The sequence below is a fragment of the Miscanthus floridulus genome, chromosome 9 (genome assembly GCF_019320115.1).
Source record: "Miscanthus floridulus cultivar M001 chromosome 9, ASM1932011v1, whole genome shotgun sequence".
Classification (NCBI taxonomy): Eukaryota; Viridiplantae; Streptophyta; class Magnoliopsida; order Poales; family Poaceae; genus Miscanthus; species Miscanthus floridulus.
The window spans coordinates 118836922-118909010 of NC_089588.1; the positions used below are offsets into that span (position 1 = coordinate 118836922).

The 72089-nt window shown below is 41.2% G+C and overlaps 4 protein-coding genes across 12 annotated transcripts; all 4 read right to left on the reverse strand.

Annotated features, from left to right (window-relative positions):
• Positions 1 to 5873: 5873 nt before the first annotated feature.
• LOC136484178 (uncharacterized) lies at positions 5874 to 10772 on the reverse strand. Its single transcript, XM_066481396.1, has 6 exons — positions 9112 to 10772; positions 8810 to 8914; positions 8405 to 8710; positions 6845 to 6946; positions 6547 to 6651; positions 5874 to 6463 (listed from the first exon to the last, which is right to left on the reverse strand). The coding sequence occupies exons 1-6, from the start codon at positions 9313 to 9315 to the stop codon at positions 6248 to 6250; spliced, it is 1038 nt and encodes a 345-aa protein (XP_066337493.1). The 5' UTR covers positions 9316 to 10772; the 3' UTR covers positions 5874 to 6247.
• Positions 9123 to 25758, reverse strand: LOC136484176 (uncharacterized). Of its 8 annotated transcripts, none has more exons than XM_066481394.1 (16): positions 18062 to 18186; positions 16887 to 16988; positions 16611 to 16695; positions 16449 to 16526; positions 16046 to 16345; positions 15817 to 15939; positions 14054 to 14116; positions 13699 to 13803; positions 13299 to 13604; positions 13069 to 13191; positions 11894 to 11995; positions 11605 to 11709; positions 11442 to 11519; positions 11039 to 11338; positions 10792 to 10916; positions 9123 to 9213 (listed from the first exon to the last, which is right to left on the reverse strand). In XM_066481394.1, exons 3-15 carry the CDS (start codon positions 16644 to 16646, stop codon positions 10830 to 10832), a joined length of 1806 nt encoding a protein of 601 aa, XP_066337491.1. In that variant the 5' UTR covers positions 16647 to 16695; positions 16887 to 16988; positions 18062 to 18186; the 3' UTR covers positions 9123 to 9213; positions 10792 to 10829. The 8 variants fall into 8 exon arrangements, 5 of the variants coding, with proteins under 5 accessions (XP_066337491.1, XP_066337488.1, XP_066337490.1 ...); XM_066481391.1 differs by having other exon boundaries at positions 14015 to 14116; XM_066481393.1 differs by lacking the exon at positions 18062 to 18186 and adding an exon at positions 17064 to 17128 and having other exon boundaries at positions 14015 to 14116.
• Positions 25759 to 25801: 43 nt separating this feature from the next.
• Positions 25802 to 26476, reverse strand: LOC136480716 (disease resistance protein PIK6-NP-like). The gene is made up of 2 exons (XM_066478182.1): positions 25932 to 26476; positions 25802 to 25811 (listed from the first exon to the last, which is right to left on the reverse strand). The coding sequence occupies exons 1-2, from the start codon at positions 26474 to 26476 to the stop codon at positions 25802 to 25804; spliced, it is 555 nt and encodes a 184-aa protein (XP_066334279.1).
• A 23193-nt stretch (positions 26477 to 49669) lies between these two features.
• On the reverse strand, positions 49670 to 53572 carry LOC136482771 (uncharacterized). 2 transcript variants are annotated; one of them, XM_066479974.1, is made up of 7 exons: positions 53377 to 53572; positions 53031 to 53274; positions 52668 to 52933; positions 51889 to 52101; positions 51294 to 51386; positions 51097 to 51201; positions 49670 to 50426 (listed from the first exon to the last, which is right to left on the reverse strand). In XM_066479974.1, the coding sequence occupies exons 1-7, from the start codon at positions 53533 to 53535 to the stop codon at positions 50046 to 50048; spliced, it is 1461 nt and encodes a 486-aa protein (XP_066336071.1). In that variant the 5' UTR covers positions 53536 to 53572; the 3' UTR covers positions 49670 to 50045. The 2 variants fall into 2 exon arrangements, with proteins under 2 accessions (XP_066336071.1, XP_066336070.1); XM_066479973.1 differs by having other exon boundaries at positions 53031 to 53283.
• Positions 53573 to 72089: the final 18517 nt, after the last annotated feature.

The window sequence follows — 72089 nt, forward strand, 5'->3', positions numbered from 1 at the left end:
TATAGGGAGGCACCGAGCCACCGGGGCCCAGCAAATGGCCTCGGCACCCACTAGAGAAACCCTCTGATACTCTTGGAGTGCATCTCTGGACCGCTAGCCGACCCCTAGCGAATGGGGCATGGGCCTCCACTCGGACTTACCCAATAACAGCTCACCGGAAGTGTCACCGCTCGCGCCCACCGAGGGTAGCCTGGCATATTCCACCCCTCCTTCTGAGCGAAAAGGAAGCGCGAGGGTCGCACAAAAAGTCAGGGGAACTCCTGATTGCCCTCTCGCTCCGTGCAGAGGCTCGGGGGCTCTTCCTGCGATCTTGCCGAGACCCCGCGACCCGAACTCGCACTTGTGGGCTCGGCGAATATGATGAAATCCCTCGCTCAACGTGAGAAAAAGACCCTAGAGGAATGAATCCACTTCCCCCAGGGCCTCAGGGGCTACACCTGGTGGGTGCGCTCGCGCGCACCCACCAAGGCCTCGAAGTACGAAACGCTATCCCGCCAGGAGCTACCGTAAGTCAAGCCTCGTCAGAACCTCAAGAAGAGCACTCACGGTCTCCCTGAGGCTCGGGGGCTACTGTCGGGTAACATAAAACGGGGTACCCCGAGCGTATACCGAAAGAATCACTTAAACCCCATCTAAAACAAAGCCAAAAGGTAAACCATTGGTTGACCTCCGGCCTTGTCCGAGCCCACTGGCTCTTCGCCTCGCACGAGGCCTCGCACGGGAGGCCTCGACGGCCTGCCAAATCTCCGCCTCGCGCGAGGCCTCGCACGGGAGGCCTCGATGAGGAACCAATTCTCCGTCTCACCTGAGGCCCCGCGCGTAAAGCCTCGAACGAGACAACTATTCTCCGTATCGCTCGATGCCGGCTCGGCAATAACCCATCGCCTCTGCCTCGATCGGTCTCCCCGACAGAGCGTCACGTCCCGTTAATGCGCCAACCACTCCCGCAATATCAGCCGGACGACGGCTCGACACTATAGAGTGGCCGACGAGACAGGAAGTCGCATCAACGCCATACCGACCAGGACAGGACGGGGCTGGGATTACTGGCCACTGTGCTCTGGTGTTGTGCCCACGATCAGCGCTTGCACTACACTGTGCCACCTAACCCCCGCCCTAGGAACAACGCGGCGTGGGGAGTCAAGTCCGGGTCACCATAGCCTCGGAATCAACGTACGAGACCAACTGCTCCCTCCAAGCCTCGGCAATCTACTTCAGGGTCTCGGCAACCTCGGGATTCACGTCTGCCGAGCCTCCCACGATGGCTCGGCCTCAGCACCAACTGAGCCTCAGCTTCCCACGCAGTCAACCCACAGTGACCAGCACATCGACCACCATGCCCCGCTTCAAGATAACACTAGAGCCCCACGACGCACAGGATCGGATGTGACCAGCGCGTCACCCTAGTACTTCAAGGACGGGACCACTCCGTCGACTACGCCGCCATAGTAACAGGCTACAGGGCTCGGACATGCCGCCTCTGTTCGCACGACGCCGTGTAGCTAGCGCATGTATCACCCTTGTCCCCCTTCAACTATAAAAGGGAGGGACCAGGGCTGTTTCAGGGGGATCGAAGGTTGACGATTTAGGCCTACGCCCACTCGACGAACTCACACACAAATGCACAGACGAACACACAAGTTCCTTCACGGCTTGAGATCAACACCTCAAGCAATCCATGCCGCTCCACATAGAGACTTGGGACTAGCTCCCTCTCTCGTCCTGCTTGTAACCCCCTACTACGAGCATTTTGGTGCAAGGAATACAAGATCGATCTCTCAGACTGGACGTAGGGCACACATTGCCCGAACCAGTATAAACCTTGTGTCTCTTTGCATCACCATCCGGGATTGGGAACACGCAGTACAAATTTACTAGTTGGTTGAGGGCCCGCCGGTCCAAAACACTGACAATATCCAACTTGCATCCAATTTCTACAAAGCAATGCTCATAGGGTGGGAGTGGCCAGTACAAATCGTACTGATCAATTTTGGCACACAGGTTCTGCTGAGGAGTATAGCTCCGAGGAGTTTGACGGTTGAGGGGTTCGTTCCTACTCTTGAGTTTGGCGATCTTATCTTCAAGCTGTTCTGAATGAATGCTACTTTTAATTCCGCCAATACGGCGATGTAATAATTTATGTAATTCTGCACTAATTGTACTCTGATATTATCGTTGTATGGATGTGGTATTCGACTGGAATTCGGGTAATATGATCTACAACGGTCATAATACACTTCGACTCTGTGGATTTCCCTTCGCGGAAATCAGGTCGTTTCAACGTGCACCCGCACGCTGCCATAAGGGGAGGCAGAACCCGTGCACTGCCGCTCACGGAAGAAGAACCGAGCCACTGCCTGTGAAAGGAGACCCCCTGCCACTGTCCACCAAAGAAGAGTTGATCCCGCACCACTGCTCAAATCCACTTCGGTGCACCGAATCCAACGGTGGTGCTAAGGAGAGAGTGCATGTGAGAGGGCAGCACATAGAGAGAGAGGCAGAGAGAGTGTGGAAGGCGGTGTAGAGGGAGAGAGAGTGGGAGGAGGAAGCGTCACCAGCTAAGGAAGCGACTCCAACAGAAACCCTAAGTCCCTCTATATATATAAGCGCGGTAGTGAAAACTGATGTCCACTATCGGTTTAAAGTCATGGGCCCACTTTTGATTTGTAGTGGCATTTGCTTTTTATGGACCGCCAATGAAAAGAATCGTAGCGTCAACAAAAATCATTTCTATACAAATATACTTGACACCTCTAATAATAGAGGCTATTTCTAGAGGTGGCCACCCCTAAAATTAAGATTGGATATGTAGAGACAGGCGGAGTCTTTCCCACAATTTTTTTATGCTGGTGTGTTTCAAACAGATGGATGGCTCTCCATTTTCCAAACCCCGAACCATATATTACTTCTTGCCCATTATTATCCCCTCCAAGGCTGCTTTTCTCTTCTGCCTATGAAAGCACAACACTTTCCCTCTGGCACTACCCTAGTTTTTAACATCACTGCCGGTTCAAAATCCCCCTTCACTGCCGAATTTTGAACCGGCAGTGATGTGGGGTTGACATCACTACCGGTTCCTGTGAACCGACACTGATGTGGTTTTTAGGAAATCCAAAAAACAGGCCAAAAAATAAGGAATTTTTTTTAGTTTCAGGAGAGGCCCCACTGGATAGCCACACAATCAGGCATCGTAAGTTACAAGTCACATGATTTTCACTCAAAAAACACACGCTTCGCGGCCACCAACGCTCGAACCCCTGACCTCGTGCTTTGTGTCTTCAGCCCTTAACCACTTCACCTGCAAGTTGTTTGTGTCCGAATGAGATTTTCGTCCTAGCCATTTTATGTTTATCTAATTTTGAAATGAGTATTTGGGACTCTAAACAAATTCAAATGAAAAAGTTATCAACTACAAAGTTTTATAACTTTTTGAGATCTAGAACTTTTGTTTTGGTAGTTTCTCCATGTGAGGTCGTTTACAAAATTTGAACTTTAAATTTGAGAAATTCAAACGTAGTTTTACATGACAAGATGATTTCAAATCAAAAAGTTATTAACTACAAAGTTTCATAACTTTTTGAGATCTACAACTTTTGTTTTTGTTGTTTGTCCATCCGAGGTCATTTAAAAAATTCAAATTTTAAAATTTTAGAAATTCAAACGTAGTTTTTCTTGACAAGATTTCAAATAAAAAGTTGTCAACTATAAAGTTTCATAATTTTTTGGGATATGCATCTTTTATTTTAGTAGTTTCTCCATCCGAGGTCATTTACAAAATTTGAATTTCAAATTTTAGAAATTCAGACGTAGTTTTCATTGACAAGATGATTTCAAATCAAAAAGTTGTCAACTATAGAGTTTTATAACTTTTCGAGACCTACAACTTTTATTTTGATCATTTATTCATCGGATATAGTGGTAGTAACATTATTCATAAATATAAAATATCCCTCTTATAGTTTATGAAACTACAAGAGAGATACGTAAATATTGTGAAAATGTCACTACCACTTTATCGGATGAAGAAATGACTAAAATAAAAGTTGTAGATCTTGATAAGTTCTACAACTTCTATGTTCATGACTTTTTCAGCTGAAATTATTTAATGTTCCAAAATAACGTTTGAAGTTGTCATTTTTTTAAATTCAAAATTCAAATAGATAAAACACAGTCACATGAAAAGATGGAGAAAATAATAGCTGTAAGAATACAATAAATTGATAGAGCATGATTTTAGAATTTTTTTAGAAAAAAGAAATCATCAAATTTGAAGTTAGCATGTGAGAGAAAGACTAGTTACAAGTTTTAGCCAGAGATTAAAAAGAGAAATAAGAGTTCTTCGATAATTTTAAATTTTAATTTCAAATAATATTTTGAACTAGTAAATGATTTCAAATGAAAAAATTGTCAACTACAAAGTTGCATAACTTTTTGAGATCTACAACTTTTGTTTTGGGCGTTTTTCCATCTGATGTCGTTTGAAAAATTCAAATTTTTAATTTGAGAAATCAAACGTAATTTTCGTTAGATAGATGATTTCAAATGAAAATATTTGGACATCCAAACGATCTTAATTTTAAAAAGTTTAAACTACAAAATTGTAGATCTCGTCAAATACTACAACTTTGATATAAAGTTCATCTTAATGGAACATTATATGAGAAACTTATGAAGTTTTCTTGCAGCATATCACTGTCGGTTCAAGCCACGAACCGACAGTGATGGTATCAGTATCGGTTCTTGGCTAAAACCGACAGTGCTAACCCAATATCACTGTCGGTTCTTGGTTAAAACCGACAGTGATATGAACCGATAGTGAAGATCAGAATATCAGTGTCGGTTGATCCTATTACTGTCGGTTTTAGCCAAAAACCGACAGTGATGAACTATTACTGTCGGTTTCTTAACATCCGACAGTGATGTCCAATTCTATAGTAGTGTGTCCACGGCACGAACAGCACATGTCGGTAGCGCACACAGGCACAACAGCTCGAGGGCACGAGGCAGCAGCGTCCATGGCATGTATGGGCAATTGGGCATGGAGCGCGCGTGGTCATAGCTGACCGAGACATGGGCGCGGTGGCGGTGCGGTGGTCGGCCGGGCGTGGCGCACGCAAACGCAGGCAGCGGGCAAACGCAAACGCAGGTGTCCTGTAACTAGCGTGAGCAGACAACCCAAACCAATCAAAACAAAAATCTAGATTGTATAATAGTAACATATATACAATCGTGTCAGGCAGGCTTCCGTAGTTCCGTTGGTGAGCAACTTGAGCTGGTAGCCAATGGAGATCCATAATCGATGCGGTCTGCGTCCGTGACGTCGATCCGAGGATCAAACCCTCGGAAGTTGACTGCCAGCGCAGGGACGGCGTCTGTCGTCCGGGTCAATCATCGGCTGCGTGCCCTGCGACTTGCTCAGTCGACGGTGGCCTTCATCGTGGCATAGTTGTACTCGGCCAGCGACTTGCTCAGCAGCTCCGGACGGAGAGGGCGGTGCACCATGTACGCCGGGGTGTTGCACGTCCATGGCGACGTAAGGGTAGTCGTCGATGATGTCGCGGATCTTGGCGAACTTGTCCTCAAGGATGGCTGCCCACACCTCGCGAATCTCATCAGGCCGCGTCGCTATGGCCTACGACTACGCGTCAGAGTCCGAGGGTACGTGATGGGTAAAAGACAATTAGGAGTAATAAATAAGACAATTAGGCAGCTTGGCGCATATACAGTCAGTAAAAGATGCAAACCAGCGGATTGGAATCATCCGACACGTGCTTCTCGTGCAACACAATCTGCAGGAGAGAACTCCAGCAGGAACACTATGCACATCCTGGAAACAAACACCTCACAAGTGTCGAAAATAGATAACTATTAACACCATGTTCTGCATCTTAAGGTTTTGAGAGCACACACAGCAACGACTTGAAGACAAATCTTCTCGTTATTACAGGGTTTTTGAAGGCACCCAGATGCATATGTCTACGTACTTTATTACTCGACTAAAAACAGAGTTGTTACGAATTATATATGCTGTAGCCCCACACCAAGACATAACACACCTGAGTCAACTAAAATGAAGACTCACAAGCCGAGGCGAAATTCTCCTTGAAACAGATTATTAGCATGCTGTGGATGGTCACCTCACTGGCGTTGATTATATATATAAACCGATGGATTATTGATTCGACAAGTGTATTGGCTCCTCCCCATTTGTTTCAGACACCGAGACGTACTGCAGGTACCACCTCGGTTACCTCATCCTCCTCTTTTCTGTCGGATAGGGAGATTGCCAAGGCCTCCTCCTTCTCTTCTTCTCCTCTTCTCTGCCAGATAGTGAAGCTGCTGAGACCTCCTCCCCATTTGTTTCGGACACTGAGGCTGCAAAGACCACCTCCTTGGATAGTGAGGTTGCCGAGGCCTCCTTGTCGTCTGTGACCTCATCCTCATCCTCATCCTCATCCTCTGCCTGGAAATAATATTTATTATTATGTTGCTGATAAGAGACGAGCAGAAACCAATGGCCTTTAATTAATATATATAAATGAGAACCTCCAGGCCGAGTGCAGTTTTCAGTTGCTCCAGCATTGCAGCCTGCCGTGGATATTCAACGGTAAGTATCTGGAGCGCCTGTTCCATATCCTCAATTTCATCTGTCTGTTGCCACAAGGGTGCAAAAGCATTTCCGTTAAATACAACTGCATGGGTGGGTTACTCAAGGCTTTGTATATATGAGAGACTAAGTTTGTGCAAACGAAAAATAATGAGTATCCAGCGTAAAGTATGAATGAAGCAGCACAATGTGGGAGATGATGCGAGATAATAATCATAGCAATGGAAAACACATTACCACTCTTTTGAGGTCGCGATTAGGTATATTTTCATTCACCCGAAGTAGTTCATGTTCCACACGGTCTTTGACAGCATTCAAGTTCTCATGAAATCGTTGCTCCTGTAACGAAGGTGGCCAACAACCAAAAGGGTCAGCAAAAAAAAGAGAGTGAAATTCACTAGAGCTCCTTGAAGTTACCTGTAAGTGCCATATAGGTTCCCAAAGTCTCAAAATACATTTTTGGGCCTTGAAGTTAGTTCAGGTCTCATCCAGTAAACGAGTATTTACCCGACCCAGTAGCTGACGTGGCATGCTAATTCAACGTTTACATGGATCTGAGTATCCTTTTTCATACGGCCTTGGATGGAGCTAATTCTAATATGGCAATCGTAGCCCACCATGAGATTTTATTTGAGATGGTTAAGATGCTTTTAATATAAATTTTGCAGCAACATGTTAATCACATACCAAACATGTAAATCATATTTTTCATTTTAATATAAAGTTTTTAGGAACATGTTAATCGCATACCAAACATGTAAATCATATTTTCGTATGGTGTCCCATAAAAATACTTTGCATACAAAAATTCTAGGTCTCGATGAGATCTACGAAATCAAAAACAAATCTCAATACTTGGAAGATGTAGATAAAATCGAGTGCAACAACTTTCATATAAATTATCTGACTGCATACAAAAAAGATATGATTTTTTAAGGCGACAAGCTAGGGTACACACGATTAATATGTTGTTGAAACTTTATACTAAATGTTTAACCATCTTAATGACCTCAATTGACTAAATTCAAATTATAAATATGTAGACCTCGTCTAGAGCTGTAACTTTCATATACAAAGTGTCTTTATTTGACACCATACAAGAAAGTTATGATTTTTCTTTGGCGACAAGTTTTGTACGTGATTAATATGCTGCTAAAACTTTATAATATTTTTTGAGCATCTTAATGATCTTAAATTAAAAAACTCAAAACTAGACAGTTATCAATCTCATCAAGGGCTACAGTTTTCATAAAATAATCATCTTCATCCGAGGTCGTATTAAAAAATACGTTTTTTCGAAAACCGTAGAGATCCATGTAAGTGCTGAGTCAGTATGACACATCAGCTAGCGGGTCAGGTAACCACCCGTGTGGATTTGGATGAGACCCGAACTTACTTTAGGGACCTAAAGATACATTTTATGATTTTGGGGACCTATATGACACGTGCAGACAACTTTAAAGAGCAGCCAAGTCAGAAAGGTGTGTAGATACTAGATGGTATGATTATTTCCATTCATAATGCATGGACTCAGAATCAATGTCCCTGTGGATCAAGTGGAGAGTACCCTATGTTTTGCAGCATCGCTGAGTGTCGTATTGGTTTTCTGCTCAACAATCTCGACTACCTTATTGTTCAGTGTGTTATAAAGGTGTTTCTGATGATTGACTCTGTCGACGAGTCCTGTCCGCTGTTTTTAATAATTTCAGCCGGTTCAAGGCATAGATTTAGGGTTGAGACAAAGGCTACAAAATCTGATGATTGATAAAGTACTATATTGCAGAGCGGTGCGCGTACCGTCAAAATTTGTCGTCGCAACGACATCTGCGAATCTGAATAAGAGTTTACCATTCTATCTTCAGCGTATCTTATGATCTCAAGCGTCGGAGGGTTGTTGGGGTGGTGGATGTCGACCGCCTGCCTCAGCTCGGCCTCCACTTTCTCCACCTCCGTTGGGAAGCAAAACTGATAGATGACGTGAGCCTTGATTCCCTGCAGTGATGAGATCTTTCCTAATAATCCTAGGTCAAGACCCAGCTTGTCGACCATAATGTCAAACACACGGATGTTCAGGTTCAAGACATGAGGCATTGGCATAGCTCCCTGTGCAAACAGTTTTATAAAGTTAGAGGCTAAAACTGGGCAACCATGGATTATTCGCAATGTATGTACGTAGTATCATGAGTACAGAGTACGACGTACCTGCAGGCTGAACGTATATCTCAGTTCGTCCAGCATTGCAGCGAGTCGTGGATATTCGACGGTGAGTATCTCCAATGCCTGTTCCATAGCCTTGATATCCTCCACCTATTGTGAGAACAGAATGCATTTCCAATTAATACAAACTGGGTGCGTAGGCTACTCAAGGCTTTGTATATATGAGAAACTAAGTTTGTGCAAACGAAAAATAATGAGTAACCAGCGTCCAGCGCAAAGTATGAATGAAGCAGCACAATGTGCGAGATGATGCGAGATAATAATCATAGCAATGGAAAACACATTACCACTCGTTTGTGGTCAGGATTAGGTATATTTTCATACACCCGAAGTAGTTCATGTTCCACACGGTCTTTGATGGCATTGAAGTGCTCAAGAAATCGTTGCTCCTGTAAGCAAAGGTGGCCAACAACCACAAGGGTCAAGAAAAAGAAAGAGTGAAATTCACCGGACCTGGTAGCAGATGCGGCATGTTGACTCACCGTTTCCATGGATCTGACTGACAGATGGGACCCACGTGTAGCAGCAACACTTAATTTTTCATACGACCTTGGATGAAGATGATTCTAATATGACAATTATAGCCCTCCATGAGATCTAAAACTTTCTAGTTTTGAGTTTTTTTATTTGAGAACATTAAGATGCTTAAAAATGGTAATATAAAGTTTCAGCAACATATTAATCGCATACCAAACTTGTAAATCATATTTTCTTGTATATTGTTTGATTAATATACTTTGTATATGAAAATTCTGGGTCTCGGTGAGATCTCAAATTCATAATTTTGAATATTGTCATTTGAGATGGTTAAGATGATCAAAAAATAAAATAAAATTTAACAGCTTATTAATCTCTTTCTTGCATGGTGTTAGATAAAGATATTTTATATATGAGCTCTCGATGATATCTACAAATTCATAGTTTTGAATTTTTTCATTTGAGATCGTTAAAATGGTCAGAAAAATAATATAAATTACATACTTGGGCTTGTCGTCTTAAAAAATCATATCTTTCTTGTATGCGGTCAGATAAAGATACTTTTCATATTGAAGTTGTAGCTCTTGAAAAGATCTGCAACTTTATAATTTTAAGTTTTTTTTTAATTTGAAGTTGTTTGGATTTTTATTTGAAGTTGTGTTTATCATTTTTTTAAAGAAGCCTAAACAACTTCAAATAAAACATCTCAATATATGAAAGCTGTAGATCCCATCGAGCGCTGCAGCTTTCATATAAAAAGTATCTTTATCTGACCGCATACAAAAAACATATAATTTTTCTAAAGCGACAAGCTCTAGCACGCGATTAATATGCTGTTGAAACTTTATATTAATTATTTGACCATCTTAATGACCTCAAATGACAAAATTCAAACTATGAATATGTACTTCTCATCTAGAGCTATAATTTTCATATACAAAGTATCTTTATCCGACACCATACAAGAAATATATGATTTTTCTACAACGACAAGTTTGGTACGCGATCAATATGCTGCAGAAACTTTACAATATTTTTAAGCATCTTACTTGTCTCATTTCAAAACCTCAAAACTAGAAAGTTATAGACCTAATGAAGGGCTATAATTTTCCAACGTATGGATATTATAAAAATTAAACTTAATTATATGTACGAGCAAATATATTTGTGTTTAGCAATGCGAGAAAAAACCTATCAGGACCTTATTTTAACGATATAGGCTTAATTATACATTGTCGTATTATTGTCAACTTTTGCTTATATTTTGGATGTCATCACAAAAAAAAAATTACAGCTCTCAAATTTTATAAAAAGGGGAAAACATATAAATAGTTATTTATCACTTTTTCTCTCTTTGCAACACACGGGCATGTTTGCTAGTTAATAAAAGGCACCAACATGGACGTGCCTAGCTTGGATTGAGATTTTGCTGTGAGATCGATTAAACAATTCATGGAATGAATTAGTTATTCATGCGTGACGAGAAGTACCTTATTCTTTGTATCATCATTGAGATTCAAGTTCGTTATCAGCTCGCGCATCTCGACTCTGCCTCGCTATAAATTGCGTTATGAAGGTCTTGCTGATGTCCAATTCTTACGCAGAGTCTTGCGGCCTGTTGTTAATTTTATTACCCGGCATAGGCAGAGATTGACCGTTAAGAGCTACGCGACAAATATGTATTTATAATAAATTAAAAAGTAGAGAGCAGATCGATCTTGTTAGAGCTATACGTACCCTCCGCTTTTGTCGTTCCAACATCTGCGAATCAGAGTTCACCATTTTATCTTCACGGAATCTTATGATCTCAATGGTTGGAGGGTTGTTGGGTTGCTGGATATGGATGGCGTGCCTCAACTCAGCCTCCACCGACTCCAGTTCAGTTGGGAAGCAAAGGGCACAGTCGATGTAAGCTTTGATTCCCTGTCCCTGGAGAGACCGGTGGTTTCCTAATCCAAAGTGGAGACCGATGTTGTTGTCCATTACATCATCCACATCGATGTACAAGGCCATGACTCGAGGCCTTGGCACAGCTCCCTGTACAAATTTTGTCAAATCGATGATGTACAAGGTATCTTATTTAGCGGTAACTGGGAAATGAAGGTTCTCCAATGCATTCAGTATCCTCATTCTCTGTTACCTCATCCTCCACTTTTCTGTCAGATAGTGAGGTTGCCGGGGCCTCCTTGTCGTATGTGACCTCATCCTCATCCTCTGCCTAGAAACAATATTTATTATTATATGGTGCTGAGAAGAGACGAGCAGAAACCAATGGCATTTAATTAATATATATAAATGAGAACCTCCAGGCCGAGTGCAGTTATCAGTTCCTCCAGCATTGCAGCCAGCCGTGGATATTCAACCGTAAGTATCTGGAGCGCCCGTTCCGTATCCTCAATTTCTTCCGTCTGTTGCCAGAAGCATGCAAAGCATTTCCGTTAGATACAACTGGATGGGTGGGCTACTCAAGGCATTGTATTATGAGAGACTAAGTTTGTGCAAACGAAAAATACTGAGTAACCAGCGTAAAGTATGAATGAAGCAGCACAATGTGGGAGGAGATAATAATCATAGCAATGGGAAACACATTACCAATCTTTTGAGGTTAGGATTAGGTATATTTTCATCCACCCGAAGTAGTTCATGTGCCACACGGTCTTTGATGGCATTGAAGTGCTCACGAAATCGTTGCTCCTGCAAGCAAGGTGGCCAACAACCATAAGGGTCAACAAAAAAAGAGTGAAATTCACCAAAGCTCCTTGAAGTTACCTGTAAGTGCCATATAGGTTCACAAAGTCTCAAAATACCTTTTTGGGCCCTGAAGTTAGTTCAGGTCTCATCCAGTAAACGAGTATTTGCACGACCCGATAGCTGATGTGGCATGCTGAATCAACGTTTACATGGATCTGAGTATCCTTTTTCATACGACCTTGGATGGAGCTAATTCTAATATGGCAATTGTAGCCCTCCATGAGATCTGTAGCTTTCTAGTTTTGGGTTTTTATTTGAGATGGTTAAGATGCTTTTAATGTAAACTTCTCAGCAACATGTTAATCGTGTACCAAACATGTAAATCATATTTTTTGTATGGTGCCCGATAAAAATACTTTGCATACAAAAATTCTAGGTCTCGATGAGATCTACAAATTTATAAAAAATCTCAATACTTGAACGATGTAGATGTAATTGAGTGCAACAACTTTCATATAAATTATCTGACTGCATTCAAACTATAAATATGTAGACCTCGTCTAGAGCTGTAACTTTCGTATACAAAGTGTCTTTATTTGACACCATACAAGAAAGTTATGATTTTTCTTTGGCGGCAAGTTTTGTACGCGATTAATATGCTGCTAAAACTTTACAATATTTTTTGAGCATCTTAATGATCTCAAATTAAAAAACTCAAAACTAGACAGTTATCAATCTCATCAAGGGCTACAGTTTTCATAAAATAATCATCTTCATCCGAGGTCGTATAAAAAAAATGTTTTTTCAAAAAACGTAGAGATCCATGTAAGTGCTGAGTCAGTATGGCACATCAGCTAGCGGGTCGGGTAAGCACCCGTGTGGACTTGGTTGAGACCCGACGTTACTTTAGGGACCTAAAGATACATTTTATGATTTTGGGGACCTATATGACACGTGCAGACAACTTTAAGGAGCAGCCAAGTCAGAAAGGTGTGTAGATAATAGATGGTATGATTATTTCCATTCATAATGCATGGACTCAGAATCAATGACCCTGTGGATCAAGTGGAGAGTACCTTATGTTTTGGAGCATCGCTGAGAGTCGTATTGGGTTTCTGCTCAACAATCTCGATTACCTTATCAATCAGTGTGTTATAAAGGTGTTTCTGATGAATGACTCTGTCGACGAGTCTTGTCCTCTGTTTTTAATAATTTCAGCCGGTTCAAGGCATAGATTTAGGGTTGAGACCAAGGCTACAAAATCTGATGATTGACTAAGTACAGTAGTGCATAGCGGGGCATGTACCTTCCATTTTTGTCGTTCCAACAACATCTGCGAATCTGAATCAGACTTTACCATTCTATCTTCAGCATATCTTATGATCTCAAGCGTCGGAGGGTTGTTAGGGTGGTGGATGTCGACCGCCTGCCTCAGCTTGGCCTCCACTTCCTCCACCTCCGTTGGGAAGCAAAACTGACAGATGACGTGAGCCTTGATTCCCCTCAGTGATGAGATCTTTCCTAATAATCCTAGGTCAAGAACCAGCTTGTCGACCATAATGTCAAACACACGGATGTTCAGGTTCAAGACATGAGGCATTGGCATAGCTCCCTGTGCAAACAGTTTTATAAAGTTAGAGGCTAAAACTGGGCAACCATAGATTATTCGCAATGTATGTAGGTAATGAGTACAGAGTATGACGTACCTGCAGGCTGAACGTATATCTCAATTCGTCCAGCATTGCAGCGAGTCGTGGATATGCGACGGTGAGTATCTCCAATGCCTGTTCCATAGCCTTGATATCCTCCACCTATTGTGAGAACAGAATGTATTTCCAATTAATACAAACTGGGTGCGTACAACTGGATGGGTAGGCTACTCAAGGCTTTGTATATATGAGAAACTAAGTTTGTGCAAACGAAAAATAATGAGTAACCAGCGTCCAGCGCAAAGTACGAATGAAGCAGCACAATGTGCGAGATGATGCGAGATAATAATCATAGCAATGGAAAACACATTACCACTCGTTTGAGGTCAGGATTAGGTATATTTTCATCCACCTGAAATAGTTCATGTTCCACATGGGCTTGGATGGCATTGAAGTGCTCAACAAATCGTTGCTCCTGTAAGCAAAGGTGGCCAACAACCACAAGGGTCAAGAAAAAAAAGAGTGAAATTCAACGGAGGTCCTTAAAGTTGTCTGTAAGTGTCATATTGGTCCCTAAATTCTGGAAATACAATTTTGGGTCCCTAAAATTAGTTCAGGTCTCAGCTACGTCTAAATGTGCATTTACCTGACCTGGTAGCAGATGCGGCATGTTGACTCACCGTTTCCATGGATATGACAGATGGGACCCACGTGTAGCGGCAACACTTAATTTTAGAAAAATTGTATCATTTTTCATACGACCTTGGATGAAGATGATTCTAATATGACAATTGTAGCCCTCCATGAGATCTAAAACTTTCTAGTTTTGAGTTTTTTCATTTGAGAACATTAAGATGCTTAAAATTGTAATATAAAGTTTCAGCAACATATTAATCGCGTACCAAACTTGTAAATCATTTTTTTTTGTATGTTGTTTGATTAATATACTTTGTATATGAAAATTCTAGGCCTCGATGAGATCTCAAATTCGTAATTTTGAATATTATCATTTGAAATGGTTAAGATGATCAAAAAATAAAATAAAATTTAACAGTATATTAATCTCTTTCTTGCATGGTGTCAAATAAAGATATTTTATATATGAGCTCTCGATGATATCTACAAATTCATAGTTTTGAATTTTGTCATTGGAGATCGTTAAAATGGTCAAAAAAATCATATAAATTACATACTTTGCCTTGTCGTCTTAAAAAAATCATATCTTTCTTGTATGCGGTCAGATAAAGATACTTTTCATATTGAAGTTGTAGCTCTTGAAAAGATCTGCAACTTTATAATTTTAAGTTTTTTTTAATTTGAACTTGTTTGGATTTTTATTTGAAGTTGTGTGTATCTTTTTTTAAAGAAGCCTAAACAACTTCAAATAAAACATCTCAATACATGAAAGTTGTACATCCCATTGAGCGCTGCAGCTTTCATATAAAAGGTATCTTTATCTGACCGCATACAAAAAACATATAATTTTTCTAAGGCGACAAGCACTAGCACGCGATTAATATGCTGTTGAAACATTATATTAATTATTTGACCATCTTAATGACCTCAAATGACAAAATTCAAACTATGAATATGTATTTCTCATCTAGAGCTATAATTTTCATATACAAAGTATCTTTATCTGACACCATACATGAAATATATGATTTTTCTACGACGACAAGTTTGGTACGCGATCAATATGCTGCAGAAATTTTACAATATTTTTGAGCATCTTACTGGTCTCATTTCAAAAACTCAAAACTAGAAAGTTATAGACCTCATGAAGGGCTATAATTTTTCAACGTATGGATATTATAAAAATTAAACTTAATTATATCTACGAGCAAATATATTTGTGTTTAGCAATGCGAGAAAAAACATATCAGGACCTTATTTTAACGATACAGGCTTAATTATACATTGTCGTATTATTGTCAACTTTTGCTTATATTTTGGATGTCATCACAAAAAAAATTATAGCTCTCAAATTTTAAAAAAGGGGAAAACATATAAATACTTATTTAGCACTTTTTCCCTCGTTGCAATGCACGGGCACGTTTGCTAGTTAATAAAAGGCACCAACATGGACGTGCCTAGCTTGGATTGAGATTTTGCTGTGAGGTTGATTAAACAATTCATGGAATGAATTAGTTATTCATGCGTGACGAGAAGTACCTTATTCTTTGTATCATCATTGAGATTCAACTTCGTTATCAGCTCGCGCATCTTGACTGCCTCGCTATAAATTGCCTTATGAAGGCCTAGCTGATGTCCAATTCTTACGCAGAGTCCTGCGGCCTGTTGTTAATGATATTACCCGGCATAGGCAGAGATTGACCATTAAGAGCTACGGGACAACTATGTATTTATAATAAATTAAAAAGTAGAGAGCAGATCGACGTACCCTCCGCTTTTGTCGTTCCAACTTCTGCGAATCAGAGTTCGCCATTTTATCTTCACGGAATCTTATGAGCTCAATGGTTGGAGGGTTGTTGGGTTGCTGGATATGGATGGCGTTCCTCAACTCAGCCTCCACCGACTCCACTTCAGTTGGGAAGCAAAGGGCACAGTCGATGTAAGCCTTGATTCCCTGTCCCTGGAGAGACCGGTGGTTTCCTAATCCAAAGTGGAGACCGATGTTGTTGTCCATTATATCATCCACATCGATGTACAAGGCCATGACTCGAGGCCTTGGCACAGCTCCCTGTACAAATTTTGTCAAATCGATGATGTACAAGCTATCTTATTTAGCGGTAACTGGGCAATGAAAGTTCTCCAATGCATTCAGTATCCTCATTCTCTGTTACCTCATCCTCCAGTTTTCTGTCGGATAGTGATGTTGCCGTGGCCTCCTTGTCGTCTGTGACCTCATCCTCATCCTCTGCCTGGAAATAATATTTATTATTGTATGGTGCTGAGAAGAGACGAGCAGAAACCTATGCATTTAATTAGTATATATAAATGAGAACCTCCAAGCCGAGTGCAGTTATCAGTTCCTCCAGCATTGCAGCCAGCCGTGGATATTCAACCGTAAGTATCCTCAATTTCTTCTGTCTGTTGCCAGAAGCATGCAAAGCATTTCCGTTAAATACAACTGCATGGGTGGGCTACTCAAGGCATTGTATTATGAGAGACTAAGTTTGTGCAAACAAAAAATAATGAGTAACCAGCGTGAAGTATGAATGAAGCAGCACAATGTGGGAGATGATGCGAGATAATAATCATAGCAATGGGAAACACATTACCAATCTTTTGATGTTAGGATTAGGTATATTTTCATACACCCGAACTAATTCATGAGCCACACGGTCTTTCATGGCATTGAAGTGCTCAAGAAATCGTTGCTCCTGCAAGCAAGGTGGCCAACAACCATAAGGGTCAACAAAAAAAGAGTGAAATTCACCAAAGCTCCTTGAAGTTACCTATAAGTGCCATACAGGTTCACAAAGTCTCAAAATACCTTTTTGGGCCCTGAAGTTAGTTCAGGTCTCATCCAGTAAACGAGTATTTACACGACCCGATAGCTGATGTGGCATGCTGAATCAACGTTTACATGGATCTGAGTATCCTTTTTCATACGACCTTGGATGGAGCTAATTCTAATATGGCAATTGTAGCCCTCCATGAGATCTGTAACTTTCTAGTTTTGGGTTTTTATTTGAGATGGTTAAGATACTTTTAATGTAAACTTCTCAGCAACATGTTAATCGTGTACCAAACAAGTAAATCATATTTTTCGTATGATGTCCGATAAAAATACTTTGCATACAAAAATTCTAGGTCTCGATGAGATCTATAAATTTATAAAAAATCTCAATACTTGAAAGATGTAGATGTAATCGAGTGCAACAACCTTCATATAAATTATCTGACTGCATTCAAACTATAAATATGTTGACCTCGTCTAGAGCTGTAACTTTCATATACAAAGTGTCTTTATTTGACACCATACAAGAAAGTTATGATTTTTCTTTGGCGACAAGTTTTGTCCGCGATTACTATGCTGCTAAAACTTTACAATATTTTTTGAGCAGCTTAATGATCTCAAATTAAAAAACTCAAAACTAGACAGTTATCAATCTCATCAAGGGCTACAGTTTCATAAAATAATCATCTTAATCCGAGGTCGTATAAAAAAATACGTTTTTTTAAAAACCGTAAAGATCCATGTAAGTGCTGAGTCAGTATGGCACATCAGCTAGCAGGTCGGGTAAGCACCCGTGTGGACTTGGATGAGACCCGAACTTACTTTAGGGACCTAAAGATACATTTTATGATTTTGGGGACCTATATGACACGTGCAGACAAATTTAAGGAGCAGCCAATTCAGAAAGGTGTATACATACTAGATGGTATGATTATTTCCATTCATAATGCATGGACTCAGAACCAATGACCCTATGGATCAAGTGGAGAGTACCTTATGTTTTGCAGCATCCCGGAGAGTCGTATTAGTTTTCTGCTCAACAATCTCGACTACCTTATTGTTCAGTGTGTTTTGAAGGTGTATCTGATGATTAACTTGGTCGACGAGTCGTGTCCTCTGTCGTTAATAATTTCAGCCGGTACAAGGCTTAAATTTAGGATCGAGACCAAGGCTACAAAATCTCATGATTGACTAAGTATAGTAGTGCATAGCGGGGCATGTACCTTCCATTTTTGTCGTTCCAACAACATCTGCGAATCTGAATCAGACTTTACCATTCTATCTTCAGCGTATCTTATGATCTCAAGCGTTGGAGGGTTGTTAGGGTGGTGGATCTCGACCGCCTACCTCAGCTCGGCCTCAACTTCCTCCACTTCCGTTGGGAAGCAAAAGTCACAGATGACGTGAGCCTTGATTCCCTGCAGTGATGAGATCTTTCCTAATAATCCTCGGTCAAGACCCAGCTTGTCGACCATAATGTCAAACACACGGATGTTCAGGTTCAAGACATGAGGCATTGGCATAGCTCCCTGTGCAAACAGTTTTATAAAGTTAGAGGCTAAAACTGGGCAACCCTAGATTATTTGCGATGTATGTACGTAGTATCATGATTACAGAGTGTGACGTACCTGCAGGCTGAACGTATATCTCAGTTCGTCCAGCATTGCAGCGAGTCGTGGATATTCAACGGTGAGTATCTCCAATGCCTGTTCCATAGCCTTGATATCCTCCACCTATTGTGAGAACAGAATGCATTTCCAATTAATACAAACTGGGTGCGTACAAAACATAAGGCTGCAATATGTGGATTGAAGTGAAGACGTGCATTACAGGAGCATGATGTGCGAGGTCACGATCATGTATAGGTGTATCTTCTTGCATGGGAAGTAGCTTGTGCTGCACGCGGTAATATGCCTGGGAGAATAGCTGATGAAATCCTTGCACCTGTTGCAAGCACCAACACACAAATGATTTTAGGAGAGAGCCCTTTATTTTCAGACATTGCACTTTTGTCAGTCCATTTCTGTCAAAGGTTTTTTTTATGTCAGCTGTTTTTAGGAGACGCTAAAAATATAACCCCATTTCAGAATATTGAGTTTAAAAGGTGGACCAATGGACCCTCTGTGTAAATGGTAAGGGAGGCGGTCCACTTTAGAGGCTAGCCTTCGAGAATCAATTTTTGGAGATGGGCTTCTTTTACTTGCCAACCTGCTATGAAAAAACGGTGCGATAAGTAATCCTTAGAAGACTGCCCCAGCCTCAACCCCATCCCCACCCTGCCTCTGTCTCTCTCCCTCAATACGACACTCATCCCTTTTTGTTCCCACCATAACCTAGCACCCCAACCCCATTGGCAGCCGCACCACCAACCCAACCCTCTAGCCACCCCCACGCATCCCACCCCACTGCCCACCACCTCACCGCTACCGCCGCCCTAGATTTTTTGAACTATGAGCCAATGCCAAAACTTTTAGCTTCTACCGGCTCCTCCTCTCAAATATACTCTCCCAAACAGTTTTGCCAAATGTTTTTCATAACAGCCAGAGCCTAAGTCATTATAGAAGGAACATGTCCCTGCTAAATTGCCCTTTAGGGTGTCCTTAATTAGAATATACAATCACATATATTATGACATACTCCCTTTGTCTCATAGGAAGTCAAACATTTTTAACTTGGACCTAATATGTATAATTAATTATTAATGTTTATGGAATATAATAAATATCATTAGATTAATTCTTGAATATATCTTTCTAATAAGCTTATTTTTAGATACAAATCTTGCTAATATTTTATATAGATCTAGCCAAACTTAAGAATCTTTAACATACACAGAACCCATAACACTCTTTTTGGGTTGGAGGGAGTAAGAGTATATATATGGGTGACACAGTGGACATCCTTGTGTCTACCAAACTCATTTATTAGTGTAGTGGTCCTCGTGTAAACAAAATTCTCATAGGAAATGCAAAACATTATTTATTACCGATGAAAATTATCTACCTCGGGCGAACACCAGTAAAAAGTTCCATTTTGTTGTTGTTACTAACAGTGGCACATCACTTTTACTGTTTTCAGTAGATGAATGAAAACACCACCTACAAGACATTGAGTATTTTTGTCGTTTCATAGGATGGACATAGCATTAAATTGTGATGCACGCTACTAGACATTAGGATCCAATGCAACATTCTCGCCCAGTCTTGATGAAACTAGCATCATCCATCATTCTCTCTCCATAACTCTAATGCCGTGATGCCATTTTTGTCCATATGGCACTTTATTTACATAGATTGAAACCCCATTAGGACTAGTCTAAAATGCCATGAGAAAAGAATGGACGAAGTAGTACTTCAAGGGCTGGGCGTGCAGGGCCGGGCTGAATGGTATATATAGAGAATTAAAGCAAGCTAGCAAGAATAAAAGGCACCAACATGGACGTGCCAAGCTTGAATTGATATTTGGCTGTGAGATCGATTAAACATTTAATAGGATGAATTAGTTATTTTTCTTTGAATCATCACTGAGATTCAAGTTGGTTATCTGCTCGCCCTGCCTCATGATGGATTGAGTTATGAAGTTATAAGTTGCAATAATGTCATTTTGAATGTTATAAGTTGCAATAATGTCATTTTGATATCTTCAGCTGGAATGAGATCGAACGTAGCAATAATGAATTATTAACTATCTGGACAAGAAAGGTAACTACGGCTGATGAAGAAAAGATATTCAAATCTGAAAGGTCGTACAACTGATACATGATGATGATCTCATGAGTGTACCTTATTTTTTGCATCACTGGGAGTCAAGTCAATTTTGATGTCGCCCATCTCGACCACCTCCTGGTGCATTGCCTTATAAGCAATCTTCAGATCATCAATTTGTGACCCTAGTCTGTGCGCCTGTTGATCATTTCGGACTGCATAAGTAGGCGTATACAGTAATGATAAAAACCAAATAATGTTATAAGTAGACAGTGCAACTGGTACGGACCCTCTTTTTTTGTCGTTCCACCTCCGAATCTGAGGAGGTCACCATTTCGTCTTCACAGACTCTTGTGATTTGAAGGGTTGGACGGTTGGGGTGGATGCTGACTGTGTGCCTCAACTCATCCTCCACTTGCTCCACCTCCCTTTGGAGGCAACAGGCACAGTCCAATACAGCTTCCACTGCCTGGAGCGCAGAGATGTTTCCCAATCCAAATTTGAGACCGAGGTCATAGCTAGTGTTAAATATTCTACACACAGGGATGAGCAACCATATGTCTTCAAGCCTTGGCACAGCTCCCCGTACAAATTCTAGTTGGCATAGTCTGGCCACTCTGAAGTTCCTCAAATTCTGGAATCTTCCACCACCAACAATACTAATTTTTGACGACAAACCAGAGACGTGTAGACTGAGATGAGAGAGGTTCTCAAACTTGCCAAGGATTTCCACATGCTGCTGATAGAGTGTAGACAAAGTCAGACTCAACCTGCAGAGCTTGGGAAGAGCTTGAGGGTTAATCCACTTGGGCAGCTTTGAGAATAGCAACCCCTGTAACTGCAGTACATGGAGATTATTGCAATGTAGGACAAAACTCGGTTGCATGATAGCGTCTTTGCAGGCAAAAGGTTTCGACGTCTCGACTAATATAACTTCTATCTTTTCCAGATTACTCAGGGCCTCTAGAAATCCCCGCACCTCTCCTTCGTCCTGCAGAGTTATTCCTATGCAGAGCGTCCTGAGGTTTCTTAGCTTGCCCAAATCCTTGATTAAGCACCTGTCTCCATCAGCACCCTGCATCGACAGCTCTGCTAAGGACGTCAGCTCGCCGATCCAATCCGGCACTCTCGTCTTGTCATCAGCAAGTAGGCACATTAATTTTGTAAGCTGCTTCATACTCGTCGGTAGTTCTTCTACCCCAGTTCCAGTAAACGCCAGTGTCTGCAGAAACTTAAGATGCCCTATTTCTTTAGAGAGCTCACGGATAGGTGTATCCGCTAGCGCAAGGTACCTCAGATAAAGTAACTTCCCCAGATACTCTGTATCAAGATGACCTTCCAGAGGACGACAACCCACTAGAGACAACACACGCAGCATTTTAAATCTCGAAACAGGGGGGATGTTGTCTGTAACGCACGATATGGCATTAAATGATCTCAGTTTTGGCACGTCTCTATCATTAACTTCAATATGTTCTGCCCGGTGCAAGGCTAGTCGACGGACATGACTTCGTTGTGACCATTGCTTACTATCCTGCACAGCAAAAAAGTTTTCATCCCTGGACAGCTTACGAATCATATGAAGTACCATGTCATGGACACGACAACCATTTAAAAAACCATAGTCCTCCACTGGTTGGATCATGCTTCTATTTATGAGCTCAAGGAAGTAGCTTTCTCCTACCTTAAAAGGCTCTTTTCCTTCTTCTGTCTGGACTAGATCTTCAGCTATCCACCTGTAAATTAAGCCACCATTGTTGATCCTAGAACCTTCTGGATACACAGTTAGATACAACATGCATCTCCTTAGATGACAGGGTAGATCGTAGTAGCTGAAGGATAATATCTTCTTCATATTGTTAACTTGTCGGTCATCTCCATGGCCAAAACCAACTGAGTCATACACATTGGACCACTCCTCTATTTGTTTCCCAGCCAACAAACTGCCTATTGTAACAATAGCTAGTGGTACACCATCACATCTATGCAGTATTTTTTGAGAAACCACAGCCAATTCATCATTGTTCCCTGGCCATTTTTCTTCTGCGCCAAATGTTCTTGTATATAATAGTTTTCTTGACTGGCTTTCTGGAAGCTTTTCCATTCTATAAACTTTGCCAATTTCTTCAGAGACTTTAGAATTACGAGTGGTTGCAATTATTCTACTTCTAGGATTACTGTCCACGAAAGCATTTTTAATGACTTCCCATGTTTCTTCATCCCATATATCATCGATAACGATGCAGTACCTGTACATGAAAGGGCAAGAGCCATGAATCAATAAAAGCAAAATAACTGAATGGTGTCCATCATATTTATCCCAATTGTTGAGCACACTATTACATCGTACCATGTATAATAGCTACCCATATATGACAATTTGCATAAGGCACCCGCCGTGTTGCTGCATGTAGTACTAAAAAGATATACAAGTATGTAAAAAACCATTGCTCGATTGGCAAAGCATTATGTTTTAAATGAATGCTTTGATCCTGAGATGCTACCAAAATCAAGAATAACATGTCTTAAAAAAGAAGTCACGACTTTTTCTAGGATGGCCTAGATATTAACACATTAAACGGAAAAAAAGAAAAAATTACTCCGTTTGATTTTCAGAACATGTTACGGCAATTTGCATTGGTTCATAGGTGTCATACCAAATCTCTATACCCAAAAAGACCATAACGTCATCCTCTACCATGCTCATGCGTCCAATATGGAGTCCCGATCCACGTCATTGTCTCCCCAGAGCTCATGCATCCCTGTCCGTGTGCTTATATCATCCGGTGGTGCAGTTCAACCCCTACTCGGACAAACCAGCATCAATCCGTCTACGTTATACCTCCTCTGCATAGAAGGCCAACGCCACAAGATGGAACTCCAACTCTATGCCTGAATTCCTGGAGAAGAACTAAAAGCAGACCTCTGGCAAAAAGACCATGAACCTTGCCATCCGTGCACTTGTAGAGGTATAATAAATTCACTTTTTATTTTCTTCCAGTTTAATTTAGCTACAAACCTAATGAAGTCTTGGTAATCATGGTATTTTTTTTTGTTGCAACGCATGGGCTTGATTCTAGTATAACTTATAAAACAAGGTATGATCTATACCATTGATTGTTATAGTCATCCAAGAGTCTTGGTTAATCCCAAATACAACTTTTATAATCTCAACAAAAAAATATCTCTATCGTTGGTAGCCGAGATCAAATGATGAATCCAAATATTTAATATCGAACACAACTAATATGGTTGACCAAATTAAGGGATACATAAATCGAACATTTCATATCAAATATTACCATACTTATCTATCCAGGAGTCCATATACAATACTCAACCTATTCTTAAGATGCAATCTAATACTACTTGGATGTGTCAACCATAGAGTCCAGCTCTGCTATTACATTTCTGTTTTGATCTAATTGATGTATACATGATTTATTAGATGCGGTAAATCTTTTTATTTTTTGCAACATTAGATATGACATAATTGAATGTTCAACTTTATATTATCTATTGATGCCTACGTTTATAGCATAACGTGATATATTGATGCAAACGTGAAACTTTGTGTATGTGCCAACTTTGCCTACATGTCCAATGTACATTTTTTTGAGAAATATGTCCAACGTACATGAAACATGTTATAAAAACATACGTGAAAAGTCATGGCCACATGGGCTTGGTGGTCCGTTCGGTCGCTCCCTGCTGACCTCGTGCTCTCTTCCATCTGCATCCTATCGCTCGCCATACAATTGGTCGCACCCTATTGCTTCTATATCCAGGATTTGACAATAGTTTTTTTTCATTTACTAGGTTAATTAATTAATTAGTTAATTAAAAAACCTAAAAAATCAAGGGCTCATATTTGTTTGGGGTATTACCTCTTAGTAAGCAAAGGGAGTACCATGCAATATTGTTAAAACTTATCGTGGTTGCAAGCGGAGGATGGTTGAGAACCTCTTAGTCACACTGTGCTAGATGAAGAGGAGGATGACAAACTTATGTTGGAATCCCCTCCACTCCATTATGTCGCGTGTGGAAAAACAAGGAAATTTTGAAGGAATAGCCTCATGAGCCTTCTTCAGTCTTGTAATTATAGACAAATAGTTGTAGAGGGGGCGGGTATGTACCTCACAGATCACTCTACTGTGCATAATGCAGTTGGTTATTGGATAAATTTTTACTCTTGATCAGAACAGAAATTATTCATCAAACAGTGTTTGACTGACAAATGAAGGGAGTGGTCTAATACCAAATTTGTTAGCTCGATGGTAAATTCATTGCTCTGGACTTACTTTGAAACATCACAAGTTTCTTGTAAAAACTGACATTGGTTACTACAACAAATTTGATTTTCAGAGGTGGGCCACCTGATGCGACTACCACTTAAGATAGAATTTGAAAGGCAATTGGCTTAGGTGGCCTTCTTTAGAAAATCGATTTTTAAGAAACTATTAAGTAGAACAAAAATAGAGCAGGTTATTAAACTCACGATATATACAGTAGAGACAGACCTATGAAAATTCAGTTTCTACCCCTTCTGAAAATTGATACAAACAGTATAGCTGGAGGCCCTTAGTGGACCACCATAAAAATAAAATGGGCCTACACAAACCGTTTTTATAACAGTTAATAATTATCCAAAAGATCGTCTATCCCCTATATCATCGAAAGGCATTGAAGTAGCTAGGCACATGATAGATGCGAAAGCTGATAATCAGTAAAATAACCTGCAACATGTATAGAGACCCTAATGATGCATGCCTCTTTAAGTAGTCTTAAAGTATCAGACTAAAACACTGATCAATTATAGTGCATAAAATTTTTTCAATAGCATTGGGTAGGTAATGTGTACCTTTTTCCTTTGATGAATTTACGAAGTTTAATGATGAGCTGCCATTCATCCAGTGGCATCAGATCAGGAACGGTGTTCCTTCCATTATACTGATCAAAGAAGGGTTTCTCGTCCTCACCATTAATGAGATCAATTAGAATGTCTCGCAGGACTTTCTTTGGGTCAGGATTACGGCCCACTGGAACAAAAGCACCACAATCAAATTGATGATAAACCTTGTCATATACTGCCTTGGCAAGAGTGGTCTTGCCCAATCCTCCAAACCCAACAATAGAGATTTTTCATCTCATTGCTGGACCTGTCACCCTCACGTATGGACAGCATCTCAATGAGTTTATCCCTTGGCTCATCGATGCCAACGAGCTGAGATGCTTTTGTGTAATAAGCTGAAAGGCGAGGATCAACAGTTGTTGCAGGTGCAGGATTGGCCACAATATCATCAATTTTGTACCTGTCACGGCTGTCGGCGACCTCCTGAAGCTGCTTCTCGATGCCATCAATGGCACTAATGATGTCGCGACGAGCCTTGAACTTGCCAATCAGGCCACTCATCTTCTTCATTGCACGTTTGAGCCAGCCATGGTTTACAGGCTCGCCACCCTCGACATGCAGGAGGAAGGTGTCGAGGACATCCTCCATGTCATAAGATGCATCCCTAACTTGGCGAGCCCATACCTTGACCTGCTCATCGAGCTGATCCCACGGCACTGCCGCCACCTTGTGGAGGGCGGCCTCGATGCTCTCCAGCTCCCGAGTGACGAAGTCCACCTTCTTCTTCACGTTCTTCTGCAGCTGGTATTCAGATTGGATCAACTGGAGCAACTTGGGGACGAGCTTGCCCATCGCCCCCAAGACCACAGCCATGGTGGGGATCTCTCAAGTTGAATCACTCAAGGGTTCTGCTTGCTTGCTTTGCTCTCAAGGTTTGTTGCTGTGGATTAATGCTCTTCTGTATGTTAAAAAGCACCAGGGCTTGCTGGTCTCTCACTCTCTCCTATTCACTGACGGTCCGTATTGTTTTCTCCTTGGCACTGCAAGGATCTGATCTGATCTGTAGTCATGTGCGCGCATGTAGCTTTACAGTTTTTTTTCGATAGAAGCTTAGCACTGGATGTTTTTTTCTTTTTTACAGTTAAGTGTGGATCTTTGTCGGCCACAGCAACCATGAGTCCATTACCATGTGCTTTGGGCTCGCTTCACAAGGTACTCGCATCCTTTCCGGTGTACTTTATTAGAAGGGTTTTGAGGTGTAAAATGCGATAGTGGAGACGCTTACAACCGCTGGTATGTAGGAGAGAATGACATTACTGCTGGGTGTATTCACGTGGCTGGCAACACGGCTACATCTTTTTATGATCGCGTACAGCTAGCAGACGGGTCTATTGAGGTGTACGCCTCCTTCCTCGCAACTGCGACGAACATTATTGATTCGCTGGTAAACCACTGTCAACACGCGTCCCTAATGGTTGTTGCGGCATGCGCCCGTTCTTTCTAGGTGTTTTCGTCTGAGCGAGTATAGCAAAGAGTTGCAGGTAAAAAGCATTGATTATATGGCACCAGGATGGTCAGCCTCAAATGAAAAGGTGGCGACTTTCAAATTATATATGTCCTTGAGATCTACAAAATTCATATAAATATAATCTCTCCTTATGAGCTCATATGAAAAGGTTATAGTTTTTAAATGTGTTAAATAGAAAAGTGCCATCTCACTATTTTTCCTGTGCGAAATACGATACACTACTAAAAAAACTACTTCACTTGATAATGACTTCTAACTTCATAGGTGACAATTTTATCGCACTGTCTCTAGAGATCATTTCGGCGCTCAAAAACCATGCCCACATTAGAAAATGGATTTTAGAGGCAGTCCTGTTAATGCACCCGCCACTAGAAAACCCAAGGCATAAGAACAAACCTGGCCCAATTGCGCGCCCATTCTTAATCCTAACTCTCTTTTATCACTCATGAAGATGACTCGTATAGTGACTGCAAACCTGCTCCAATGCCTTACGATATTGTACCCTATTAACGAAAAACCGAAGAATAAAAGGGGATTCACTATGCTGGGTATCCTAGGGTGTTTCACTACTGGAAACTCGAATTGTTCTGTGGGTGACGAATTTTTCTGTGCGTTTTTTTCGGCACGCATAGAATAATTATGATTTTTCTATCGGTTTCAAAATATCCCGACAAAAAAATACGAAAACCCACAGAATAATTATATAATTTTTCTGTGTGTGACAATACACACACGGAAAAAATCAGCACTCACAGAAAAATTCAACTTATTCTGTCAGTTCTTTTAAAACGCACAGAAAAAATATATACACGCACAGAAAAAATATTATTATTCTGTCGGTTATTTTAAAACGCATAGAAAAAAACATTCGTACGCACGGAAAAATTCATACGACCAGACCCCTCCCTTCTTCTTACCCTCTTCTCGCGTCTTCCTCCGCACTCGCGTCTTCCTCAGCATACGAACCCCAGCGCCCCCTCCCCCTCCCTTCTTCTTCCTACGCTGGACCCTAGCGCCCCCTCCCTTCTTCTTCCCCGGCACCCGGCGCCCAGTGCCCCTCCCCTCCCTGCCGCCGCCCCTCTCCTTCTTCTCCCCTTCTTCCCTGGCGCTGCCCCTCCCCGGCCTTCTTCTTCCCCGGCGCCACCCCTCCCCGGCCTTCTCCGGCGCCGCCCCATCCTCTCCCGGATCCGGCCCTCCCTCTCCCGGATCCGGCCGGTGGAGGCCGGTGCCGGCTAGATCTGGGCTCTGGTGGTGGCGGGCGGCGGGCAGCAGGCTTCGTGGTGCTGGCGTGGTGGTGGTGATCCCCGGCGCCGCCCCTCCCGGGCCTTCTTCCCCGGCGCCACCCCTCCCTCTCCCGGATCCGGCCCTCCCTCTCTCGAATTTGGCCGGTGGAGGCCGGTGGCGGCCGGATATGGGCTCTGGGCTCTGGCGATGGAGGCCAGTGGCGGCTTTTTTTTTTAATTCCATACTTTGCACAACATTGCAGATCTGATTACACTCATTCCCAATCCGGTTGATCACATTCTGGATATAGGCTTGTTGTGTGCTCCAATGGTAAGATATCGACTCCATGTAGTTTGAAGTTTTTTAGTGTCAAATTCGTATTGAAGGCTAAGATCACTGTAAATTGGCAATTATCCCATCATATTGTCAATCTCATTTTAGAATTAGATGTGGTATGTAATGTGCAGTCAACATGAATTCTTTATTTCTCCAATAGCACATGATTGTCGTCCTACATGCATTTTTTTTTCTACTGCCTATATTTAGCTACTTTATAGCTGCTCTGAAATTGTTGGTTGAAATTTTAGAGCTGCACATGAATGATTGTTCCATTATATATCCTGATATGGGCTGCCGTAGCAAGTTCCATGCATAAAAGTTGTCAAGTGTTAGCTAAAACAGCACTGAAAAAAATATTTGGTTTGATAAGATTTGGGAGGCTAGCATGTTGTTTAACTATTTATTTGCATGAATCTTAATTCATTGTTTACACATGTCTTTAGGACCATTTTAGTGTTTTGCACAACACTATAGATATGCTTTAGAGTTTCAGGAGTATGCTTATTTCAAGTTCCATACTAATCTGGCTTGGAAAACTGTTTGTAGTGTACATTTCTTGTTAAGTATGCACAACTGTTAGGCTTCACTGATTGATGCAGTCCTTTAATCATCGAACAGATAAGCGAGTGGGGAAAGTAACTTGGGATATTTTGACAGTCTCGTGCCGCGCTGCTCTCCCCTTCCCTAACTATGCCTTGTGACTTTTTTTGTTTTGTACTACTCTTGAGTGGCTGTGATGAATCAAGTTTTCATTAGAGAACTTCTGCACTTTAGCACCTTATGAGCTGGTACTTGGGATAGTTTGTTCTGTTTGCTGCTTAACTAGGATGGCTTGTACCAGTACAAGCAACCAGTTCTATGGCCAGTTCAATTCCCATTAGAGAGAGAGAATTAAATTAAGCTCCAGGTGAAATTAAGTTGCAGTTGTCATGCTGATAATGGGTAAATCTGAACTATTTCTTGAGTTCTTTTGCTCTTGTTCTTTTGCTCCAGGTGAAACTTAGGTAATACTTTCAAATGTGAAATTTCTGGAGATGGTCAACTTCTACAAGAATGTTCTTCTCCTCTATTGTTAGTTCAAACCGTTGTGTTGGTGGAGGTGAACCCCTCTCATCCGGTCTCCCTGGGGTCTCCCAGGATTGTTTCTTTGGCTGCTTCTATTACCAGATTTGGCACCCCATCCATCTGCTTTCTAGTCCTTGTTACTAGAATCAGCTGTCGCTTTCCATTGAGCAGTACCTTGTGAGTTCTCAGCAGGCACAACATTCCATCTTATCTTTCTCACCCCAACTGGATCCTGCATTAGACTTGGCATTTGGTCTTCCAATTCCATCTCCAGCATTCCAAGCAAAGCCTCCCCAAGTCACGCTCGCCTCCCGTGCTCACCTTTGCCCTCGTCGTCCTGGTAATTCTAGCTCTCTGTCTGTTACCCGACTGCTACTGCTATTAGTTGTAATTTTCCGGATGCTGATGGTGTTATGTGCTCATGTTTGCAGGGTGTCATCCTTCTCATGTCTGGTTGTTCCTAGTGCTTTGCTGCTTTGCTTCCATGCTGCTTGAGAATTTCCTAATTGTTCCTAGTGTTTTAGTACTATGATATCGATTTGTTTTTTCTTCCTTAGTTCTGACCTGTGAATTTATATGATGACTAGCAGTAGTAACATTTGTATATTTAGTAAAAAGTTAATATTTCTATGTGGTTCATAGTAGAATTGAAAATACAGTTGTGTATATGTTGCTTGCGTCTAAAAATTCAGACCATGCATTAGCAGTTACCATGCATTAGCAGTTACCATCTGTTTTTCTCTTTATGGTGTCCATGTTATTGCATTTCTGCTTGATATGGAAAGTTACATGACAACCTTGCAACAGGAACTCTATGAATGTATTCAAGAGCAAACCTTGTAAATATATAGCGGGATGCAGTGCTCAGATCACTCTTGTAGTGAACTACTGCAACTCTCTTTTCATTTCTTGAGAATGAAATGTACATCCTATTTAATTAGATGTGTGTCTATGGTAAGAAGAGTCCGTGTTTTCTGTGTAATATATATGCACTTGTCTGTATACTTATGAGTTGCTACACTGTGCCAAATGGGTTTGGAGCTCCTAAACATATGAAGGTCCCCTTCCACAGAATTCACTGGGCAGCATGCATTGCTGAAAGGCCCTTCTATGAGGATAGTTTTTTTTAAATAGTTTAGTAATGATAAGTAATCGGATCCAAAAAATTCAGTTCTGGAAATATTTTCAGAGCAACATTATTATCGGATAAGAACCTTTCTGTTGCTTTTGTATTATTCTTATGTCATTCTATTGCTTTTGTACTTTTATCAATGGGATGTCTATGATTGCTAAATTGGATTGTTTTTGTGCTTCTAGGGTTTGGAAAAGATTCTGGACCAACACATGGTCAAAGTCTGCAATGGCTGACTGTCTTCAGGTATTCTCATTTGAACTAGTTTTTTTATAATTATTTTTATTTATTATTGATGTTGACAATAGGCATATTTCTTATTTCATCTCCAAAATGATGTGCCTCTGATTTTCTAATTAGAGTTAGTGGAGAAAAGTATTAGGTCTTTCGGTTTTGTTGATGAAACCAAATATTAGCTAGTATCATCTAAGCTATAAGATCTTACTGAAATTAACTAGTTCATAAACTTACTGAAATTTGTGGACTAGTGTCTAAACACTATCTTGAGTTATGGTTAATTCAGTTCAATGTCTATTAGAAATTACTTTTATCTTTACCTCTGAATATTTTTTCCTATTCACAAGATTACTCTAATTAATGAAAAATGGTCTTTTGCAGGAGGCTTTGGGAATTTCTTAGTTTGAGAATAGATTGTAGATATGTTGATCAGTAGCCGTGCTTTGTTTATATGGTTTCAATAACATTGTGTTTTGTAATTGTATAATGACATTGAAACATTGAGTCCATTGTTATGAACAACAATGATATGTAACAACTTTCATGCTGATTATATGTATCGAGATTGCTGAATGTAACATGTTGATGCATGGCTAAATGATACTATTCATGTATGATGAAATATGATGATAGTCATTAGTTATGAGCCGTGCTTGTAGACTTCATTACTGTATGGATTTTTTTGTGAGGCTGGCTACACAGAAATATTATTTTTAATCTGGGCGAAATGAATTTTTCTGTGAGTTCACTAGACCGACAGAAAAAAAACATGTGTTTTCCTGTGCGTTTATTTCTTTTTTTCTGTGTGGACTAACACACAGAAAAATTAGTTTTAATCTGGGTGAACACAATTTTTCTGTGCGTGTGAGATCCACAGAAAAATTATTTCTGATGGTGAACCCACAAAAAAGTTGATTTTTCTGTCATTTTATTTCTGTGGGTTATTTTCTGACGGTACACCGTCAGAAAAATATTTTTCTGACGGTATTCGAATTTTTTCATGGGTTTTCGCACACACAGAAAAAAGAGAGATTCCAGTAGTGTTTGAAGGCTATACTGACTCCAACTGGATATCTAATGCTGATAAAATGTATGCCACAAGTGGAAATGTGTTTACCTTTAGAGGTGGTGTTGTTCTATATAAGTTATGCAATGGAGCCTTGTCCTAGGCATGCCGCTGTGTCGCCGAGCCCGCTCCCGCACATGCCACTGCCGTGAGCTTGCACTACTACAAAAATGATTTTACGAGACACTGCCCAAACATTAACTTAGGCAGTCACAAAATCCAACCGCCTCATAAAATGCCAGACGATTAACGAAGGCAGTTGTTTTATTTACCGAGGCACCAAAAAATGACTGCCTCGCAAAATCGATTTACAGAGGCGGTCATTTTATTTACGAAGGCGGTTAGAAAATGCCCGTCTTCGAAAATGGATTTACCGAGGCGGTTGGTCTATTTTTGGAGGCGATCGTCCTAAGGCGTTCGCCTCTATAAGTCCTTTTTCGGTGGCAGGCACACAATAAGGCCCGCCTCCGAAAATACTAGCCCAGCTCTGAGCCCACAACAACCTTCATTGGTGGGGAAGGGGCCTCTGTCGGCCAGAGGAAGATAGCCGCTGTCGCTGGTGAGGAAGGGGCTGCTGCTAGCAAGCGCGAGAGGAAAGGGAGCCCCACGGCTGGTCTGGCGGCGCCGGCGCTAGGGCCGCCATGGCCGCGCGTCTAGTCGTGTTGCTGTCGAAGGCAACCGTGCCCGCGCATCTAACCGTGCCGCCAGGGCCCTCATGTGAGGGCGGACCGTGCTACCGTCGTCCTTACCCGGATGTGGGCGCCACCGCAGGCCCTGGGTGCACCGCTCGTCGTCCTCCATGAGCTAATACCATTTGAAGGAGGGGTTGCGTCCTCCGTGAGCAAGACGACAGCAACGCCACCCCTATGCACCCCGATCTGGATCTAGGAGAGTCGCTGGCAGGGGACGAGCGCCTCCGTCGAGGTGCTGTTTCCGCTCGGGCAGGCCACGCCAGCGCCGCGGGGCAGGTCACGCTACCACTCAGAGTAGGGGCGCCGGCGTTGGGAGAGGAGATGTGGTGCCGACATTTTAAGAGCTGGCGGGGTGGTGATTGTGGATCGTGGATTTGGGAGAGAGAGAGAGAGAGAGAGAGAGCTAGCATTAAGGTGGGATTCATGGACCGGACAGAATTAAAGATTCCACTGCGGTCATCACAGACCAGAGCAGTACTAAAAGACGGCGATTTTAGAGCATCTCCAGCAGCTCACGAATATTTCATCCCCAATAAGATGGTATTGGTAATCACCAATACTGCTTGTTCTGATTATTTGGGGAGAAGCTCCAGCAGATCACCAATATTTCATCCCCAATTGATATGGGTCCCACCTGTCAGTGAAAAAGGCTATATTTTTCCCCACATGGTCGTCTCCCTCCCCTCACTGCTTCATTCTATCGCAACTGGCCTGCTACCGCTGCCGCTTTCTCTCACCCACCGGTCACCTCTTTCTCTCCCCTGCCGGACGCCGCTCCTCCATCGTGCGGGGGCTCCTCCCTGCAGACGCAGGCTCCACCGTGCGCGGGCTCCTCCCCACGGACACGGCCTCCATGGTGGGCATCTTCATCTCCTCCTTGACTGCCACCTCCCCCAATGGCTCCTCCACAATGACCGTCTCGCCGTCTTTGAATCCGTGGTCTTCTCGCCGTCTTTGAATCCGGCCACGACAGTCCTGACCCGTGCCACGTCGTTCTCGACTCCGCCAATCGTCGCCCGGCCCTGACCTCGCGCCACGCCCGTTCCGGTCCTAGTCCCCACCGTGACAGCCCCGGGGTGGACCTTTCTGTGAGAAGCCGTGGTCCCGGACCCCACCGCACCGACGCCGGCGACGACCCCCGGCCGCGATGCGTGGAGTAGGAGACCGTCAGCCCGTAGGAGCAGCTGCAGAGGAGTTGCATGGAGGGGCGGCCAAGGACGCAGAGGACGACCAGCGTGTTAGGAAGTAACGCAGACGATTCACCAAGTGCCAGGATACGAGCGAGCCAGACAGTGAAGATTAGTCTATTAAGCTAGACTACCGTGAATTTCCATTTGTACAGGAGAAAAGGGACCTGTATAAGAATGTGAAAGGTAGGAGAGTAGTCAGGCAAAGAGAGACAATGCAAAACTCGACGGTACTATTTTAAATCAGTTAGATTGGCGGGGCAGCAACATCGATAAACCGTACTTATATTATACTACTAGTGGGGTTTAGGGAATCAATGTCATGTGCACGCATGCCGCTTTAGCGCTAATAACGGGTCTCTGCCGGGTGGAATCGATATAATTTAATCACAGAAACCAATGTCATCTGCACTCAGGCCACTTCAGCGCTAAGGGCGTCCCCAACAAGGGCATGTGAGCTAGCCATTTGCATACATGGACAACAAAGAAATATTAAAAAACTCAATGCTAGCGAGAAGCTCGTCGCTCGGCTCGCAGGTCTCCCCGTGAACCCTGCTTCCTCTGTCATCCTGACCCACCTAGGTGAGCTGTGCCGCTAGATATTTGTTTATTCTTTTCGGTTCCATTCCTCGTCTATCGATTTTACACCGCCGTTGAGGACACACTGATATCAGATCTCTAATCACCAAAACCAATGTCATCTGCACTCCAAACGGTTCAGATCCACTCTGTACGCTGAATGAACCACACCTATCACTATCCCACTTACACTTTCGTCCTCGCTTCGCGTAAAAGCATTAACCCGGGGATGGTGGGATGGACTCTAGAATCCATATATGTTGATCTGTAGCACCCGATTTTAAGAACAAAACTAGATACACACCATTTGTAAGCCCGGGAAGTCAAATATCACGTATAGCTATAAATAAGGGTAATATCAATAGACAATGTTTAATACATAACATACTTAGTATAAAGAATGTAACCCAAGAATGCAAATAGCGGAAAGACAACTCCGATCTTCGGGTGAAGACTCCAATTCCACAGGGACAACTGACTGATTGATCACAAGCCTAATTCTTCCAAACCCTAGCAATCTAGTACCTATCCGGGATTTTTCCAAACCTTTAAAAAGTAAAGCAAGCGTAAGTACGTATCGTACTCAACAAATATAACATGGGGTTCATGAGGCACAAAAGGCCGACATTGGTTAACTATGATTAGCCTTTAATGAGTCATCTTTTAGCAATTAGGTGGCAACAAGTTTATTCCCAAGCCCATATAAACACATGATCAAGTAAACATTAATAATGAATAGCATAAACAGTAATCATTAGTGAACATCTTTATTATCAGTACTATCAGTGTTCATCATTTATTCCGTAAGGGTTCCAAGGCCGCTCGTGATCGTGAGCACGGCTGATATACTAGTTTTACACTCTATAGAGGTTGTACACTTTCACTGTGAGTCGTGATTTACCCTTTCGCCCGAGGTCGCGAGCCTCTTAACCCACTGCCGAGGAAGGTCGGCAGGGTTCACTATGAAGCCTTCAAAGGTTCGTCTAACAAGTTAGGGCCATTAGATTCACTCGGCAAACAGATATAGGAACCCCCTATCGAATGACACAATTCCATCACGGCTATACACATAAGAGTAGAGGCTGTCCTATACCCGATTTGTCAAGCCATTCTTATGCCAATAAAGATAACCTCTAACAAGTTAGAAAAAGTCCTCATACTAAGCTAAAGCCAGAGCCATGTAACCCTCACAGCTGTACTATAAGTCCTGGATGATCACTTATAGTTAAGTCCTTAGGGAGAGGAATCTAGAGCACCATAAAAACAGCCTAATGCTCTAGCCCCTTGTTCCATGTCGCTAAAAAGCATCTTTTAATATTTATTGCATATTCCATTAGTCAAGTTACAAGATCATGGCTTTAGTTTGAGCACTAGCATCACACTACCCAATGCAACACCCCATAGGTATCAAGGCACAAGGTACAAAGTACTAGGAAATCCTCAGTGGTAGTCAAGGTAGACACATACAGTACGATAAGTGATTAATGGTGAATAGGTAACAAGGATAATCCCATGCTATACTTGCCTTAAAACTCTGATCCTTCTTCAAGTCGAAAACTTCAAAGAAACTCCTTCTTGATCAACACGTAAAGCTCACCGACTGGACAAGATCATAAAGCACCAAACAAGCATCCATGCAATCATACACAAAGCAAATAATAGATCTAAATCAGAACAATACACCAAACATATGAAACAACAAGTAAAAAGGTTTTAAAGATGTTCTACACGTTACTACGAACACACGGACGCGAAAAGCACACTAATCAGAATTATAAGGGAAAAGTTATGAATTAAAAAAGATTTCCTTTAATAAAATAACAAATTTAAAACTAATCTCGAATTTCAAAAGTTGAAAAATATATTTAACAGTAGTATAAACTTGTAGATTACTCAATTACGAATCTAACGCAACTTGAACGGGTCAAATTGGAGTTAGAACAGAGAAACTATGCATAAAATAAGATCAGTTGCAATTCTGTAAATAGATGGAACTTGATATTCGAATTAAAATAAATAAAATCTGATTTTTAAATCTGGCCGAGGACTACGGGTTCCGTTCCAAAAAAATGTAGGGGGTCTTTAGCAAAACTGCAGGGACGGCGGGTTATATACTTAAAAAATTGGAGAACTATTTAGCAAAATTGCCTGCGAAGGGGTAGCTTCTAATATGGGCCGTTGGATCAAAGATGTGTTGGGAGGATTTCTCTGGCCGTCACAGTGACTCCGGCGTGGTGGTGGCCATTAATGGCGGCGAGGAGCTCGCCGGCGTGCACGGGGAAGCACCTACGGGCCATGTTACGACACGGAGGAGGCACCGGGAGAGAGAGGAGCACGGGGAACTCACCTGTGGGCTTCCCGATGTCGGTGAGGTAGCCGGGGTGGAGACCGAAGGCGGTAGGTGAACACGAGCTCAGCGAGATCCAAAATGCGGCGGCAACGTGAAGCCAAGGCTAGAGCGGCGACGCAGATGGATGCGGAGGGGGTCGCGGAGCTTTTATAGGGAGCTTGGCGTGGAGGTCACGCCAAATCGGGCGGATACGGGGCGGAGTTGGAGCAGCGGCGGACTCTCGGCTTGGGTTAGAGTCCCACTCGGGCAATGCTAGAGGTGGGAGATGACTGACACGTGGGTCCTACCGGTCAGCGAGAGGAGAGCGCGGGGTCGGGCTGTCAGCCAGAGAAAGGGAAGAGGGCGCACGCTGCCACGCTAGGCTTTCCTTCAGTGAGCAGGGCTGCGGAGTTAAGGTGGGAGAGAGCAGCTGGGCTGCTGCGAGGATGCGTGGGAACGGGCTGGTGGAAAGGAGCAAGCTGGGCCATGCAGGCGAAAGGGAGAGAGGGGATGTTTTCTCCTTTTCTCAAACTTTTCCCATTTTCCTTTTACAATCCAAATTCAAATATGATCCAAATCAAATTCAAATATAGTTTCAAATGTACTTTTCAAGATGAGAACTTTAGGGAGATTTCCAAAACTGAACTTTTGCAAACTTTTGAAAACTCTTTTATTTTCCAAGGAACTCCGCGTCACTCTTACATACTTGGGTGGGTTACAACCAAACTCATCATTAACTTTGTCGAGTTCTTCTCCCTATTTTTACCATTAAAAATAACATATGCCAAGAAGAGAACTTCCTTCAACAAAACACACTTGCTAACTTGGTGCAACATTGAGATGTTTTGAGTGTCCATTAAATCAACTGTAGATGTCCAATATCTCCTTCCTATGTCATCCATGCCAACTTATCCTGGGTATGTTGAAGATTGACACCCATTTGTGAATAACTTGAAGTGATAGCCAATATGGGAAAATACCCGAGCTCCTTGATCCAACAAGTAACACATCTTTAGCAAAGATACCTGCGCTTGATAGGGACTCCTCATCCAGAGACATAACCTATACTTTCAAGTGAAGCACCAGAACATATGAAGCCTTCGCCTTGCAACTTCTTTAACTTGGCTACCCCCTTAAGAAAAGATCAACAGGGTAGCTTGCACTTTATTCTATATGAGAGAACTAGTATCAAGATGTTTTGACATCCCAATGATACTCTCGTGTATGGGCAAGAACAATAAATCTGAAATTCCTCACGAGTAGAAAAATAGCAGTGCAGTAAAACAGCTGTAACTCCCATTCTGTTAATCCAATGAAGTTGTAGCTTACACTGGTGGAAAGCTTATCAAATCCTCCACTACTTCCTTAGAGAACACTTTTCCAAATTCTGCAGTCTAGATAGTTGAAAGCAGTCCACAACAGAAACTACTCTAGATTTTAGACAGCGCGGTGGCATCGTCTTGTGATTTTCATAACTCCCAAACCATAACGGCTATAAGGGCGGTTCTTATGGTCAGAGAAAGATGTCAAAGTCTACTGTTGTCCAGAATTTTTTCATTATTTTTGATTGTCCGAAATCAGAGATATAAGCTGAAGAGTGCAGGCTGCTCCGAAAAGACGGGATAGAGGAAATAGGAGAAACCAAAACTCAACTATTTATTGCATTAATCCTTATACCTTAGGCCTATAAGCTAAATGAAATTGTGGGAACACCCAACAAGATCATTGCAGTCATCACAAATATGTAAAACAATCATTAGCATAATGACAATTCGACAAAGCAATAAAGGTGCACAACTCAATCATTGACTCAACTTGCGATACTATCGTTTTAATTACATAAAGGGCACAAACTCCTATTCCTTAACCAGGGTGTGACTGCGAGAGCATCTAGGGTAGCATTTCTTGCATGACTGTGTGAGCGACACATCCTCCACTTTGTTGATCTTGGGTAGTCCGGCATGACTCCTTCATTCGTCATTCTCATCAAATGCTTCTTTCGGGTTGGGTATCACTGATACTTACTAGTGGCAACCCTGTAGTGACCTGACTCTAGCCACTTCCATGGTATAATTGTTGATTCTTCTGTGGACAAGATTTAACATAATGTTCTTCCTGTTGGCAATGATAACACTTTCTCTTAGCTGGATCTTTAGTGATGGCATACTCCACCGAATTGTTGCTTTGTGTATTGTCAGCTTGCTAACTCTAAAGGTTCGTCTTTGTTTGACTGAGCCACTTTCTAGGTCTCTTGATCTTTCGGGGTTTAAACTCCATATAGGTGATTGTCCAACCATCTATGCATACCTCATGTGAAGTAGTTTCAGCTTGAGAAGCCCCTAACTATTTAGAGTCCAAATTTGTCTGACAAGGGATTGGAGCTAGATGTGATAATGTAGTAGAACTCGAATGTTTATTGCTTCCCCATTCTGGCACTAGTGAGACCACCTTCCTCTTCTTATCCACATTAGCTTCACAACTCGGGTTCACCTTGACTTCCCTCTTATTAGACCTGTTTTGAAGATAGGGAAAACCATAATGCTTGCAGCATTGGCATTGATCCTGACTTCCAAGCGTCTTACTACAAACATCTTCATTGGACTTCATTTTCTTCCTAGCTTCTACCACTTGTCTCTTCATTGGTCCCTTTGGTATGTTGGTTTGACCCTGTAGCAAGCACTGTTGAGAACTCCCTTGTTGAGTCATTCCTTCTAATGCTTGTTGTTGCATAGCTAAAAGCTTCGCCTTGTCGAATGTAATCAAGGACAACGTAGCCTGGACCTCCTGACCCTTGATGTTGGTGGTATCCTCATTATGACCCATCTATTTAGACGAAGAGAGAAGATTCAGAATAGAGACAGGGTTTTCATAACAGAACAGAGGCCGAAATAAGCATAACTTTTAGCAAATACCAAAGTTGGAGAGAAAGCAAGAACTAAGCAGGGATGAAAGCATGCTAAACGCCCAGTTCTAACTAGGCTTGCGTCCTACAGTCAGCATTGCTTTGATACCACTTTGTAACACCCGGTTTCAAGAACAAAACCAGATACACACCATATATGAGCCCAGGAAGTCAAATCTCACATATAGCTATAAATAAGGATAATATCAATAGACAATGCTCAACATATAACGTACTTAGTATAAAGAATGTAACCTTAGAGAGCAAACAGTGGAAAGACAACTCCCATCTTCGGGTAAAGACTCCAATTCCACAGGGACAACTGACTGGTTGATCACAAGCCTAATTCCTCTCAACTCTAGCAATCTGGTACCCATCTAGGATTTTTCCAAAGATTTAAAAAGTCAAGCAAGCGTAAGTACATATCGTACTCAACAAATATAACATGGGGTTCATGAGGCTCAAAAGGCTGACACTGGTTAACTGTGATTAGCCTTTAATGAGTTATCTTTTAGCAATTGAGTGGCAACAAGTTTATTCCCAAGCCCCATATAAACACATGATCAGGTAAACATGAATAATGAATAGCATAAACAGTAATCATTAGTGAGCATCTTTATTATCAGTGTCATTAGTGTTCATTATCTATTCTGTTAGGGCTCCAAGGCCGCTCGTGACCGTGAGCATGGCTGATATACCAGTTTTACACTTTGTAGAGGTTGTACACTTTCACAGTGAGTCATGATTTACCCTTTTGCCCGAGGTCGTGAGCCTCTTAACCCACTATCGAGGAAGGTCAGCAGGGTTCACTATGAAGCCTTTGAAAGATTCGTCTAACAAGTTAGGGCCATTAGATTCACTCGGCAAATAGATATAGGAACCCCCTGTCGAATGGCACAATTCCATCATGGCTATACACATAAGAGTAGAGGCTATCCTATATCCAATTCGTCAAGCCATTCTTACGCTAATAAAGATAACCTTTAACAAGCTAGAAAAGGTTCTCATACTGAGATAAAGCCAGAGCCATGTAGCCCTCACAGCTATACTATAAGTCCTGGATGATCCCTTACAGATAAGTCCTTAGGGAGAGGAATCTAGAGCACCATAAAAACAGCCCAATGCTCTAGCCCCTTATTCTATGTCGCTAAAAAGCATCTTTTAATGTTTATTGCATATTCGATTAGTCAAGTTACAATATCATGGCTTTAGTTTGAGCACTAGCATCATACTACCCAACGCAACACCCCATAGGTATCAAGGCACAAGGTACAAAGTACTAGAAAATCCTCATTGGTAGTCAAGGTAGACACATGCAATATGATAAGTGATTAATGGTGAATAGGTAACAAGGATAATCCCATGCTATATTTGCCTTAAAACTCTAATCCTTCTTCAAGTCAAAAACTTCATAGAAACTCCTTGATCAACACGTAAAGCTCACCACCTGGACAAGATCATAAAGCACCACATAAGCATCCATGCAAACATACATGAAGCAAATAATAGATCTAAATTAGAACAATACACCAAACATAAGAAACAACTAGTAAAAAGGTTTTAAAGATGTTCTATACGTTACTATAAACATGGACGCGAAAAGCACACTAATCCGAGTTGTAACGAAAAAGTTATGAATTAAATAAGATTTCCTTTAATAAAATAATAGATTTAAAACTAATCTCAAATTTTAAAAGTTAAAAAATATATTTAACAGTAGTATAAACTTGTAGATTACTTAATTACAAATCTAGGGCAACTTGAACCGGTCAAATCGGAGTTAAAACGGAGAAACTACACATAAAATAAGATCAGTGGCAATTATGTAAATAGATGGAACTTGATTTTCAAATTAAAATAAATAAAATCTGATTTTTAAATCTGGTCGAGGAATGCGGATTCAATTCCAAGAAAATTCAGGGGGTCTTTAGAAAAATTGTAACACCCTAAAAATTCTGATTTTTCCCCAATAGATAAAATGATTTAATAAGCATTTTGTGAACATTAAACCTAGAGAAATAATAAATTTTATGAAATTAAAATAAAATATAAGGTTAGTAACCTCTTGATGCATACATGCTGCTGCACATTTATTTTTGTAATGATTGGTTTTGACCAAATTTGAATTGGATTCAAAATCAATTTGAAAATGGTTTGCTAAAACTCTAGAAAATAAAAAGAAAAAGGTTTTCTTTTTTTTTCTTCCCCTCCCTTCCTTTCAGCCTTCTCGCTCAGCTCGCTCTGGCCGAGCCGGCCCGCTCGCCTCCCACCTTTCCCCTCCTCCCGTTTCCCTTTGTTGGGCCGGCCCAGTCCGTTGGCCAACTGCGCCACGACAACCGTTGCTCTCTCCCTCTCCTTCGCTCGCTAACAAGACGGGCCCGTTGGTCAGCTCCTTCCCCCACCTTCCGCCGTATTCGGACGAGAGCAACGCCAGCCAGAACCGCCGCTGCAGCAACCGCCCCATCCCGCTTCCCCGCGCCCACGTCTCCGCTCCCATACTCTCTCTCTCTCTCTCGCCAGCACCATAAAGAGGACACGCCTGCCCCTTTCCTTTCTCTTCTACCTCCCTGTTCTTCCCCGCATCCTAGCGCCATCACCAGCAACCGCCGATGCCCCACAGCCACGTTCGCCGTTCGCTGCTGTGCCGTCGTCTCCGAGCCGCCACCGAGCTCCGCATTGAGGTTACGAATCCACCGGACCCCTTCTTTTTCTTTCTCTCGCACGGTTTTCGGTCACACGTCTTTGCCGGGCTACGCAGATGTCGACACAGAATTTCGTCCCATGCCAAGGGCACATGCAACAAGCCAGAAGGGTCCGCTCGATGAAGCAGATCCGCCTAGCTTCAGCGCAAGGGTGGTCGATCCTGCGCAATCCTCTCAAGACATGCCAGTCAATTTGACCCTGCAATGGATAAGGAGATAAAGCTTATCAGTAATTAAGAGCGGAACGTGTCGGTGTTGCCAGAGAGTCCCGAATCTGCGGCTCTGAGAGCCGATATGAGAGGAAATCAACTAAATAGTCGGTTCCGGCATATTCATAAGAATAAATCGATTAAAGCTCATGGGGTTGTGTAAAAAGAATTAGTTATCATTCAGGATAAACATAATTTGAGCAAAAATTAATCAAAGGCAATAAGATATCAACGATGATCGGTTTAAACTGAGCCAATTATTACAAGTAACCGAACCCCTTTTTATATATAGAAACAATTCAACACCACTTAACCTTTTAATAAAGATAAATCTAATGAACATGTTAGATCTTATCTATCGCCATGACCAGTGGGCATGAGGAAGAATCATGCAGGCCGTAGAAACAACAATAGACTCGACGACTCTAACTCATTACTAATATCAGTGGGGCATGAGGCAGAATCATGCAGGCCGTAATACAATAATAAGATCATGGGGCTAACATATCTTTCAACTTATCTCTACTTCAATGGTCTCGTAATGTGAACTATTAGTGAAAGCGCTTGATATCGGCTAAACAGCCGATTCAGGCATAGCGCACAGTTAAGGTCATGCCTTCTTAGGAACGGATCTGTCAACTAACGATCCCCACTCCATGGTGCTAACAGTGGGGTGAGAGGTAGAATCCCACAGGCCGTGATAATGGGCCATGGAACGGTTCTCGCTAACTGATAGATCTACTCAAGATCGAACATGCCTTAACCGCACGCTATGCACGATTAAGATTGATATAAAACAGCTGATAAAAACATAACTCATCGTTTGAGATATAGATCATATCAATTTTAGATTGACAAACGATGGGTTAAATAAGATATAAGGCCGATCTAGATCAATCTCAATCGGGCAGAGTGATATTGCTGCAATTAGATAAACAATGAAAGCAATAAGCAATATCGGTAACTTAATGAATCTACCAGAGACTGCCATTCAAAGGTAGAGACGATAACTTGACCTTGATCTAATTCAAGCAGTGGGGTGTGAGGCAGAATCACACAGGCCATACTTAAACTAGGCAAGAGTCAATAACTATCCTATACCAGAGTCGTAGTGGGGGTCGACCGGATCGATGTAGCCATACGAACAGAGGTATAAACCATGATGGTACTTACAGACAAGCAGTGGAGGTCGACCGGATCGATGCAGCCATACTTGCTGAAGAACTCACCGAGATCTACTTTACTCCTACTCCTAAGGGGTGGCCGGAGACAAAAAAAAGTAAATTGGCTTGTATTTGATTGATTGTTTCTTTTTGATACAATAGCCGGGGCTTTATATTTATACCCTGGGCTGATAAGAGTCCTAAACAAACATGACTAGATAAAAAGAAATACCAAGATACATGGACTCTAATTTCCCTTATGTAGAATCATTGCTGATGAAGCTTCCTTGTTTGATACATGTCCTTGTTTCTTTTATCCTAATATGCACCTGGACGTCATGTCTCTCTCAAATTAATTAAATAATATTTCTTGGCCAGCTCAAAAATATCCCTTAATTAGGAAACTTTCTTGCTTTTGACATCATCGGCCGATCTCTTTCTTTCTAGGATAAGCTTACCAAATTTTGGTGTAAACACAGACCCCCCTAGTTCGAAGTATGAGTTTTCATGCTTCGAACTATTTTGATCCGATGGTCTTCTTTTCCCTAGCCGATGACATTTGATCGCAATCACTGAAAGCCCCATCTTCTTTTTGATCTTGATAACTTCAAAATTAATCTTTCTCTGCATCTCCGTTCATCTGCTTTAGCCGATTAGGAGCTGGCCCCCCGAGTTCGATCATAGCAATACAAGTTAACCGGCAGTACAGAAATATGCTGCATAAAAGTTTAGGTATTGTAGCCGATAGTCTTCTTCCAAGGAGCCGAGGAATTTACTGGCAGTGATATTACCTTATTTCAAGCCTCACCTACACATGTGAACTTTGAAGTGTCAACCATACCATCTTGGGTGGTTGAGGAATGGAACGGATTAGAATCCAGTCATCCTCGCTTCCTCTGCTTAGAAAATTTGGGTTTTTGAAAGATTTTCAAATTAAAACATAGCTTTGCTCCTCAAATGATTCTCTCAGATCGCTCAATGTGTATAGTTCCTCGTCAAAGCATTATTTTGTCTCTTCTTATCCTACTTCTAAAAAGCTTCTGTGGAGTTTTAAGTAGGGATAAAATATGTAGCATACTTACCTTGCATATATTGTAAGGTCAAATCCTGGATCCAAGGAGAGAAATGTCATACTCTTAGACCAAGATGTGTATGTGCGTGGAATATTTGGTGGCTAACCTAATTCTACTATGCTCTTTGAAATACATTTATCTCTTATGGAATATTTTTGCGAGAACATGGGCTATCTTTTCTCATCTTTTTCTTTTTTCCTCCTCTTTATTTATTTATTTTGGACTTATTTGTATCCATCTTTTATATATTTTTGCATAACCCATGTCTCTCTTTATAACAAATTTTTTGAAAGAAATATTATCAAGAACTTAGAGCATTTATTCTAATAAAACCTAACAATTTTTTTCTTCTCCCAGTGTAGGAGCAGAACATTTTGAGGTGGATGAAGAACATGTTTTTGCATACTTCTAGTATAGAAGCAGCACATATATGTGGCGTGTATATGATCTTGATCTTGGGAACATGATAAATCTCTCAGCAAGAGTCAACAAAACTTGACAAAACTCAACACAGACCAAACAGCTTATGTGGAAGGTTTTTAATGAGACTAATATATGGCTCTGGTAGGAAATTCAACATCATTGAGGAGACAAGCTATTGATTTTGAATTTTTGTAAGAAAATTTCCCAAGTACTTTGCAAAAAAAGCAAGGTTTCTTTCATCATACCATATCTCATTCATCAACGACTTAGATATCATGTTTTCCCTATGATAGATTGTTCACAAGTGACAGGAAAAGCATGAAATAAAGAATATGCGTACCTCCGCTTTGATCCAATGAATGCCTTTGCTCGAACTTTCTCCCAGTATGTACATATCAGCTAGACTTTGTCAGCCTTATGATCTCTGTGTTCTCAATGAAACATATGATATGGCATGACCGCACATACTTCCAAGATCTGACTCATCCTTTTTGTGCCCACATACATCATGTATATATATGCATGGAAATCTGACTTGCATGCACTACATAAAGGGCTCTATCGGCTTGATGTCTTGATCTTCCAATCCTGAGCCGATTGCGAGCAATCTTTCATTTATTGCTTCTGACTTTTAATAAGGCGATTGTCAGTTTCAGAAGTCCCGCAATCAGATCAAGTTGAGAACACAGAAAGAGCACTATGAAAAATTCGCTTGCTGAAGCCACAAACTATAACAAAGGTCAGGGCTGGCCAAGAGGCTTCCTACGTTGGCCGCTGATCGTGCTGTGGGTACATCATGGTAGTGCAGACGCCCTTGTTGTTGTCATGACTGTCTTTATTTTTGTTTTTGCTCTATAGGCGATACGTATCGCATCGGCTTTTTCACATCTTCAGGCTTATTTTTTGTGCCATGAAAAACCCCCATACTAGTAAATTCACCGGGAGGTAGCATGCCAGCTTCTTATTGGAGTCCCTCAGCTAGCCTTTCCTTAAGGGGGGTAGACTTCAAAGTGAAACCTATTGTGTTGAGAACAACGGGAATTGATCTTATTCTGGGTATGGATTGGATGAAACAACACCAGGCAGTGATTCAGTGTCAGGAAAGATCTGTTGTTGTGACATCACCCAATGGAGATAGAATCTGTGTAGAAGTGGTAGTGCAAGCTCAGCCAACAGCCACTGTGAACCAGCTGGATGGCGATGCCAATAAACAAGATCATGTTGTGGAGGAGTTCCCGGATGTTTTCCCCGATGACTTGCCAGGTATGCCACCTGACCGTGACATTGAATTTATTACTGAATTATTATCTGGAACTGCACCAATAGCTAAATGTCCATATAGAATGGGGGTTACTGAATTAGAAGAGCTTAAGAAACAACTAAAAGAGTTGCAAGAAAAAGGTTTCATACGCCCTAGTTCTTCCCCATGGGGGGCACCTATGATCTTTGTGGATAAGAAGGATGGTACCCAATGGATGTGTGTGGATTATCGTTCACTTAATGAGGTTACTATCAAGAATAAATACCCTTTGCCAAGGATTGATGATTTTTTTTGATCAATTGAGAGGTGCCTGTGTGCTCTCCAAGATTGATCTACGCTCAGGTTACCATCAGCTAAAGATTCGAAACTCAGACATACCCAAAACAACATTCACTACACGGTATGGCTTGTATGAGTATACCGTTATGTCTTTTGGATTGACCAATGCACCTGCATACTTTATGTATCTAATGAATAAGGTGTTCATGAGTTTCTTGATAAATTTGTGGTGGTATTCATTGATGACATACTGATATTCTCCAAGACTAAAGGAGAACATGCTGAACGTATAAGGTCAGTCTTGCAAAAGCTTAGAGAACATAAGCTGTACGCTAAGCAGAGCAAGTGTGAGTTTTGGTTGAAGGAGGTCTCTTTTCTAGGTCATGTTGTCTCTAATGGTGGAATAGCAGTGGATCCAGGCAAAGTGCAAGATGTATTGAATTGGAAACCACCAACCAATATAAGTGATATTCATAGCTTTTTGGGATTGGCTGGATACTACAGGAGGTTCATTGAAGGTTTTTCTAAGCTTGCTAAGCCTATGACAACTCTATTGGAAAAGAATGCTAAATTTGTATGGTCTGATAAATGCTAGGCAAACTTTAATGAGCTAAAGAAGAGATTGACTACAGCTCCAGTGTTGATTTTGCCAGATTTAAGCAAGAACTTCTCTATATATTGTGATGCATCTCGTCTAGGCCTTGGATGTGTTCTTATGCAAGAAGGAAGAGTGGTGGCATATGCATCTAGACAATTGAGGAAGCATGAGTTGAACTACCCTACTCATGACTTGGAATTGGCAGTTGTGGTTCATGCTTTGAAAATCTGGAGACATTATCTAATTGGGCATAAGAGTGATATCTATACAGATCAGAAGAGTTTGAACTATATCTCTACCCAGTCAGATCTGAATCTGAGACAACGTCATTGGTTAGAATTGATCAAGGACTATGATTTGGATGTGCATTATCATCCGGGAAAAGCAAATGTCATAGCTGATGCACTTAGCAGTAAGAGTTATGCCAGTGGACTTCGGATGACATTTATGCCAGCAGAGTTGTGTGCTGAAATGGAGCATCTCAACTTGAGCTTTGTCACTAATGCAATGGAATTGGCGATAGAGCCTACCTTGGAGCAAGAGATACGCAAAGGTCAATTGGAGGATAAAAACTTAAGGAGATAGCGGAGAATATAGAGCTTGGAAAGGCACCAGGATTTAGGATGGATGAGAATGGTACTCTTTGGTTTAGGAAAAGGATATGTGTACCTAAAGTGACACTACAAAAAATCGGGGCTTGTATGACAAACCGGAACTGTCATGTAAAGTACAGAAATTGTCATAAAAAGTACTTTATGACGAAAAAGCAGCGTCACGCCAGTCGTCATATAACGACCGTCACATAATGTACCTCGTGACGATTTTATGGGCCACCGTCACAAAATGTCAAGACCTTTTGTGACGGTACCGTTCTATCGTCACCTATTGTTACCTTTTATGACGACTATAACTGTCACATATTGTTTAGTCAACGCATCACATAATGTACGAACCGTCACAAATGGTACGTGGGAGGACAGGTTATTATGACAATAGGGTAACGTCAAATATTGTGAGCCCAACATTTCCAGCCCAGGCCCATATTATGGGCTGACCCAATTGAAACAATAATAAACCATATAACCAATTCCATAATATCATAACGACCATACAAAGGCGCATGTTCCAGAATACATGTTTCCATACAAAATTACAACAAAAACATGAACACAAAATGATCCAGCCAACTAAACAAATTCTAGCAGCTAGCGTCAAGTTCCAGCCAGCACCTAGAGCCAAGTTCTTGCACCAAACAAGTTCCAGCCAGTAGCCAACAGCTAGCGCCAAGTTCCAGCCAACAGCCCAGCAAACAACGCCCATGACCCTATCTGTTATCTGAAAAGAAACAATGAAGAGGAAAAATGTACTATGCAAATGCTAACTAAAAGAATCACACACTACAAGAAATCTTAGGATCTATGACGACCTGTTATCATCATTATTTCTAGTATTTTCGTCATAGCAGATATATTTATGACTACTGCATGACGATAAACCATTTGTCATAGATCATGCGTGGTAAACCTAGTTCTATGACGGCTGCATATTTTTTCATCATAATTTTTTGACGACCTGATTAAAAAGTCATCACTAAATATCTTAAGGCCTAGCTAGGCCCATGTACTAAGCAGGTTTTTATTGGACCAAATATAATTGTGAGCCAAATTTATACTTTGCAAAGCCCATTTATAAGTAAAGTTGTCAAACTCTGGGCCAATTTTTTTTTGCGGCCTATTTATTTAGTGGGCCAGAAAAGGCCTAGCCCATTTAAACATGTTGAGAAAACAGCCTTTTTAGCATCCATACATAATCAGCTCATTTCAACTTTTTCTGGGCCAATTTTTTTTTGCGGCCTATTTATTTAGTGGGCCAGAAAAGGCCTAGCCCATTTAAACATGTTGAGGACAGCCTTTTCAGCATCCATACATAATCAGCTCATTTCAACTTCCATTACATAACAGCCCATTTCGGCATCCATTACATAACAGCCCATATATAATCTGTACATTCATCAATCAAAGCCCTTATGCATTCATCAAATCATCTAGAATCTCATTCATATATATAATCCGTAGATGCATCACAACTCATACACATTCATCGATCATCCAGATCGCATTCCAAAGGATAGATAAATATGGTCACATCCATCAGTAATTTTACAAATCCCAGATAACACATTTCCACATAGCAAAAAGACAACACTAACAAGATACATAGCAGAAATTAATATGGTCTGAACCAGATCAGACATGTCTCAAAATAACAGCACTACCAATGTTTGTAGCATAATCTGAACTAGATCAGCCAAGTCTCATATAATAGCACTACCAAATGTTTGTAGCATAAAATAATATGGTCTGAGTAGCCAAGTTCCAAAATCAGACATCCAACCATATGCATCTGCAAACTTACAGAGTTAAAGGAATGGCCTTACTCTTTGCTGAACATGCGACGAAAGAAAGCATTCGTCTCGTCTTGTGCCTTCTTCAACTCATCTTGTGCCTTCTTCAACTGCTCTGTCTCTTCTAACAGCCTGCGTCTTTCATTTTTTGATTCCTCCACCTTCTTCTTCAAAGTCTCCATCTCATCCTTTAGTTCTTCTTTGTCTTGCTTTCCAGCTGCAACTTCTGCTTCAAGTTCTATAACCCGTGCATCATTAATGGCTTTAGAGCTTCTCTTGGGGGCTGCTAGCTGAAGGCCAATATTTTGAAGAAATTTTGATTTCGGCAATACTTGAGCAACAACTTCAGCAGGGGTCTTTACAACTTGGCCGTCTTCTACAGGTGCAGCAGCGATGGATTCCATTTCAGCCTAAAAACATCAACATATCAGTAGCAGCGATGGATTCCATTTCAGCCTAAAAACATCAACATATCAGTAAGACAGTTCTGAAATTAATTACCGACTAATATATTTAAGACCAACAGAAAGGTGGTCATAATTGATAGTAGTGTTGCTCAAATAAGTGAATGCAAGCTTTGTAAAACAGATGTACAATCAAGGTTCACATTAAAGGCCATTTAAAGCACGAAAACATTTTTCCAACTGAATATTTTACCATAATTAAGCATGACACAGATGACTCTTCCCGATTCAATATAGTGAGATCATTTATGCTACAAACTATTACACTACAGTTTGGAATGATGACTCATTACAGTACAGGTTAGGAATTTGGGAATATTTCTGTTTTGGCAGTGTCTACAAGTTTACATGTGCTATTAAGAGAGTTTCTGGACAGCAGTGACATCATGCAGTACAATCTTGCCAGATTAGCATGAATAAGCTGTTGTTACACATGCAACAATTGATCATTGTTCCTTAGAACAGCAGAAAGCATGTACAAGTTGCTGCTACACATGAACAAGTTGTTCTGTGTCTCACAAGTAACAGCAGGAAGCATGTACACATTACAGACTCAACTAAAACCAGTAACATTTGTTCAGATATATATATAGTTCAAAATGGAGCTTGTACTTACAATAGCTTCCTTTGTAGACTCATTAAACCCAGTCTTGCTGCTGCAATGTAGGGCCTTGAAAAGATCTATCGCACTGGGTGGTTCATCTTTATATTTCTCTTGCTTCTAAAATTATTCACAAACATTTTGTAGGTGTAAGATTATAAGAATAATTGTTCAATGATGAATGATTGTAACACAATGTTTCCATATCTTACCAAGGCATGGGTTGTCGCAATATAGCACCGAGATCCTGTCATCTGATGAAACCTTACTTTCTCACGGTTAAGTGCATTTTTTGCACACTTGTCCTGTGAGGAACAATTTAGTAAGCAGGGAAGAATGGCTATAGAGAGAGATAAAAATTAGATGAATTTGAAACCAGATTTGCTAAGATATTCAACAAACATCAACACTCTTTAAGTGTAGTTGAATTTATGTCCACAACAAGTTATTAACCTAAAACAGTTTGAAAAACAGAAAGTAATCACAGCCAAAGATTGTGCCCTGTTCTAGAAGACCAACTGCAACACAACCCTATATGTTGACGCTAAAATATAATGAGCTGCAGTTGTATTGAGTGCAGCCCAATAGGCTCATTAATATCTAATGAGCACACAATTATCAGGGTAACAAGCCAAGTAACTTCAGGTATAATTATAAGGATGGCCTACTATATACAGTCCAATATAGCATAGCTACAGAATCTTAGACACAATCAAATTGGTGTACAATACGAAGAAATAAACTCAAACATGCAACAAACCAATGCAAGAAAAATAAATGGCTTAAGAAAGCAATAGACCAACATGCCTTGTGCTTTGGGCTTGACCACATCTCCACCAGCTCTCTCCATTGATCATCAGTCATACTCTTCAATGGTGATGTTGTTCTAACTTTGTCTGCTGGTACACCATTGAAGTAAAGCTTCTTCAAATTGTACCTCATTTGTCGTGTTCCAGTCCTGAGCAAATCAGCACATGCCTCTTTGACTGGCTTGCTGTCAGTATCAATTGCTAATTGATTCTAGTCAACAGCATGTCAAGAGCATGTGCATCAGAAAATAGGTGTTAGAAGTATATGATGTGATAGAAAAATTTTAACATTAACCTGACAGGAAACTTTAGAAAATCACAATGCAACAGCAGGCAAGAGCACAAGGTTCTAAATTGGCAGTCAATAGAAAAGTAGCAGGGACAAAATGTTTATAGAAGGTTCTAAATTTTTAGAATGTGGTGAGAAATAGAGAACATACTTTCTTGCTTTCCGCTTCATTTCAGTTTACTATATATTGGCAGTGGCACTAAAAATAAACAAACATACCAAACATTTCAAGTAGATAATACTACAGATAAACTTTATGGTGGTGCTTACAGCTGATGTAAGTTAAACGGATCATTACAACATCAGTCGGAATAAAAGAACATGTAAAGATTGAGGCAGAAAAATATATTGGCAGTCCTAGCATAATGTTAACAGTTAAGCTCCTTGTCATATGCTACTGGAGGCAGAAAAATATTACTCAAATATAGGAGTAAACATAGATCATGCACACCCGATAAAAACTGAACATATAGCCTTTATCCACTTACAGAAATTTTGCCCATGTAGCCTGGAAGAATATCCTTGTTCTTGATATCCTTGTACTCCTTCCAGTGTGTAAAGATTGGTATTTGTTGCCTCAGTATAATCCCCCCCTCTGATGCCAACTTTGCAGCTTGCATAGGCGGCTCAGGTCGTTTCTTCCCTTCAGCAATGACCACCGGAATCCTAGTGTTTAAGCCTCGGCTTATGCGATCCAAGTCTCTGCCCATGCTTTTTCCTTTATTCCATCGATCTACAGTGTGATTTGATTGACCTGTAAATAAGTGGCATTGTTAAATAGCTAGCGCAAATCATTTTAATATGCAAATGTGTAAACCATATTCTTGGAGAAAGGAGTATTGCTTTCTTGCCTTCTTTGCGCATTTCTGTATCATGGTCAGTTTGGTTAAGACAATTGGCAATAGTCAATGCATCTTCTTGTATAGTTGTAGTTACAGCATGGACGCCTTCCTCGCTTCGAATTAGTTCCTTTGTCCTCTGCCTAGTCACTCTAGGAGGTTGATTTTGGCCTTGTTCATCAGGTGCTCGCACTCTCTTTGAACCTCTTGCTCCTCCATTAGCAACGATGGTGTCGCAAGGCACATTCTGTGAAACCTGCATAACCTCATATGCATAACACAAGAAAACAGAAATCAAGATTAATCTTTTTTGCATACTGAACCAGAGTCATACAAAGAACCTGAGTTCAACAAATACCTTATCAACTACACCCTCTTCACTACCATCATTATCTCCAGGGTCATACAATGAACCAGAGTTTTCACGAGCCATAGCCTTCTTAGCTGCAGTGGTCTTGTTCAAAATGTCCTTTGTTGCATTAATACCGAGGGACTGAAACTCACGATTGTTCCTCATGATCGTTTCAGCCCTTACTCTTTCATATTCAGTGGCTAGTGACTCTGTGAATGCAGGAAAACGGATCAACGTCAATAGCCTCATCAAAGATATATTTCCTATTAGAAATGGCGCCTATCAATGAAAATGCAGCTTGAAGCTACGTCAGTCCTTTACACACTGGAAGGACTGCATAGGTAAAAGAACACGCCGGGTAACAAAAAAACATCAGAGCCTGATAAAAGGTCTGAAAATCAACTGATTCTTTGAGGATCAATACATTACTACAATACTAGAAAATATTTGCTGCAGAACTGGAACCAGGCTCTAAACTTGAAAAGCACTTGCCAGGACTTAATATATAGATGAATTCATTCTGTTAAGGTACTACTAAAAAGAATAGCTTGCCACATAACAGGAACCAAGCTTTTTAACTTTAAAAACATATAATCCCCGACAAGAACCCTATGCTAAGATCCAAGAAATCTGATGATTTTACCTGCTGGTTGCCGTCTGCTTGCTGCCAACTTCCGTGCAGGAGGCATCGTGTTCAAAGGTGTAGTGAAGGAGGACGCTGCAGATGTTGGAGCAGGGCACGTCGTCAGCTCGAGATTCGAAACAGTGGGCTCGTCGGCTATGGAGAGGATGGCGAGTGCAGCGTGGGGGACGGGACCGAGAGGGAGGGGTGCGAGTGCGGAGTGGGGATGAGAACGGCGGCGAGTGGGAAACCCTACCTGCGAGTGGGGATAGGAAGGGTTCCGGGACTGAGGATTTTACATCCTTGCCCTTTGATACAGCATTGAATGTCCTAGGCATGTTTGGATAGAAAGGTCATTGCATCCTAATTTTTTCAGGTCCAGGCGCCTCTAGACCAAATCTTGGCGCCTCAGCCAAAATCTGGCGCCCATTGCCCAAATTTGATACTATTCTTATTAATTGCATACGATAAAATCAAAATCAGAAATCGATACTCACCGTGACTCCCGTGAGCTGTGTGCAGTAGGGGCGGGGCTGCAAGGGCGCTGGGACCTGAGCAGCGGTGTAGACGCTCGGGGCAGTGGGCACTGGCTGGCGGCCGCGCACCTGGCAGCGCCCACTGCCCAGCCAGGTGCTGCTGCGCCCGGATCCCAATCAGAAGCACAGAGAAGATGTGGAGAAGGAGGAGCTCGCCACGGAGGAGCACATAGGCGCGGAGGCGGAGCTGAGGGGCGACGGGAGCATTCGTTGGGCGGCCGGGCGGCGTTCAATCGGGAGCAGCCGCCGGCGCATGTGCGAAGACTCACGGACTCCCCAGGGAAGAACGGGATATTTATTCTTCATTAGTATTGAGTCCAAGATAAATAAATAAAAACACTAGCATAGACGTGAACACTTCTCTGGTCTGGTGGCTAACGCTACTCATTCACATGTGAGAGGTCCGAAGTTCGAATCTCCGTTTGGGTGTTTTGCTTTGCATTTTTTTGCGAATAAGAGTGCCGAGGCCAGCTGGGCTGCCCAGTGCCCACGCCGTGCGAGCGCTCCGTTGCAGGCCTGCTGGGCTGCCACCGCTTGGACACGAGCCCGTCTGGTTGGCCTGGGCTACCCTCACCTGGCAGAGAATACATCTACCTTAGGAAATGTTAGCAATCAGGTGTTGATGTCCTAGTGGTTAAGACTCATGGATGTTAATAATAGGATCTCAGGTTCAAACCTTGCCATTGTCATAATTTTTTTACTTTCTGAATCTTTTACCTCTACCTTAGGAAAAGTATTATACCTTTTTCCTATCATATGACGGGACGAAGATGATTTTTTGTTTTTTATTTTTTGAAAATAACATTACATATAGAGCCCATTAAAATACAATTGATACTGGAACCAAATATCTCATTTATTATATGTAAATAAAAAGTTATAACAAACTAATATTGTCAATAATTTATGACGACCGCAAGGTAGCATGTTATGACGGAACATAGATCATCATAAACAAACTACTTCTCTAGATTATGACGATTTTTATTGTGTCTTAATGACGAACACATTATTTTCGTCAAAAAGTCATTCTCCTCCTTAAAGTCGTCATAAAATAGAATGACTTATTGACGAATTGACTCATCGTCACAAAAAAATTGTCATAGATCTTCATATTTCTTGTAGTGACACTTTGCTTCTGGTAAGACCTTCTAGTGGACCAAGACATCAGCTGCTTTGTCAACATTGATATAAGTGTGTCAAGGCATTACCTACTATAAATTACATAGCCATGATGGAAGAAAAAGTCACTAAACAAAAATGGAAAGTTAATAGAATAAAAGCACTATGTAATCCAAAACAGTAAGAAGGGTGCTTGTAGTTGCTATTGCTAGTACAAGTATTGCAGGCAAATCATTGAAAAGGCCTCTGCATCTCACCATCTAAGCTGCTACTACTGGTACAAGTGCATACTTAGTATACATAAACTACTAAAGAGAACTACCACAAGTAAAATTTCATAGTCCACAGAAAATTATACATACTAGCAGGAACCAGCGCGTTGCCACGGACGCAAGACAGCAAGGTCAAAAAAAAGGAGTTGTGGCACAATTAGAAGTGGGGTCATAGACTGACAACACAATTCAAATAACAGCATGCTAATGTTCAAAGGATATAAAATTTAGAAAGCAGGACTGACCATTGCACATATATAGTGAAATCGTCCTTATACATAAGTGGGCAATGGACATGTTATTTTTGAATCCAAAAACCACCGCAAGCATAGTAATCTTTGAATGTATCATGAATGATTTTAGGCTCCTATGAATTAATAATTTCCTTTGATAGAAGATAAATCAGTTTTAGATTTACAACCTTGCAGTGGCTAACATTCTTCATTGAGTCTTAGATTTACAATCTGTAGTGGTGAAGTAATTAGTATTTTACAGAAAATAGTAAACTATCAACCTCTTTAAGGAATGGCCTGATATTATGAAGCTTTTCTATAGAAGAGGACTCGAAAAGTAAGCTGACATGCTTACAACATACATGCAAATAAATGTAAATGTAAATCAGCTGCATGTTACAACCAAAGAACGCATGTATTTCCAGTTTGTGTTTGTCATTTCGTAGGCAGGGAAAGAGAGAGAAAATACAGTAGGATCTGGGAATAAGCAACAATGCTGATGCCTTGCCTCTATTTGTTACCTCATCCAATGCCGTCACTCAGAATCCATTCCCCAGTCTTTATGTATCTCACTGATCTATGAGAAGACAAATGAGTTAAAATGAGAAATATTAGAAAGGATAATCATTAAGCATAGCATGTGTCTACACAAAAGCATGTCGCTAAGCATAGTTATTTATTCTTCAGACTATTTAACATTCAGAACCTTGTACGAAGCAAATAATCAGCTATGTAATAAAAAATTGCTGATTGGAAGGGAAGAATGCAACTGATGCTACTCTTATCCATGTGGCATACACATTTCTCCCATGTTATAGCAGAAATAATATTGTGAGGGCTGAACTGTTTCTAATTTCTGATAATACATCGAGCTGGCTGCAGTAAAGTTGAGTTTATAAAGTTGGCTATGTTTAGTCATGATGTGAAAACCAATGGAGGAAATGTTCAAATGACACAGATGGGAATAATCACTGACGACCTGCACAGATAGAAACCCAAAAAAAATAGTGTGTATTATGAGTAGAGGACTGTAAATCATTTCAAATCAATGCATCTTACCAAATGGATATGAGGACTGTATTGGTTTGAAGGGCACAATATACCAGACTGCAACAGGAGTTCAGTGACATTCATATGAGGTTATGAGTTCTGCACGGCATCACATAAATATGGAATCATACCCACCTGGCGTGAGCCATGGCCTGTGAACTGCCTGACATGTAAGGCTACATCTACGAATCCCAGGAGAAACATATTCATAGATGACCTGAATCCAGCATATTTGTGACACAGTTAAATGAAGTTTCTTGGGAAGGATGATATCGTTGGCCATAGATCGCCATGATGAGTGCAAGGTGAGAATGAGTACATGAAGGAGGTGAAAGGACGAATAATAAATCTTTGGACCACCACTTATCTCCAAAGGGAAAAATCAAAACAAATCGCAGTAGAACCCCTAGGCTTCCACTGGAGCTTGGGCTGCGCTGCTAGGGTTTGGAGGTGACCTCAGAACATGGAGATGAAGGAGGGAGAGACAGCAGTACCTGGACCGCATCATGCTGGAGGGGTCGCGTGCGGCCGATCCGGTTCACCCGCTCCTCTACCTGGCCGCTGCCGTCACCGTGGGTGAGGGGCACCACGCCCTGGTCGTGGGGAAGAGGTTGAAGGAGGAACGCTCGGGTTCTGGAGCCACGGCGGGTATGGGGGAGAGCGAGCAGCACCGCCGCTGTGGGGGAGAGGGAGGGGCGGCGCTGTGGGAGGCAGCGAGAGGGAGAGGGAGGGGCGCCGATGTCGGCAGAGGGAGAGGGGCGACGGGTATCGCAGTCGGGGCTGAGAGAGAGGAGTTTAGGGTTTGGGAGGCAGGATGTGCTTATATACATGTGCTTTTGATCCAATGGTTCTGATTCATCAAAGGTCCATCCAACGGTTCGAATATATTGGGCTGCATAGTGCCGGCCCAATAACAGTTGAACGGGCCGAAAACTTTGTTTCATGTTCTTCAATTTCAAGTATTTAAGTAATTATTTTTTTGCTGAAAAAGTTGTGATTTCTCTTTTTAATCTTTTGGTAAAATTTGTAACTAGTTTTTCTCCTTCGTACTAACTCCAAATGTGATGATTTTTTTCCTAAAATTTTCTAAAATCATGCACTATCAATTAATTGTGTTGATTTTGTTAATATTTTTGTGTGATATGGTTTGAGCAATTCAAATTTTGAAATTTAAAAAAAAGGGTAACTGCAAACAAGATTTTGAAACCCCAAATGATTTCAGCTGAAAAAATGATGAATACCAAGTTTGTACAACTCATCAATATCTACAATTGTTATATAGGTCATTTTTGCATTTTGAGAAAGTGTTAGGAAAGTTTAGTTCTAAATTGACAAGTCTCTTATATAGTTTCATAAACTCTATGTGAGATTTATGATTTTGTGACTAGTGTTTACTAATACTTTCTCAAATGGAAAAATGACCTATATAACAATTGTAGATCTTGATGAGTTATAACACCTTTGTATTCAAAAGTTTTTCATCTGAGGTCATTTAGTGTCTCGTTTGACAAAGTTTGACCAAGTCAAATTTTAAATTTAAAAAAAATGACACATTGACACCAGTTTTTGAAACTCTAAATGGTTTCCAATAGAAAAGTCATGAATACCAAGTTTGTTAAGCTTATCAAGATCTACATTTTTTGTTTTGGTCAACTTTTCATTTGACAAAGTTTGAACGATTCAAATTTTGGATTTTTAAATTTTGAATGCTCCAAACCAGTTTTCGAAACCCTAGATGGTCTCAACTAGAAAAGTCATGAATACCAAGTTTGTACATCTCATCAAGATCTACAATTGTTATATGGGTCATTTTTGCATTTGAGAAAGTGTTAGGAAAGTTTAGTTCTAAATTGACAAGTCTGTCGTATAGTTTAATAAACTCTACGTGAGATTCATGATTTTGTGACTAGTGTTTACTAACACTTTCTCAAATGGAAAAATGACCTATATAACAATTGTAGATCTTGATGAGTTCTAACACCTTTGTATTCAAAAGTTTTTCATCTGATGTCATTTAGTGTCTCATTTGACAAAGTTTGACCAAGTCAAATTTTAAATTTTAAAAAAATGACACATTGACACCAGTTTTTGAAACTCTAAATGGTTTCCAATAGAAAAGTCATGAATACCAAGTTTGTTAAGCTTATCAATATATACATTTGTTGTTTTGGTCAACTTTTCATTTGACAAAGTTTGAACGATTCAAATTTTGGATTTTTAAATTTTGAATGCTCCAAACCAGTTTTCGAAACCCTAGATGGTCTCAACTAGAAAAGTCATGAATACCAAGTTTGTACATCTCATAAAGATCTACAATTGTTATATGGGTCATTTTTTCATTTGAGAAAGTGTTAGGAAAGTTTAGTTCTAAATTGACAAGTCTCTCGTATAGTTTCATAAACTCTACGTGAGATTCATGATTTTGTGACTAGTGTTTACTAACACTTTCTCAAATGGAAAAATGACCTATATAACAATTGTAGATATTGATGAGTTCTAACACCTTTGTATTCAAAAGTTTTTCATCTGATGTCATTTAGTGTCTTGTTTGATAAAGTTTGACCAAGTCAAATTTTAAATTTAAAAAAAATGACACATTGACACCAGTTTTTGAAACTCTAAATGGTTTCCAATAGAAAAGTCATGAATACCAAGTTTGTTAAGATTATCAAGATCTACATTTGTTGTTTTGGTCAACTTTTCATTTGACAAAGTTTGAACGATTCAAATTTTGGATTTTTAAATTTTGAATGCTCCAAACTAGTTTTCGAAACCCTAGATGGTCTCAACTAGAAAAGTCATGAATACCAAGTTTGTACATCTCATCAAGATCTACAATTGTTATATGGGTCATTTTTGCATTTGAGAAAGTGTTAGGAAAGTTTAGTTCTAAATTGACAAGTCTCTTGTATAGTTTCATAAACTCTACGTGAGATTCATGATTTTGTGACTAGTGTTTACTAACACTTTCTCAAATGGAAAAATGACCTATATAACAATTGTAGATATTGATGAGTTCTAACACCTTTGTATTCAAAAGTTTTTCATCTGAGGTCATTTAGTGTCTCGTTTGACAAAGTTTGACCAAGTCAAATTTTAAATTTTAAAAAATTGACACTTTGACACCAGTTTTTGAAACTCTAAATGGTTTCAAATAGAAAAGTCATGAATACCAAGTTTGTTAATCTCATCAAGATCTACATTTTTTGTTTTGGTCAACTTTTCATTTGACAAAGTTTGAATGATTCAAATTTTGGATTTTTAAATTTTGACAGCCCCAAACCAGTTTTCGAAACCCTAGATGGTCTCAACTAGAAAAGTTATGAATACCAAGTTTGTACAACTCATCAAGATCTACCTTCTTTGTTTTGGTTATTTTTTCATATGACTTTGTTTGAACAGTTTGAATTTTAAATTTCAAAATATTAGAATTTCGAACATAATTTTAGGGTACTAAGTAATTTCAAATGAAAAAGTCATCAACAATAAGATTGTAAAGCTCATTGAGATCTACAAACTTCGTTTTGATCATTTGTTCATTCGACAAAGTGATAGTAACGTTGTTCACAAATTTTACAGATCTCTCTTATAGTTTCATAAACTATGAGAGAGATGTGTAAAATTTGTGAACAACGTTAATATAACTTTATCGGATGAACAAATGACCAAAATAAAAAGTGTAGATCTTGATGAATTATACAACCTTTATGTTTATGACTTTTTCATTTGAAATCATTTTGGGTTTCAAAATCTAGTTTGAAGTCGTTATTTTTTTAAATTTAAAATTCGAATTGGTCAAACTTTGTCACATGAAAAGATGACCAAAATCAATACATTAACTTGATAGATAATGATTTTAGAAAAATTTAGGAAAAAATCATCACATTTGGAGTTAATATGTGGGAGAAAGACTAGTTATAAGTTTTAACCAGAAATTAAAAAGAGAAATCATTCTTGTTCATGATGAACAAGTAATTTATAAATTAAAAAGAAAGAAAGAAAAAGAAAAAGACATCTCTCGGGCCTTCTATTTTAGGCTCGGCCTGCCTCCTTCCACCTGGGTCCCCTCTACATTTTTACATGGGCCTAGGCCAAGCTCCGAGCCCAACTATCATGGGTCAAGGCTCCACCTCGTACTGGGGTATTTTATGACATTGGGGGTCGTCATATTTGATAAAACATTCAGTAACGGTCTACTGTCGTCATATAAAAACTGTCTAAATCGTCAAAAATTCACAACCGTCAACCGACTCCTGCCGCTTGACAATTTGTGACGAAACTTGCTACCTTTATGTGACACAAGAAACGATGTCATCATAAATACTTTTGGGTCTCATAATTTTATGACGACACATAACTTTTCGTCATATTATGTTACATTATATGACGAGAACATGCCTCGTCATGAGGGATTTTGTCATAAAAAGAAGAATTTCTTGTAGTGTGAAGGCTATCCGTGATGCAGTTCTGCAAGAGGCACATGAGTCTGCTTATTCTATACATCCCGGAAGTACCAAGATGTATTTGGATCTCAAAGAGAAGTATTGGTGGTATGGTTTGAAGAGAGATGTGGCAGAGTATGTGGCTTTGCGTGACACTTGTCAAAGGGTGAAAGCTGAGCATCAAAGACCTGCAGGGTTGCTACAACCAATGAAGATTCCTGAATGGAAATGGGAATAAGTTGGTATGGATTTTATCGTAGGTTTGCCCTGCACTCAAAGAGGTTATGATTCAATATGGGTAATAGTGGATCGACTCACCAAGGTTATTCACTTTCTACCAGTCAAGACTACCTATACAGGTGCAAGGCTAGCAGAGTTGTACATGGAAAGGATAGTGTGCTTACATGGTGTTCCCAAGAAAATTGTGTCTGATAGAGGCACTCAGTTTACATCGCAATTCTAGTAGAAAGTACATAGATCTTTGGGGACAAAGTTGAATTTCAGTTCTGCTTACCACCCACAAATTGATGGACAGACTGAAAGGATCAATCAAATTTTGGAAGATATGTTGAGAGCTTGTGCACTGCAATATGGTACAAACTGGGATAAGAGTTTGCCATATGCTGAGTTCTCGTACAACAATAGTTACCAGAAGAGTCTCAAGATGGCACCTTTTGAGGCGCTGTATGGGCGTAAATGTAGAACACCTTTGTTCTAGAATTAGACTGGTGAAACTCAAGTGTTTGGACCCGATGTCCTTAGAGACGCAGAAGAACAAGTGAGAATGATTAGAGACAACTTGAGAGTGGCTCAGTCCCGATAGAAGAGTTACGCTGATACTCGCAGAAGAGAGTTGACTTTCGAAGTTGGAGATTATGTGTACTTGAAGGTGTCACCAATGAGAAGTGTGAAAAGATTCAATATGAAGGGAAAGTTGGCACTGAGGTATATTGGACCTTTCAAGATCCTAGAGAGACGTGGAGAAGTAGCCTATCAGTTGGAACTGCCTAAGAGTTTGTCAGGTGTGCACGATGTGTTTCATGTTTCTCAATTAAAGAAGTGTTTGCGAGTACCAGAAGAGCAGATTCCTTTAGAAGAACTTGCTGTTAAGGAAGATCTCACATATGAAGAGTATCCGATAAAGATCTTACAGACGGCAGAAATAGTTACAAGGAGCCGAGTTATAAAAATGTGCAAGGTATAGTGGAATCGGTATATAGAGGATGAGGCTACTTGGGAAAGAGAAGAGGATTTGCGAAAGTCTTATCCGCAACTGTTTGAGTAAGCAATCATCCGAATCTCGAGGACGAGATTCATTTTAAGGGGGATAGAATTGTAACACCGTGAAAATTCTATTTTTTCCAATAGATAAAATGATTTAATAAGCATTTTGTGAGCATTAAACCTAGAGAAATAATAAATTTAATGGAATTAAAATCAAATATAAGGTTAGTAACCTCTTGATGCATACATGCAACTGCACATTTATTTTTGTAATGATTGGTTTTGACCAAATTTGAATTGGATTCAAAATCAATTTGAAAATGGTTTGCTAAAACTCTAGAAAATAAAAGAAAAAGGTTTTCTTTTTTTCTTCCCATCCCTTCCTTTCAGCCTTCTGGCCCAGCTCGCTCTGGCCGAGCCGGCCCGCTCGCCTCCCTCCTTTCCCCTCCTCCCATTTCCCTCTGTTGGGCCGGCCCAGTCCGTTGGCCAACTGCGCTGCGGCAACCGTTGTCTCTTCCTCTCCTTCGCTCGCTAACAAGACGGGCTTGTTGGTCAGCTCCTTCCCCCACCTTCCGCCGTATTCAGACGAGAGCAGCGCCAGCCAGAACCGCCGTTGCGGCAACTGCCTCGTCCCACTTCCCCCGCGCCCACGTCTCCACTCCCCACTCCCGTACTCTCTCTCTGTTGCCAGCACCATAAAGAGGACACGCCTACCCCTTTCCTTTCTCTTCTACCTCCCTATTCTTCTCGGCATCCTAGCGCCATCACCGCTGCAGCCGCGTTTGCCAATCGCTGTTGTGCCATCATCTTCGAGCCGCCACCGAGCTCCGCATTGAGGTTACAAATCCACTGGACCCCTTCTTTTTCTTTCTCTCGCACGGTTTTCGCTCACACGTCTTCACCGGGCTACGCAGAACGCCGACGTCCATCCCTCCGCGCGGTCCGCCGTCCCTGAGCCGCCTTCGTCTTTGATTTTCACCGTGGTGAGCTTCATTGCCTTCCCCTCTTTCTCCCCGTCCTTGTTCCATGCTGATTGGGGGACCTCTAGGGCCCAATTCGCGTGCGCCAGGGACCTTCGTGTTGCCGGCCATGACGACCACCCCGCCGACCGCGTCCCCGGCCGCGCTAGGCCCAGGGATCGATTCTCCCTCATCCCCGCTTACTTCTTGTGCTACTGGTTCAATGAATCGTGGCCCATAGACCTTGATCCGTGTGTGCCGGCGAGCTTCCTCGCCATGGCCATGGCAGCGCCGCCATGCCGGCACTATTCCCGGCCGACGTCTCTTCTCTCTCTCCCTCTCATCTCTAATCAGAGCCATTCGTCAAAGCATCCCGTACCTCTTCGTGTGGTAGAATTGCTTAAGAGCCCCTCGACTTTATTCTTTTTACACCCGCAGTCCTCGGCTAGATGAAAATCCTGATTTTTCTGATTTATTTAAATTCAAAAATAGTTCATTCTATTTATAGAAATGCCATTGCATTGTTTTGCTTATAAAATCTTCGTTTTAGCTCTGAATCGACCCGTTCAAATTTTGTTAGGTTCGTAATTAAGTTCTCTACATGTAATACCACTGTCAAACATGTTTGCAACAATTAAATTTTGAGGTTAGATTTAATTAAATAAATTGCTATAGGAAACCCCGTTTAATTCATAACTTTCGGGTTTTAGCTCCGTTGTTCATGAACTTCGCGTCTATGTGATCGTAGAGAGACGTAGATTCTTTCGAAAAACCTTTTTATCTTGTTTTTATACCCTGGTGTACTGTTCTAATCCTATAATTGTTTGCTTTGCATGAATGCCTTTGGAATGCTTGTACGTTGCTTTGTTGGTCGGGTTCAAACGGTGAGGAGAATGTTGGAGACCAAGAGTTCTTTGACGACCAACAGGAAGCAGCCTGAGTTCGTTGAGCAAGGCAAGTATAGCATGGGATCTACCTTGATGTCCTATTCACCATTTATTAATATCTCAGTTGCATGTGTCTAATTTTGATACCCGTAAGGACATCCTAGTGGTTGAGTATCATCTTTCCTTGTCTCCTACGGGTTATATGCATATGGGTAGTTTGCTAGCGCTCAATGTAACTGTACATGATCTACATAATGACTAATGGTTCTATAGAACGAAAAGGTAAATTTTGCTTTTAAACAACTGAATTATAGGGCGAAGGAGAAAATGACTTTTGATCATGATGCTCTTGGCCCTCCATAAGGACTTATCTGTCGGTAAAAGCTGGGACTGACAGTGCAACCATGAGGGTCACATGGCTCTAACTTTAGCTCAGTAATAGGACCTTTTCTAGCTTGTTAGAGGTTACCATTATGGCCCAAAAGGGGCTTGCCACGTTGGGTATAGGGCTGCCTCTGTTCCTATGTGTATAGCCACGATGGAGATGTGCCATAGGAAAGGGAGGTTCCTACATCTGCCTGTCGAGGAAACCTAGCGGCCCTAACTTGTTAGAGAAACCTATGAAATGGCTTCATAGTGTACCCCTCCCGCTCACCTTGGCAGTGTTATGGGAGTAATTAACCCGGGCATATGGGAATCACGACTCACGGTGAAAGTGCACAACCTCTGTAAAGTGTTACAAACTGTTATAACAGCCATGCTCACGGTCACGAGCGTCCCGGAAAACTCACAGAATAAATGGTTACTTATTGTTGTTCATTTATGACGTTCTACGATGATAATATGATTCAATTGTTTCTGATATCTGATCATGTGGGTTTAATAGGAGCTTAAGCATAACTTGATATTAGTTGATGATAAAATCTTGACTTACTAAAAGTGCTACCCGCAGTAAACCAGAGTCACCATTTTTGAGCTTTCATAACCCCATGTTATCTTGTTAAGTACGAGAAGTACTTATGCTTGTTTACTTTCAATATTGGATAAAAATCCCAGATGGGTAATAGATGTCAACGGATATGTGGATTTTCTAGAGGACTTTTAGGCTTGTGGTCAACCAATTGACCATCCCTGTGTTGGAGCTACCATGAGAGAGCTAACTTTTTATTTTCCGCTGTGATGTGTAAGACTATGTGATGGTATTAATCGTGATGTAAGATACACCATGACGATACTTTTTTATAATTTGTCAACTTATGTGTGTGACTGATCCTTGGGCACACATGAGTTTTATGCATTCCATTTTATCCTTAAAATTGGGTGCGACAAAAACTGCAGGGACAACGGGTTATTTACTTAAAAAATTGGAGAACTCTTTAGCAAAATTGCCTGTGAAGGCGTATCTTCTAATCAGGGCCGTTGGATCAAAGATGGATGGCTACCGAGGGTTGGGAGGATTTCTTCAGCTAGCACAGTGACTTCGGCGTGGTGGTGGCCATTAACGGCGGCGAGGAGCTCGCCGGCGTGCACGGGGAAGCGCCTATGGGCCATGTTACGACACGGAGAAGGCACCGGGAGAGAGAGAGGAGCACGGCGAACTCACCTTTGGGCTTCCCGATGTCGGAGAGGCTTCTGGGGTTGAGACCGAAGGCGGCAGGTGCACACGAGCTCGGTGAGATCCGAAGCACAGCGACAACGCAAAGCCAAGGCTAAAGCAGCAGCGCAGATGGATGTAGAGGGGGTCGCAGAGCTTTATAGGGAGCTTGGCATGGAGGTCACACCAAATCGGGCGGATACGGGGCGGAGTTGGAGCACCGATGGACTCCCGGCTCGGGTTAGAGTCCCGCTTGGGCAAGGCTGGAGGTGGGAGACGACTGACATGTGGGTCCTACCGGTCAGTGAGAGGAGAGCACGGGGTCGGGCTGTCAGCCAAGAGAAAGGGAAGAGGGCGCACGCTGCCACGCTGGGCTTTCCTTCGGTGAGCTAGGCCACAGAGCTAAGGTGGGAGAGAGCGGCTGGGCTGCTGCTAGGATGCATGGGAATCGGCCGGTGGAAAGGAGCAAGCTAGGCCATGCAGGCCGAAAGGGAGAGAGGGGAGGTTTTCTCCTTGTCTCAACCATTTCTCATTTTCCTTTTACAATCCAAATTCAAATATGATCCAAATCAAATTCAAATATAGTTTCAAATGTACTTTCAAGATGAGAACTTTTGGGAGATTTCCAAAACTGAACTTTTGCAAACTTTTGAAAACTCTTTTATTTTCCAATTCTCTTTTTATTTTCTTTACTTTTATTTCAAAGCCATTTTAAAATTCATTTTCAAAAGTATTTTGAATTCATTTTGAATTTTGGATTCATCCACTCATTGCAATAAATCAAATGCACCGGCATGTATGCACATCCATGTTGCTACTCCTTATGATGAATTTTAATACAATGAAAATATTCTTTTCCTATATTTCAGGAGCACAAAAAAATTCATAAATTAATCTTTTTAAATCTATTTTCAAAAGTACAAATTTTCGGGTGTTACAATTCTACCCCCCTTAAGGTGAATCTGGTCCTCGAGATTCAGAAGACGTCGACTAGGAGATTGGGATACTCCATCTTTGGATTCTTCTTCATTTTCTTGAGTAGTTCCATCTTCTTGATAAGGATCCCACTTTACTTTGCATACCTGTAAATCTTACTCCAAGTAACTTGCCAAACTGATTCCAAGATTCTAAAATGTACTCTGAACAATACTCAGGTAACTCCAATCACTAGGCCACCTTTCCTTTAATACCAATTCTCTTTCTTAAAATATCCACCTTCCAACGAAGCCTGACGAATCTCTTGGTTAGAAGGAGATTCTACTACCAATCTTCAAAACATTAATGATTCCGGTCAAGTTGCTCGAACTTGGATAAGTTGCTCGAACTTGGAATACACAATTCTTAGTCCTTGGTGTCACCCAAACCTTCTTAGCACAATTCTCTGTTGCTAAGGGCTTCGGCCATGACTGCTTATCAAAGGGATAGCACTTTTCCAAGTCATAAAACCTTGATTGCTTTAGTCCAACAATAATGTCACAAGCTCAAAACCATCTTAGTGAAGATTTCCTTTAAATTATTGTGATCCACCTAGATGTCACTTTTACGTCCAAGAAGATAGTACTTCCATGCTTGACAATGGATAACTCTAGATAACATGTTAGGTAGTTCAACTCATGCTTCCTTTGTTGACTTAATGAACAAGCCACTACTTTTCTTCTTGCATAAGGACACATCCCACACCTTTGACAAGGTGCATCATAATGGATATAAAGCTCTTGTCCTGACCTGACAAAGCTAATACATAGGTTTTACTTCAACCCTTTTCTTGGACTCCTTCAAACACTTAGCTGAGGCCTCTTTATCCAAACTAACTTAAAAGTTTCTTTAGTAACACTATCAATATCTTGATGGTCTTCGATAAACTTCCCTTGAACCTCTGATGGAATTTTACTATTCCAAGGAACTCCGCGTCACTCTTACATACTTGGGTGGGTTACAACCAAACTCATCATTACCTTTCTTGAGTTCTTCTCCCTATTTTTACCATTAAAAACAACATATCCTAAGAAGAGAACTTCCTTCAACAAAACTCACTTGCTAACTTGGTGCAACATTGAGATGTTCTGAGTCTCCATTAAATCAACTGTAGATGTCCAATATCTCCTTCTTATGTCATCCATGCCAACTTATCCTGGGTATGTTGAAGATTGACTCCCATTTGTTAATAGCTTGAAGTGATAACCAATATGGGAAAATACCCGAGCTCCTTGATCCAACAAGTAACACATCTTTAGCAAAGATACCTGCGCTTGATAGTGACTCCTCATCCATAGACATAACCTATACTTTCAAGTGAAGCACCAGAACATATGAAGCCTTCGTCTTGCAACTTCTTTAACTTGGCTACCCCCCCTTAAGAAAAGATCAACAGGGTAGCTTGCACTTTCTTCTATATGAGCGAACTAGTATCAAGACGTTTTGGCATCCCAATGATACTCTCGTGTATGGGCAAGAACAAGAAATCTGAAAGTCCTCGCGAGCAGAAAACTAGCAGTGCAGTAAAACAACTGTAACTCCCATTCTGTTAATCCAATGAAGTTGTAGCTTACACCGTTGGAAAGCTTATCAAATCCTCCACAACTTCCTTATAGAACACTTTTCCAAATTCTACAGTTCAGATAGTTGAAAGCAGTGCACAATAGAAACTACTCTAGAAACTACTCCCAAACCATAACGGCTATAAGGGTGGTTCTTACGGTCGGAGAAAGACGTCGAAGTCTACTGTTGTCCAGAATTTTTTCATGATTTTTGATTGTCCGAAATCAGAGATATAAAATGAATGAGTGCAGGCTGCTCCGAAAAGACAGGATAGAGGAAATAGGAGAAACCAAAACCCAACTATTTATTGAATTAATCTGTATACCTTAGGCCTATAAGCTAAATGAAATTGTGGGAACACCCAACAAGATCATTGCAGTCATCACAAAGATGCAAAACAATCATTAGCATAATGACAATTCAATAAAGCAATAAAGGTGCACAACTCAATCATTGACTCAACTTGTGATACTATCGTTTTTGTTACATAAAGGGCACAAACTCATATTCCTTAACCAAGGTGTGGCTGCGAGGGCATCTAGGGTAGCATCTCTTTCAAGACCGTGAGAGCAACACATCCTCCACTTTGTTGATCTTGGGTAGTCCGGCATGACTCCTTCATTCGTCATTCTCATCAAATGCTTCTTTCAGGTTGGGTATCACTGACACTTGCTGGTGGTGACCCTGTAGTGACCTGACTCTGGCCACTTCCATGGTATAATTTGTTGATTCTTCTGTGGACAAGATTTAACATAATGTTCTTCCTGTTGGCAATGATAACACTTTCTCTTAGCCGGATCTTTAGTGATGTCATACTCCACTGAATTGTTGCTTAGTGTATTGTCAGCTTGCTGACTCTAAAGGTTCATCTTTGTTTGACTGGGCCACTTTCTAGGTCGCTTGATCTTTCGGGGTTGAAACTCCATATAGGTGATTGTCCAACCATCTATCCTGACTTCCAAGCATCTTACTAGAAACATCTTCATTGGACTACATTTTCTTCCAAGCTTCTACCACTTGCCTCTTCATTGGTCCCTTTGGTATGTTGGTTTGACCCTGTAGCAAGCATTATTGAGAACTCCCATGTTGAGTCATTCCTTCTAATACTTGTTGTTGCATAGCTAAAAGATTCTCCTTGTCGAATGTAATCAAGGACAACGTAGCCTGGTCCTCCTAACCTTTGATGCTGGTGGTATCCTCATTACGACCCATCTATTTAGACGAAGAGAGAAGATTCAGAATAGAGACAAGGTTTTCATAACAGAACAGAGGCCGAAATGAGCATAACTTTTAGCAAATACCAAAGTTGGGGAGAAAGCAAGAACTAAGCATAAATGAAAGCATGCTAAACGCCCAGTTCTAACTAGGCTTGCGTCCTACAGTCAGCATTGCTCTTATACCACTTTGTAGCACCCGATTTTAAGAACAAAACCAGATAAACACCATATGTGAGCCTAGGAAGTCAAATCTCACATATAGCTACAAATAAGGGTAATATCAATAGACAATGATAAATATATAACGTACTTAGTCTAAAGAATGTAACCTTAGATAGCAAACACTGGAAAGACAACTCCGATCTTCGGGTGAAGACTCTAATTCCATAGGGACAACTGACTTGTTGATCACAAGTCTAATTCCTCTAAACTCTAGCAATCTGGTACCCATCCGGGATTTTTCCAAAGATTTAAAAAGTCAAGGAAGTGTAAGTACATGTTGTACTCAACAAATAGAACATGGGGTTCATGTGGCTCAAAAGGCTGACACTGGTTAACTGTGATTAGCCTTCAATGAGTCATCTTTTAGCAATTGGGTGGCAACAAGTTTATTCCCAAGCCCATATAAACACATGATTAGATAAACATGAATAATGAATAGCATAAACAATCATCATTAGTGATCATCTTTATTATTAGTGTCATTAGTGTTCATTATCTATTCTGTAAGGGCTCCAAGGCTGCTCGTGACCATGAGCAGGGCTGATATACCAGTTTTACACTATATAGAGGTTGTACATTTTCACTATGAGTCATGATTTACCCTTTCGTCCGAGGTCACGAGCCTCTTAAACCACTATAGATCCGAATCGCAGTGGCAACGTGAAGCCAAGGCTAGAGCGGCGGCGTCGATGGATGCGGAGGGGGTCGCAGAGCTTTATAGGGAGCTTGGTGTGGAGGTCACGCCAAATTGGGTGGATACGGGGTGGAGTTGGAGCAGCGGCGAACTCCTGGCTCGGGTTAGAGTCCTGCTCGGGCAAGGCTGGAGGTGGGAGACGAGTCACACGTGGGTCCTACCGATCAGCGAGAGGAGAGTGCGGGGTCGGGCTGTCAGCCAAAGAAAGGGAAGAGGGCGCACGCTGGGCTTTCCTTCGGTGAGCTAGGCCACGGAGCTAAGTTAGGAGAGAGCGGCTGGGCTGCTGCGAGCCTGCGTTGGAACGGGCCGACAGAAAGGAGCAAGCTAGGCCATGCAGGCCGAAAGGGAGAGAGGGGAGGTTTTCTCCTTTTCTCAAACTTTTCCCATTTTTCTTTTTCAATCCAAATTCAAATATGATCCAAATCAAATTCAAATATAGTTTCAAATGTACTTTTCAAGATGAGAACTTTTGGGAGATTTCCAAAACTGAACTTTTGCAAACTTTTGAAAACTCTTTTATTTTCCAATTCTCTTTTTCTTTTCTTTTCTTTTATTTCAAAGCCATTTTCAAATTCATTTTCAAAAGCATTTTGAATTCATTTTGAATTTTGGATTCATCCACTCATTGCAATAAATCAAATGCATCGGCATGTATGCACATCCATGTTGCTACTCCTTATGATGAATTTTAATATAATGAAAATATTCTTTTCCTATATTTCATGAGCACAAAAAAATCATAAATTAATCATTTTAAACCTATTTTCAAAAGTACAAATTTTAGGGTGTTACATGGTCTAACCCACCTTTAACAATCAAGGTAGGTTTAAACTCGCCATAATATCTCACTAACATACACCTGAGCCAAAATGAGCCAAATTCCAAACTGGGCCGGATGTGACATACACCCGCCGTCAAAGGGCCCGACGTCCTTGTCGGCCCAACACACCCACAACCGGGCAAACGATGACCATGAACGTTCCCTCTTAGGACACACGACCATGCATCCAGTGCTAGCATATGTGCCATGCCGTGCACCCCGCTGAGCCTACATGCGCAATGAGCCCCATATCCGCGCCCCTGACCTGCACACGCCCGTGGCCGTGA

Coding starts and splice junctions, on each gene's coding strand:
- LOC136480716 (XM_066478182.1), bottom strand. CDS start 26,476: ATGGGCAAGCTCGTCCCCAAGTTGCTCCAGTTGATCCAATCTGAATAC.
- LOC136484176 (XM_066481391.1), bottom strand. CDS start 16,646: ATGCTGGAGGAACTGATAACTGCACTCGGCTTGGAG. Junction 16,527..16,610: donor TAACTGCACTCGGCTTGGAG/GTTCTCATTTAT, acceptor TATTATTTCCAG/GCAGAGGATGAGGATGAGGT. Junction 11,520..11,604: donor TAACTGCACTCGGCCTGGAG/GTTCTCATTTAT, acceptor TATTGTTTCTAG/GCAGAGGATGAGGATGAGGT.
- LOC136482771 (XM_066479973.1), bottom strand. CDS start 53,535: ATGAGGAACAATCGTGAGTTTCAGTCCCTCGGTATTAATGCAACAAAG. Junction 52,934..53,030: donor TACAGAAATGCGCAAAGAAG/GCAAGAAAGCAA, acceptor ACTTATTTACAG/GTCAATCAAATCACACTGTA. Junction 51,387..51,888: donor GGTCAAGCCCAAAGCACAAG/GCATGTTGGTCT, acceptor TGTTCCTCACAG/GACAAGTGTGCAAAAAATGC.
- LOC136484178 (XM_066481396.1), bottom strand. CDS start 9,315: ATGGAAACGGTGAGTCAACATGCCGCATCTGCTACCAGGTCCGGTGAA. Junction 8,915..9,111: donor ATCCTGACCACAAACGAGTG/GTAATGTGTTTT, acceptor TTCTCACAATAG/GTGGAGGATATCAAGGCTAT. Junction 6,464..6,546: donor AAACTGCACTCGGCCTGGAG/GTTCTCATTTAT, acceptor TATTATTTCCAG/GCAGAGGATGAGGATGAGGA.